This window comes from Protomyctophum bolini (assembly GCF_963924005.1).
Source record: "Protomyctophum bolini genome assembly, chromosome: 5".
Taxonomy (NCBI): Eukaryota; Metazoa; Chordata; class Actinopteri; order Myctophiformes; family Myctophidae; genus Protomyctophum; species Protomyctophum bolini.
The window spans coordinates 15,925,222-15,997,310 of NC_137866.1; the positions used below are offsets into that span (position 1 = coordinate 15,925,222).

Sequence of the window (72,089 nt, forward strand, 5' to 3'; positions counted from 1 at the left end):
CTAAAAATGTTGCTTATGTTGCCATCAGTGGTGCTCAAACATTTTCATGTCAAAAGGACCCCCCAAAATTGTATCAAATGTATTTGACCGCAGACCTCCCATCTCTAAAATATTTTGTTCCAGGGAACCCCTGAAGCAAAGATTCAAGTTAAAAATGTTTGCTCATATATGTAGTCAAAGATTTGCACAATTCTGCTTGTGAGCTTGTAATTCTGCTATTTTCAGAGCACCAACACCCAAGCACGACCAAACATAAAATTACTTGTCTTTTACTTCTGCTGGATCTCTTCTACAGTAGTCTAGCTTTGTTGATGAACTTGTCAATATATTTTCTAAGCTCAGTTTTAGTCATCATAGCTTAGTTTTTATTTATTTGTTTCTAGTGTTAGTCGGCGAACTTTGTTCGTCATAGTTTTAGTGAACGAAATGACTTAACACAGCCTAACATTCCCCCTCAGCTCCATAATACTGTACATGTTCCAAGGACACTGTCTGGACCTCACTGGAGCCAGCCGTCCATCTGTTTCCATCAGCGTTAAGAGTTTAGCGGAGCCGGACCTGCAGGCCTGAGTGGTGCAAAAAGCAGCATTAATAGAAGGCTATAGAAGTGACACAACAACTCTGGCATGTACTGAGGTGTTTAATAAATAACAGCATGAACAACAACAACAACACAACAACAACATTAAAGCTTGAATTCATTTTGTATAATAATATATATACACATAGATATTCATATTTGACTGTATAAACCATAAATATGACATGCAGTCCTCATAACTTAAAAACAACCAGGACTTCTCTCGGACTGAGGTAGGGTCAGGGGCCGAGGGTTTAATGCATGAAGCAGGTGGAGTGCGTGCGTGTGTGTGTGTGTGTGTGTGTGTGTGTGTGTGTGTGTGTGTGTGTCAGTGCTTGCATGTGTTTGTGTGTGTGTGTGTGTATGTGTGTGTGCAAATTGCTTTTTTGTGAGTAAGGTGACAAGATGAGAGGCAAAAGTCTGTGTATGTGTGTGTGTGTGTGTGTGTGTGGAAGGAGGGGGAAAAGGATTACAGTATTGGCAATAAAGCTGCAGTGGCTGTTTTGAGGAAGTGTGTGCTTGATGGTGAAGTGTGTGTGACTGTGTGCGTGCGTGCACGTATGCGTGCGTGTGTGAGTGCGTGCGTCTGTGTGTGTGTGTGTATGCCTGTGCGTGCGTGCATGCGTGCGTGCGTGTAAGGTTCATAGTTCAGTGCCCCAGGCGTCCCCCCCAGGACTTCCGGCTGAGCACGCACACGCACGCGGCGTTGATGCGGATGAGGCGCCACGCCGTCTGGTTCTTGAAGATGGTGAGGGCGCGCACGTACGTGTGCGTGTTGGTGCAGTAGGAGTTCCAGTGGCGTGCGTCGATGCCTCGGCAGCCCGAGTTGCCCCCTGACTTGTTGCCCTGCTTGCCGCCCCGTTTGGGCCCGGCGGGGGCCCCCCCGGGGGGGCGGCTGTGCGTGGTGGGCGACCGGCAGGTGGTCTCGTAGAAGAACTGCTTCTTCACCACGTTGTCGATCTTGACGTTGGGCAGCACGGTCACCTCGTTGCCCGCTATGTCCGTAGCCCGCGTCAGGTTGCCCACCCACGTGTTGATGCTGTCGCACACCGAATACTCGCCGCGGTGCATGGGCTGCGAGCCCGACCGCCGCCGCACCCTCACCCCCTTCATCATCCCGTCGCCCTCGCCCCCCTCTCCCTCCAGCGCGTGGTGGGACGGGGCCACCTCGCTGAAGACCACACGCGGCGAGGAGCGGTAGCGTCTCTTGGAGAAGAGCTTGGGGTCCACTTCCGGAATGGAGGAGGAGTCCGACTCGACGGGGCCCTGGTGGAGGGCTTCCGAGGCCGCCCGGTGGGGCCTCCTGGTCCTAACGTGGCTGCTGCTGGTCCTCTGGTGTTCCTTGTTGGAAGAAGAAGAGCGGTGCTCGGAGAGGCGGTCCCCCGCTGCCCTGTGATTGGCCGCTGCTGTCTGCTGTCCTGCTTTGTGGTTGGCTGCCCCGCCCCCGGTGCTCAGGGCCCGCCCACCTCCCATGTTCAGTACAGCCTGGACGCAGATCAGGAGCAGCAGGACCAGTGGCGACGACCTCATGGAGAGCACACGTCCTGTCAGGAGAACAACACACTGGTCAGCATTCACACACCTAGTCTAGAAGAACAACACACTGGTCAGCATTCACACACCTAGTCTAGAAGAACAACACACTGGTCAGCATTCACACACCTAGTCTAGAAGAACAACACACTGGTCAGCATTCACACACCTAGTCTAGAAGAACAACACACTGGTCAGCATTCACACACCTAGTCTAGAAGAACAACACACTGGTCAGCATTCACACACCTAGTCTAGAAGAACAACACACTGGTCAGCATTCACACACCTAGTCTAGGAGAACAACACACTGGTCAGCATTCACACACCTAGTCTAGAACAACAACACACTGGTCAGCATTCACACACCTAGTCTAGGAGAACAACACACTGGTCAGTATTCACACACCTAGTCTAGAAGAACAACACACTGGTCAGCATTCACACACCTAGTCTAGGAGAACAACACACTGGTCAGCATTCACACACCTAGTCTAGAAGAACAACACACTGGTCAGCATTCACACACCTAGTCTAGGAGAACAACACACTGGTCAGTATTCACACACCTAGTCTAGAAGAACAACACACTGGTCAGCATTCACACACCTAGTCTAGGAGAACAACACACTGGTCAGCATTCACACACCTAGTCTAGAAGAACAACACACTGGTCAGCATTCACACACCTAGTCTAGAAGAACAACACACTGGTCAGCATTCACACACCTAGTCTAGAAGAACAACACACTGGTCAGTATTCACACACCTAGTCTAGAAGAACAACACACTGGTCAGCATTCACACACCTAGTCTAGGAGAACAACACACTGGTCAGTATTCACACACCTAGTCTAGAAGAACAACACACTGGTCAGCATTCACACACCTAGTCTAGGAGAACAACACACTGGTCAGCATTCACACACCTAGTCTAGAAGAACAACACACTGGTCAGCATTCACACACCTAGTCTAGAAGAACAACACACTGGTCAGCATTCACACACCTAGTCTAGAAGAACAACACACTGGTCAGCATTCACACACCTAGTCTAGAAGAACAACACACTGGTCAGCATTCACACACCTAGTCTAGACCTCATGGAGAGCACACATCCTAGAGGGATACAACACACTGGTACCGAGTACAGACTGTTGACTAGTGCCATTTTAGAATGCTTCCGTCATACAGTCTGGAGCAACGGAAGCTCTGATCATGAGCAAGTGCAAATGTATCATAATATAAATTAAAATAAGCATATAGCTTGCTTCTTAGCAGAAATGGATATTAAAACATATATATATATATTTTAAACTATATTTTCGTCAACGGAAATGCCAGATTCCTTGCTTGGATTTCAGGAGGTGTAGTTCCAGACTTTATATCAACTTTATTTCTTTCCCCGGTGAATTCATCTGCTCAATTCATTGAGCTACAGTTAAAAAAAAATCTGAACCTTTTTTTTCTTCCAGAATGACAAAATAAATTAAAATGGACAGAGATCAGAGAGCACAGGAAAGAATGCGGCTCTGCTAGTTGTAACACATATTTGGAATCTAAAGTTCCCAGAACAATTGAGACAGCGTCAGGTTCAGTGTGGTATTCAAAAACAGACATTGTTTAAAAAACATTTAGGTATCCAACCCGTCTCTATTCTGGCACAAATAGCAAAACTATGGAGATCTGGAACGTGTCATTTGCATACTGTGGGGAGATGACTGGGGAAAAAATGCAAATAGTGGAGTCTGTCTGTGTATTAGTGTTGGTTTTGACAGTGAATTCTGATTTAGTTTTAGTCATAATCTTTTGAAAAAAATGTTTTTTTGTTTTTGTCATATATTAGTCATCCAAAATGTTTTAGTTTTAGTCTAGTTGTAGTCGACTAAATATCATAAGATCTTAGTTGAGTAAATCTACAGTTTATTTTATCGATAAAATGTATTTTGGCGGGGCCTTGATGGCATAGCAATGGCAGATGTTTATAGCCGATCATCATAGCTTATTTTTTAGTTTTTATTCATTTTTGTCAGTGAAAAAAGATAGTCGCAGCATCACAGTTTTAATCGACAAAATCAAATCAACTCTGGTATATGCACCCGTAGAGATCTGCCCTATACCGGAATACAACTGAGTGATGAAGCAGACTTAGTTATGTGGCCTTTTCTTGTCAGTTAATCACTTAAAGCATAATAATAATAATATTCACACTCACGCATTGGCCACCATAGTGAAGACCTTTGACCCTTGAACCTATATGCTCAGCTAGGTGTTTCAGTGGCGTGTTGTGGTGGCGCGTCTAGTGAACCTATATGCTCAGCTAGGTGTTTCAGTGGCGTGTCTAGTGTGTGCAATGCTGTGGTACCTGTGGAATGTGTCCAGTTGAAGTGTGAGCCCCCTCTGGGCTCTAGAGCCAGACTCCAGTGCAGGCCGGACCCCTCATGCCTGCCGTCTGGACCCCCGGAACCACAGCTCTGCGTGGAGGGAGAAACATACACGCACGCACGCACACACGCACACACACACACACACACACACACACACACACACACACACACACACAAAACACATTAACAGATGCACATACTGGTGGAAAGTAACTTAGGTACAATGTTGATTTGTTTTTACGAGGGTAGTAGGGTACAAGATTTTCTAACATTTTACTTCTACTACATCTCCAAGGCAAATATTGTACTTTTACTCCACTACATGTATTTGAAAACGTTAGTTACTAGTTACTTTTTGTAGAGTTTGATTATTATTACAAAACATACATTAACCACTTCAGCCCTATTTAAATGGATATTTGAAAATTGAGTAGATCTGCTATTTTCAAAATATCTTTTATACATTTTATACATACAAGAACTTTTATATATACTGAATAATGTACATACAATCTACTTCTGCTACTTTAAGTATATTTTGATGCCAATACTTTTGTACTTTTATGCAAGTACATGTTGATTACCGGTACTGCATTTTACTGCATTGCAGTATTGATACTTTTATCAATGACGGCTCATTTGAAAGTCATGCATGTTGATCTGCCCACTGGCTTCCTGCTGTCTGAAGGTGGAATATCTTTCTATATGTGAGGAGAAATGCACAGAGGAATGCTTTCCGGGAATAGAAGGTTGCCTTCAGCTATAGACATTAACCTTTTACATCGGCCCTGTGGCTAATTTTGTCTTTTGGCTCATTTTGTTTGTTGAAAATGAAAACGTGATGTGATGCGTAGAAGAATCTGTTATTTTTCAGCGACCGACGTGGGCGTACGATGAAGTATGAATATTGTGAATGTGTATTACGCACAAAAATAAAGCCAACATGCATTTAAATTGTATGGGCATGTCTTTGATTCTAGTTCAGTCCTCGAATCTTGGAGCAAATTTGTGATGCAACCGTTTTTGAAATATAGAAGCGAATCACATTCAAGAGTTAGTGTTAGTTTTATGTCTCTGCACTGGGAGGTGCAGAGACTTTTTTTTACCTGTAAAACTGTGATGTGACAATAAAGATGATTCTGATTCTGGCTCCGGGTTGTTTTATTTTACTTTTATTTTACTCTCAATGGTCTGGCACCTTCCTACCTATAATGACTGCCTGCCTAGATATGTTCTAAACGGCCCCCCTCAGGTCCTCTACTGCTGACCTGCTCGATGCGCCCACAATGGCATATAAAAAACATGGTGAAGCAGCATTCTGCTTCTACGGCGCGGCGGCTTGGCTTCGTGTATTTTGTGGAAGGGGCTCAAAGAGTGGGTCCACGAGGGAAAGTATAGGCTTTCAACTGCACAAAACCGTCTTTGAATTGGTGAGAAATTGTTCTTTTTATTTTTGCAGCAGTCGACAGGCTGTGGTCTTTCATGCGTGTGCAGGAAGTTGAAAGTACGTTAAGGAGACGTCCTCCTTACACTATGGACCAGGGCTACGTATTCCCATTGAAAACAGGCACAACACAATATTCTTTCTGCCTGTGTTTGTGAAGCGACGTAGCCACGTGTCTGTATGAGCCATGATTACGTGACCCTGTCAAATGGCCCGTATACACACACTCACCGTGTTTAACTGACACAGTTTAGATATGCCAAGCAGTGGAATGTGAGCTATGTCATACCTCATTATTTACAGCATTTATAAGAATGGTGTCACTATGTGTGACAAACTCTCTCACGCACGCACGCACGCGCACACATGCACACACACACACACACACACACACACACACACACACACACACACACACACACACTTGCCAAGGTCCTTGACAAGGTCGTTGTTGTGGAGAGACGTAAAACAGGTGTGTCAGAAGCACTGCATAATGCTTCCTGTAAACATGGGACCCAGCTGGGAACGTTTTGGAACATCACAAAGCTGATTACTGTGACAAATGGTTATTTCAACGCCGCCTTGTTAATGGTGGGGGTGGGGGGTGGGGTAGGGGGGTTGATCTTGGGTTGGCTAACCCTAACTTTTTAGTGGCCTTGTGGTGGTGGTGGGGGCGGGGGTTGACCTTTGGTTGGCTAGAAAACATATTCTATTCACTCAAATCAGTCCCATTCCCAGTGGTGGACCACATCTACTAAAATGACTTATTGTCTCCACCAGGCCGAAGGCAAGGGGAGAGCATGCTTTGCACTCCGTCCGTGTGTCCTTGTGTGTGTCCGTCCGTCCGTCCGTCTGTGTACAGATAATCTCCGACACCGTTGGCCCGGACGATGCCAAACTGGGCACACACCCTCCCTGGATGCCAACGACAAACCTCTGCCCCAATTTTTCAACAGTGGCCTGTTATAGCGCCACCATGAGGTCGACTTTTGCAAAACATTTCTTTACATTACTCATACACATTTTATCCATACATCACGCAAATCGGTATAAACTATTTCCATAGTCATCAACACGGACCTGTCCGCTTCCTCTTTGGCTAAGATTGCCTTCCAAAGTTTGCAGGATTGGTCCATTATGAACGAAATGCCTCAAATCATGAACGCGGAGTACACTTTGAGGGAAAAACTATCGTATCCTGGTGGGGAGAGAGAAAGACACATACCCCTTTCTGAAATTGTTTTGTGCCAGGAACCCCCAGAAGAGAAGATTTGTGTTAATATATCACGGCATAAAAATACATTTTCATGCCGGGGATACCAATTTGATCGAATCAGGAGAGAGAACTCATGCAAGATACAGGATGAAATTGGAAGTGATGAAAAAAAAGAAAACATTAAAATTGGTTTCCTGGCCTGAAAATGTATTTTCTCTTTTCTTAAGATCTGGAGAGACATTGAGATCCCTGTTATTAGTGAACAAATACGACATAGCAATTATTACCAGCATACTATAGTAGTAGAGCTTAAAATGTTTAACCTAAACATCAAAGGTAATATACCATAAAATCTAGCCAAAATTAAATGACAGCTCAAATTAATCTCTGCTTTCAGGGTACTTTCTCATGGAACATTACAAGCAACAGATAAATGTGACTCACAACCCAAGCTTTTGCTGAACTGAATGCCTAGCTTGGGTGACACATAATGACCAGAAGAGGGCAGTATTGCCCATCTTTCCTGCAGTAGGCCGTTGTTAATGGGAGCAACAATATTGAACTGGCATAATTATACCGCAATGTCACAGATCTAATCGCTCTCATTATAACCAGAACGTTCTGCTATACACAAAAAAGGACTACACATTCTGATGTCATTGTTCAGGCACCACTGAGTACAATTACAATGAGAAAAGTAAAGTCCTTGGAATGATCTTGCATGGCTGTCCACAGTTCTTTCGTTTTGTCTGCGTTCAGGGTCAATTTGCCGTCTGGCCCCTGCATGTTGTGTTTTGAGTGATCTCAAGAGACAGACTAAGTAATATCCACAGATCTTGGCTTCCACAGATACAGGCCTTGACATCCGTCACAGTGTTCAGGCCCTCAGCAGCAGTGCAGGAGACGATAGAGAAGCTGCAGAGCATTAAGCTAATTTTTCAGTTATACAGTAATTGGTCCTCACTAATGTTCATGATAAAATGGTACCATTTTTTGTCTCATAGGGAGGGCTGTGAACACTTTTGAAATTTATTTATTTTCTCTAAACTATCAGTGGTGGAAAAGTATTACGTAACATAGCCTAAGTAAAATGATCAATACTGCAATTTAGAACTACTCCGTTACAAGTAAAAGTATTGACATCAAAATTTGTACTTAGTAGGCCTACTAATTATGCAGAATGTCCCATTTAAAGATGTCAAATGTCTAAGAAGCTTTTGAAAATAGACCATTTTCAAGTGTGCCTGCAAACTTAGCGTGTGGTGTTGTAGAGTGTGGTGTTGTAGACTAGGAGAGTGGTGTCATTGAGGGGGCAGAAAACAGCGCTCGAGCGCTGTTCATGCAGCCATGGAGTGTGACAAGCTGGAGTTTTAAATACATTGTTTTCAACCAGGGCGGCGCAAATATCAGCAAACCGTTTTAAAGAATTGTACAGTGACAACTAAAGTCTCTCTGTAATGATTATGTTGTACTATTACCAAAAAACTATGTAAAATATAGGGATTTAAGATCATTAAAGCTGGGCTGTTGCCTGAGTCCAGTGCTGAGTCCAGTGCATTCTGTCAACTACCGGTCCAGGACTTCGCCATGCTCTTCACCAATAACAGTCTATGTAGAAGAGCATTGGACTGGCCCCGTGAAGTGAACGGAGATGTCGTGACTCTCCTTCAATGGCTCTGGCGTGCAAGTACACTGTACACACACACACGCACGCACGCACGCACGCGGCCCGGCCAGTGCACGGGGGTGATTGATCCAGACTGTATTATATTTACATGGCCCAGAGGGCGAGCTGCCTGCCTGGGAGGATCCTAATGTTAAAAATATGTGGCCTGTGTTTAATGCCAGCGGAGGCAGCGTAAACACAGCACCGCAGGAGAGCACAGGGGTCACAGCGCTTTACAGAGCTCTCTCTCTCTCTCTCTTCACAGCGCTTTACAGAGCACCTCTCTCTCTCTCCACAGCGCTTTACAGAGCACCTCTCTCTCTCTCCACAGTGCTTTACAGAGCACCTCTCTCTCTCTCTCTCCACAGCGCTTTACAGAGCACCTCTCTCTCTCTCCACAGCGCTTTACAGAGCACCTCTCTCTCTCTCCACAGCGCTTTACAGAGCACCTCTGACTGCAGAATTATCTGAACACTGAATCACAACATAGTGTATCTCCTTCGCTCTCTCTCTCTCTCTCCCCCTCCAAGTTTCCTTTCCTGTCTTCCGACTGAAACTATATATAAGAGATGCGTGTGCACGCGTGAACGCATGCACGCACAACTACACACACACACACACACACACACACACACACACACACACACACACACACACACACACACACACACACACACACACACACACACGGGTGTGCATAAGCGAAGACAGAAGACACTTTTCAAAACAGACTTTTCTTGCGGTTGCTTTCTTATTTCAGTCAACAGGGTTTTGGCCAGGCGCCCAAATTCAGTTTTGTTTACTTTATGGCTTTTGGTGGAAGCTAGCTAATCCACACTCTGCCTTAGAGATCGGTGCTATAGCGATCATTGCTTTTGCTAAGCAGTCCATGGGAAGCTAGACATTTCGCAAACATGTATGGGGGTGGGTTAAGGCTGCTGATCAGGACTTGCGTTAGAAAAGTTAGATTATATTGTCCACCAGGTTTTACACTCCGACATCCTCTAAACCATACACTGGGTCAGGAGTCTCAGGACCCATTTGTGGGTCACGGACACATTTTTATTGGTCCTTTTATTTCTTAAATTATATATATATATATATATATATATATATATATATATATATATATATATATATATAATTTAAAACAAAATGTAGGAAAGAAAGATATATATAAATTCCCCAAAAAGTTTAAGTTTATATGAATTCAAAAAATTAAAACAAATGTTTAAGAAGTAGTGAAAATAGCCGATCTACAAGCTCACAACGCTTGTAGAGCAGCTATTCTCACTAGTTTGGGTCCCGGGAAATAAATATATATATATATATATATATATATATATAGGGGGAGTTTGTGAACTCACTGCTCTACAGAAAAGAAGTCTTGGCATAAGGTACATATGGTACTGATAAAAGCGGAAGTCTCATCCTACATAACATCCACTGGTTGGAATCCATGGTGTGTGAGGTTGCCTCCAACTCTCTAGCTTCGACAAGAGTCATTTGCACTATAGTCCGGCAGCCAACAGGCTTCTTTTGTCAAAGTGGGAAATTTGGTATAAAGTATTTTTTATTGGCCTAAAATCTAGTCTATATACATACATTCATGAATCCACTTGCACATTTGGGCAAGTGGTTATGGCCATTTTTAGCCCAAGGAGTGTTTTTTGTACTAAACTGAGTTGAGTTGAGTTGAGTAAACTAATGCTTGGAATGGATTCAGAATCATGAAAACCCCCTAGTTTGACATATCACATGCTACTTAAAGCAAAACGAAAGTTTTACATGTTTGCCTGCCATAGGATGTTAATGGTAGGGTCACAAGAGACCCTATAAAAACAATTGCTGACACGTGGACACGTGCAGACGAACCAGGCACAGGCAGAGGAGTGAATTAAAGTGGTTTTAATTCTATAAAACACACATGTGAAACAACTTGGAATAACTAGGACTCGGACTAACTAACTAGGGAAACACAAGGAACTGAACACATCATTCACGACGACGAACTGACAAGCAGCTGAAAACACTGGGGCATATAAATAGACAAGACTAACTACACACAGGTGAACTGAAACACACAATCAACACTGGGATAGGCTAACAGACAACAAAACACAGGTGGCTAGGGTTACACTAATACAGGGAGGTGAGACAAGGCAGGAGACAGCAAACAAGGCAGACAGGAAACACTAGGAACAAAATTACAAAATAAGGTAATACAAGTAATAAGTCCCAAAACACAGACAAAGTCCAAGGGCAGAGGAGCGTACCGTGACAATTGCTCAATACTGACAGCAATTGGATTCATGAATGTATGTATATAGACAATATTTTAGGCCAATAAAAAATACTATATACCAAATTTCCCACCCGTCCACCTCGGCTGCCGGGCGGACTAGCGTCACCACAAATTGCGCTGAAATGCTTGTCCACATGTGGATAACTGCAGTTATGACTTCAACATGTCAGAAAGGCATAACTGACAAACATGTGGTCGTGTAAGGGGCCTTGATAAATAAAACAGCAAGAGGGTGCCCAGAGAGATGGCATGTGGTTGGAGGCCTCCCTGCCCAATCATCTCTGGAACCGCATGTGTGTACCCCCTTCTCTGGGATCAAATCTAACCAGAAACTTCTCTCCCATGACTCCCCCTATCCCGTCTATCCCGGTAATATGTCTCAATAAAATAAAATCACACTCGTGTGAAGTGAGGGGCACGTGGTAATGTTTGTTTAAAGTGCTCTAAACACACATTAAAAGTCCCTAGACTTGGCTGCCACATGACGTCACGTTAAAAGTGCTCTAAACAAACATTACCAGGCTAGTGCTCTGAGTCTAAACAAACATTTAAAGTCCATAGACTTGGTGCCTCATGACATAATTCCGAAAGCTAGACGTTGGAAAAGAAGGAAATGATGAACCAAAACACAAAATGTAAAACCAATGGGAGCAAATTGCCCTATAAATGAACTAGAATGTCACGTTCCTTCCAGCTGGATTAATAATCATCAAAATGTGTTGTTTACGACTAATAATAATGAACTAATAACAGATGCAGACACTCTCTCCAAAACCAAACATTTTTGTGGTCTTTATTATTTACGAATGGTGCTTTGTTCAAAGTTGGCACCGATAAGGCACAAAGGAAGTTTAGAACAACAGGCTTGATAGACTGATGTGTAACTAAAGCGTCCTTTGATCTAAACAACAGCGCTAACCCCTTCCTCACACACTAATGCCAAACAAATAAATGAAGAGCATTTCTGTTTTAGCCATCAATCACTTTGGGGCGCTGTGTGACCGATAACAGCGTATAAGGCACTACCTGGTTAAACAAGGTTGCCAAAAAAGCTGGTGCAAGTATGCGTAGAAAGAGATAAGTCACGCAGCTGCCAGGGTTGTGACCTGGAAAACCAATCAATGGGAAACACAAGGCAGACAGAGACTAATTACTTTGCCGCAGGCGATGGAAGCACGGCTCGGCCGCACATTTACCGCTGTCGACTATGAGCTGATGATGTTTGCCAGTTAACTTACTGTATTCCCAATTGGACGAGGATTTACAATTCACAATTTAGGCATTTAGCAGATGCTCTTCGTCCGGAGGGACTTACGGTTAGCAAGGTAAACACATGCATTAAATGCAGAGACAGTGTAGGGTCTAATCTATAGATCATAGGTAAAGCAGACACCTAGAATCAGTCTAACAGACAATACATTCTAGTAATCACTGCTCAGTACATTGAAACTATTGAAACTATATTGTAAATAAATGAACTTGGCATCTGTCTGATTAACATGCTATATATTGTAAAGTATATTTTTAATGTTTGTGCAGGCGCTTTTGCGCAAGGCTATAAGCGGTCGTTTCATGTTGTTATTAAAGAGCAAGACCACTTTGGTATAGAGATTTGGGTTGTGTAGTTACTAGCTATCTTGCCATAATGTAACTCCAAAGGCAGGCAATAAATAACAAATATTTCTTCCATTGACTAGAAATTGATAATTCAAAAATATGTTCCTCATTGACTTAGATTCATAGTTTTTCTAGGTTTTCAACTGGTGGTCTGACCATGCATTTAGTAATGTAGGAAAGTTGATTCCATTGACTTGTATTTTAGTTCTACCACTAGTCACTAGAAAACGTGACCTGGTGAAGTCGGACGTCAAGAACTTTCACAGAAAATTGACAATCTCAATAATGGAATGTGTACCGGATTGGTACCATTAATAGGGAATGTCATAATCATTCGCATTTGTCTGCTCTCTCATACATAAGTTGCAATGATTCAGTTAACATGCGTTTTATATGGAAGGAAGAGAATTAAAGGGCAACCATGGGTTGGACCACTAGCATATCTCAGTTGAATAAAATGATCCATTTCCAGTCAAATGGAGGAATTATTTGTGATTTCTTTCCCACCTTTGTTGTTACAATATGGCAAGGTTACACAACCGTGAAGAGTTTGCACACTGGTGATACTGAAAAAGCATCCTCTAAAGTTGTATTGCTCTTCAACGTTTCCATCTTATTCCATCTTCATCAGCACATATACGTATGTGTCCTGACTCCTGAGCCTTTTCAGCATCACCAGTGTGCAGACACTACTCTTCCTATTCTTCTTTCTTTTTGATATTTCTGTTTGCCTTGCACTTGGGCCATGGATGTCCGTGCACTACTACCTTCCACATGCAAACTACACAAGCCAAACCTCTACCAAAGTGTTCTTGCCCTTTATGTATACTGAGGTGTTTAGTGTGATGTAGGGACAAGACAGGTGGTCTGAAAAGGGAGATAATATAGTTTACACAGGGGAAGCATCCTCTGTCATCGGTTTGAGGTTAGCGCTACAGATAAGCACAGCTCCTTCCCTATCAGCGTGTGATACATTAGTCATTAGTAACAAGTCCCCGTTAAAAGATGTGCTGGAGCGGAATGTCAACAGGTCTCTCAGTCAAACACACACCTCCTCCGGAGCGCTGACAGCCAGCCAGGGCCCACGTAGTACACATTATGAACGGGTGAGAGAGAACGGCTGATGGGCCCATTGGGCCAACTGACTTGCACTCTCTCTCTCTCTCTGTGATAAGAGAGCAAGAGACGGAGATTAAATGTGTGTGTGTGAGAGAGAGAGAGAGAGAGAGAGAGAGAGAGAGAGAGGTAGGTAAACAGTGTGTCGGTGTCTCTCATCAGCTCAGTGTAGTGGAGATCCTCCTGCTGCCGTCATCGGCTGGCTGGAAATAATTATCAAGAGGGAACAGTGCCAGGTCAACCTGCTCTCTCTGTCTTTCTTCCCTCTACACGATGGCGCACCCACATGCATTGCACATCCATTCCGGATAAAGCCTTAAATGTTGCCTAATATTCATGACTTACTGTGGTAAAAAATGTAACTCCTTAAAACGATCGTAATTCTTATAAATCGGCTATTTGTGGCGAAGATATTCTGTGTCGAGCGATAACAGGAGTCCTAGTGTATACCGGGGTGCATGAGTTTGTTCCGACGTACTAACAGTCCGACAGGCATTAGTCCGACACCCTATACCAAAACCTAACCATAACCGCCCGCAGAATGTCGGGAGCCACGGGTGAGTCTTAACCAGCTACGCATCTGTCAGACTCACACATGTTAGGTCGACTGAGTATGCCGGGAAAAAAAGTGTTTTAAGGATAATTTCGTCAACAATGCACTGTGGTTGAACCAGGGTTTTGTCACCACAGGTGTAACATTTTAAAAAGTCTGTTTGGAATGGAACTCTTTAATCATTGAAATTGTGAAATGCAGGCATTCACATGCACACGCACACACGCGCACACACACACACACACACACACACACACACACACACACACACACACACACACACACACACCGCTGATAGTACTTTCATCTTCTCTTCTGCTACAGCCACGTCTCATTGTAGTCCCAGTTTCATCCAATACTGTGAACATCAGTTGAAGGGCAGACAGGTTCCCTAGGAGCCAATCATCCACTGAGGACAATCAGTGGATCACGTTTTATAAATCTTGCCATGTGGAACTGATACAACAGGCTTGTTATCGCCATAAATCAAAGTTCTTGTCATGCAAAATGATGTCATGCATTGACCAAAGCACCCGGCCTTAAGCACACCCTTAAGTTGTTCAGAGGTAATTTATGACCTAAATACACTCAGAGACAGCCCGGAGAACTTTGATTTCCTCCTCGAATAAGTCCAACGGCAGCACAAGTCACATACTCTGACGATAACTCAATAAAAGTTAAAAGTTGAAATCCTTATGATAAGTGTTGATTCATGTTAGCCCAGTGTTTCCCAGGGAGCCATTTGTGGGTCACGTCCCCATTTTTTTATGGGTCACGATTAACTCGTGTTTTCAACAGAAATATTGGCTATTTTCACTAGTTCTGTGTCCTGGCTGGAGAGACATCACATTTCTCTTTTGGGTCTCGAGACTAAGCATTTGAGAACAACTGCTTTATAGTCCACTTGCCAGAATGGGAACCCAGGCATGTTGAATAAACCAAAGTTTTATGTTAGAAATGTTGAGTATGGGTCCCCAGCATGTAGAAACTGCCGGATGCTAACTTGTATATGTTGAGCAATTTATTTGGCAAATTATTTGGCATAATATGTGACCATAACAACCGTATAACCATATAACCATGTGACCATAACAACCTATAAGAAAAACAAATTGCATCATGCTTTTTTTTTTGCAAATAAATAACCATTAAAAACATGTATAGCAAATAAAAAAGAAAGGGACCCATAAACATGTGTCTGCGAACCACAAATGGGTCCCGACCATAGAGTTATATATGAATAGAGAAGACACCCGAGTTCTCCTCCCATCCACTTGCATTAAGTTGCTCAAAAGCGCATGAGGCGATTTCACTCCTCCTTCCTGGTAGGAACAGAGTGCATTCTGGGATGGATTTGCCTCAAACACATGAACGCGCTGCCGTTGACTATCATTGTGCCGCTTGTGCGCGTTCACGTATGAAACATTCGTTCACGTGTCATGTCCTCAATCACATGAACGTGCGCAATGATAGTCAACGGAGCAGCGCTGGCTCGAGCTGCAATGACAAATTCGGCCACTATGTCCATTTCGCCTCAGGGTTTCCTCTGGGTGCCTTCTCTATTGTATATATACTCTAAGGTCCCGACCCAGTGTTTGGGAACCAGTGCTCTAGCGTTTAGCCCATGCATAGGCATACATATACTGACTCATGCCGACTCTGACGGTTCAGGTGATAATAATCATGACAGACCCCCTCGAAGAGTTTTCAGGAGCACACAGGCACATGCATCCATTGAAAACAACACTTCATTTCGCATCTGCCGACTACCTAGATGCATATCATTTTAATGGCCCAAAGGCCCCGTATAGCCTACTACACTACATATCTTTGCAGAAAATAACCAATCTAAAAGCTCCCAACAATGCACTGTAAGGTCGTAGAACTGCAATTTTCACAGAATGTTGTTCATACCATAGCAATTTCATTACAAGACCTTACAGAATCATCCCCGACTGACTACGCGGAAGCTCCCAAACATTTATACTGGCTGTTGTAAACGTGAAATGAATCAATACTGAGCAACTGCAAGGCCCATTTCCAAAGATCTCATCAAAAAAAGTGTTTTTGTTGGACTGTATACAAGTAGGTGAAATAGAGATAATTTCCAGACAGGCCAGCAATGTCCTCCAGACTACATAAGCAACAGTCACACCTGCAGCAGCTTTATGATTAGTAAAAAGTGTTGGAGTTTGGAAGCGCTCATTTTCAACAGTGCAACTCCTGCTGCCTCCCACGTTCAATGTCAGGTGGAACGTTGAGTGATTACCAACAAGCACTTCTTCAATGCTCAAACACCTGCACAGAATTTTGGATTTTTATGACACAAACACTTTACAGATAGAAAGAGGATAATTCAAGCTTAATTTTCATACAGCTACAATGTTGGTGAGTAACGTTGTTAAATACAAACAGATAGGACTTTTCTGTTTGGATGTGTGGGCTGTCAATGACTGCAGGTGTTGCAACTCTAGATTATAAAAAATCTAGTGTTCCAAATTGCAGCTATGCACAAGCCAGTGCGTACAGAAAGAGCCAAGCAGCAATGAATGAATAGACGCCTTAACAGACGACGTCACACTGATAAGCAACAGCATGCACGTGCATACCGGCAGCACAAGAACCCTTCCTCTCATGAGATGCAATGGAAAAGTTCTAACTGCACTCACGTGTAAAAAATGCACCATCAAACTTTCAGATGCTGTTTTTCTCCCAGTGAGGAGGAAGAATGATTTGTATTTTGATCTCTCGCCCTTGCAATATAATCCTTGGTTTCTGTTGTGTTTGAACAATAATAGCAATTCAAATCAGTTGTCCTCAAAACCACACTTCCAGTCGCTGTCATAAGAACGGGAGGTGCGCTCATGGTCACGGCAGAGCCTATTTGTGCACGGCTGCACGCGCACCTGCAGCCCATCAAGTATAATTCATGCTTCATCCTGCGATGGTGTTGCGCACACAGACCTCTACGCTCACAACAGTCGCGTCCGTGATGTGATGTGAGCTTGTATATCAGCTGTTCTCTGTGCGCAATACTGTTGCACTTTGAAGTATAAATGTCTCCTAGGGTGCACCTCACAAGAGGAGGTTGAATGGACTGAAACCAGCGCTCCCCAAAACAACAGGTTTGGAGATCTGTTGCGGGAATTGATTACATGAAACATTCACCCGTGCGCCCATGCAGTCCCAATTTTTGTAAACAAATAATTGGTCTATAGCACCAGGCTTTATAGTGGAGGGGGTAATCAGTGACTACTACAATACACCTGAGTATTGGGGCGTGGACACTGAACTCTGAATGGAGGGAGGTCTCCCCATAGAGTATAAAGAAGGATAGAGACTGATCAGGCGCGAAGCTCCGCCCCCTCCGCTATTCATGTCAGTGGAAGTTGCTCAGTGGCGTTTTGAAGCACCCGGCAGGACCGTCTCAAAACGTCTACTTCCGCATTGGACCACCACATTTTGGTGGTCCAATGCGGAAGTGCAAACGAGCGCTCAATGTTAAAGCCCAGCTGCACAGGGTTTCCTCGGCATCAATCCATGCCAGAAAGGTGCTAACTAGGTGCAACTTCCCATAGACAGCCCATTCATCCAAACAGAAACGTCCTATCTACTGTACTTGTATTAAACAACGTCAAACTCATCAACATTGCAGTTGTACGAAAAGCTTGGATTATCCTCTTTCAATCTGTGAAGTCTTTGTGTCATAAAAATCCACCGTAGACTTGTTATGGGCTACTTCCTATCAAGAAATTCATTGCCGGTGATTGGAGTTTGGAAGTGCTCGTTGTATATCACTCAATGGCCCATGCGTATTGCGTACCACCTGTTTTGAATTTGCACATAATGCAGGAGGCAGCAGGAGGTTGCTTTACTGATAACGAGCACTTCCAAACTCTGACATAAATCACCTGCAAGGTATTTCTTGACAGGTGGATTTTATGCAGATAGAAAGTGGATAATTCAAGCTTTTCGTACAGCTGCAATGTTGTTGAGTTTGATGTTGTTTAATACAATTAGATAAGACTTTTCTGTTTGGATGAATGGGCTGTCAATGGGAAGTTGCACCTAGTTAGCACCTTGCTGGCAAGATGGCAGCCGTGTCCATAAGGTCAATTGTGTTAGCTATGTTGGAAGAGCTCATGACACTGAACCACAAGGTCATGGGATCAAATCCTGGCACTAGCAACTCAGCATATGAGCTCCCTGGGGTAAAGAGCATTATACAATGTATAGACTTGTGTTATTTGCTGTTGCTACCCTTTAAATGGCCATGGCCATTGACAATGCATTGGGCAAGTTGAACTGTGAATTATGTCAAAGTACTGTAATGATCTCAAGCGTGGCCCAGGACGACCTAGCAGTCCGGGCACCTAGGCTGGTAATCCAATTTGACTGGCACTATGCCATCTGGGAATGTGGACAACCTCATAGCATCATTATAGGCCACTTTGAGCCTCTGCATACTCCTCAACCTGTACGCATGCCAGAGATGAGCCGTGTACAGAGGTGTGACATACTGTAGGCTCTGAACAGTGAACACTTAACATCAACAGAACACATAGACAATTTACAGAGCAACATATTTGCCAGTGCATAAATTGCCTGTAGACATCTGTCATCCATCCAATCATCAGTGAGGACATGACCACGGTATTTTAATTCCTTGCATATTATGATAGTTTTATAGTCATGAATCATCAGGATCCTGGATGGCCTGGATTCTACGCTTAAAATCAAGCCTAGAATCTGGAACGATGTAAACTGAAAATGGCCACCCCTGCTAGGCCCTATAGCATACATGGGCAACTTGCAGCCTATAGGGCCATATGCGGCCCCCACCTTCATTTAATGTCTTTATTGCCAATTCATTAGTTAATATTTTAACCAGGTGGCGACGTGGATTTACTATTGAGCCGCTAAACATACTCGCTATTGTTCATCCAGCGCGATCTGATCCGGAAATACGAGATAAAGGACTAGATGCCTCCAGAGTTAGGGTTGTTCTTGTAATTCCCACCACCATAAGGCTCCAGGCAAAGATAATTGAGTCGAGAGCTGCCGATCGAACGGGAGCCCCGATCCGCGGTAAGTCATTATTATAATGTTATCAATTAATAGGGAGCTAAATATACATGTTAAAGAAGTCCTTGTCGCTCCGGGAGTTCATGAAAACCATGTTAATTAAGTCCCTTAATGACTATCAGTGCTTAATTGTATGCGTTTATTTTGGCCTATTTGCGGTCGCCTCCCTCGCCACCAGAGTAAGGTGCTCACAATAGTAATGTGGCCAAGACAAGTCAACTATGTACAGTCCCAAGTTAGTCTCATGTCTCGAGGCACAAGAGCGGCAACAAGTGCAGTGTCAATTTAATATATTAACAAAGAAACGTTTACTTTAGCATCCCTCTGAGTCCTAACAAAGCCAACTGTCTGTCGTAGTTTCCTCCCCTTTCCTCATTCATCACAATTTTCAGTATACTATATATAGTCAAGTGTCGCTAAAAAGACTCGTCTTGTTTCACTATTTGTTGTGGTTTTGGTGGGCGTTCCCTGCATGCTTTCCCCCGCTGTTTGATTGACAGGATCCTACCTATACAGTACACGCATGCACACACGCGCAGTGACAGTTTCCAAAGCTGTATAACTAAATGCACTTGAAATTAAATAAAAATGTTACTTTTCAGGATAAAAAAATAAAAGTAGGAAAATAGTTAAAATACAGAGAGCTGCCTGACAGTATATGCAATGTGGCCCTGGAGTCTGCAGTGAGTGTGGACGATGGCCCTCTGGAATGAGTGTGGATGATGGCCCTCTGGAGTGAGTGCGAGTGTGGACGATGGCCCTCTGGAGTGAGTGTGAGTGTGGACGATGGCCCTCTGGAGTGAGTGTGGATGATGGCCCTCTGGAGTGAGTGCGAGTGTGGACGATGGCCCTCTGGAGTGAGTGTGAGTGTGGATGATGGCCCTCTGGAGTGAGTGTGAGTGTGGATGATGGCCCTCTGGAGTGAGTGTGAGTGTGGATGATGGCCCTCTGGAGTGAGTGTGGATGATGGCCCTCTGGAGTGAGTGTGGATGATGGCCCTCTGGAGTGAGTGTGAGTGTGGACGATGGCCCTCTGGAGTGAGTGTGAATGTGGACGAGGTGTACAAGACAGTGGTGAGACCAGCTATGTTGTAAGGTTTAGAGACAGTCGCACTGAGGAAAAGACAGGAAGCAGAGCTGGAGGTAGCAGAGACAAAAATGTTGAGGTTCTCTCTGGGAGTAACAAGGATGGATAGGATCAGAGTGACAGCACATGTCAGATGTTTTGGAGATAAAGCCACAGATGCCAGACTGAGATGGTTAGGACACGTACAGAGGAGGGACAGTGAGTATATATCGGTAGAAGGATGTTGAGGTTGGAACTGCCAGGCGAGAGGCCTAGAGGAAGACCAAAGAGAAGATTTATGGACGTAATGAAAGAGGACATGAAGTCAGTTGGTGTGAGAGAAGAGGAGGCAGAGGACAGGGTGAGGTGGAGGCAGATGATTCGCTGTGGCGACCCCTCAAGGGAAAAGCCGGAAGGAAAGAAGACTGCTGTAGAATGTGAAACTTTTTGTATAGTTGTATTCACAACTTGTCTCATGGCACACCATGTGCCAAGATCAGCACGCCATTTGAGAACCAAGTTACAAACATGTTGCACCAAAACCAGGTAAGCGCCTTTCTTTCTCAGTATTGTCCATAGCTTTCATGCCAGACTTGTGGTGGAAGGAGAATTGAAAAATGTGAATGCTTTCAGAGTTCAACTCATAACCGCAGTAACGTGAGTAGCAGAGATGAAAGAGATCAGACCCCGATCTGTCCTTTACCCTCATCTTCATCTTTGAAAGCCATTTTACTGTGAGAACCACGGCACCTGTTGTGCATCAGGGACACTTCAAACGTCAAACTAGACTGCCCCTAGCCCTGGGACAACTCGGGAAGAAAAAGAGAGAGGCATAGAGAGACCTACAGTACATGAGTGACAAATGATGACAAATTATGGAACGTACATAGAACAAAGGAACGCGTACAAGTGTATGAAGAATTGCACTCTATAAGCTAACAGGCACACTAAGCATGTGTGCGGCATCGCTCAACGTCAACTTGTATAAGTGTGACTGGTGTATTGGGCCGCAGTGCCACAGTGCTAAAAAAGTCCCTGTGTACAGTCCACAGGTAATTGTATTCCCTTCTTTGAAATTGTACAGACGAGAGATTTATAAGGCTATTAACCTCGTATTAAACCAAGGACCAGCTTTCAAATATAATCCAGTAAAAAAATGTATACGTTAAACGTGTGAACTTTTATTCACCCTAACAGAGTTGTTCTGGCAGCAGAACAAATATAGGTACTGTACTTTACTACTTACAGTAACACATCCACCGTGTGAGTGTTTTCATTTCTTTTTTTCAGCGAGCGTCAGAGAGAACATTGAGCCAGCAAGAGCTTTAAAGCAGCTGTGGTGTCAGTTTTCATCAAGAAAAAATAATCTGACATCTTTATACATTTAATAAAACCATAACTGGTTCAAAGGTAGCTGTGCCAAAAGGTTCCGTTATTATATGTAGGATTTATCTGAATATATAATACTATATAATGTATGTGAGTGATGATGAGCGTGTGGAATAGTTGGAATTAAAGTCGTCATAAAACATTATACCATGTGGATCTCGGGTGGTTCCACATGGGAGGGGAGAGGGTAGCTCTACTGTGGATCATCTCATCACTTCATGTCGCCATGCAGCCTGGGACTGCAGTGGTGGAAAAATATTATTTATCTTTTACTTGAGTAAAAGTATCGATCCCACAATATAGAACATTTGAAATACTCTGTTGCAAATAAAAGTCAAATTTACTTGACGAAAAGTACAAAAGTATTGGTGTCAAAATGTGTCATTTAGTTTTCTGAATAAAAATAATAATAATACAAAAAATAAAAATCTAATACAAAAATGTTATGCTGCTATACTGTACATAGCAACAAGAACCCCAAAAGGGATTTCCGGCTGTCCAGAGGGGTCAAAACACCAAAAGGGGTTCCTGTCCTGAATGGGTTTAGCAGCAGAATGTCCCGTTTTACAAGTTTCAAATATATAATGTATTGTAATGTGAGATAATATTTTTTAAATAGCAGATTTACAAGCCGAAATGTATAGGCCTGTTAAGTATCTAAGATCCAGTAAGAGAAAAAACATCCGCACACTACTTTCTAAAGATTCATGAGACTCTTTTAGGAGGAAACACATTGCAACATTTGGACCTACTGTACTGGGTCTTCATCAGGCAATTTATGGCCTCCTAATAAAGTAAGTCTCATGGAGCTTTAGAAAGTAGTGTGCAGATGTTTTTTCTCTTCCTTGATATCTGCCTTGATGCCTGACATCCAGCACCTGGCCTAAATATAGGCATTGAGATGTGCACACAATCTTCTCTGTGAAATATCTAAGACCCACAAAGAAGAAAACCCTCTAGCCCCCCTCTTAAAACATGAATACAATGAAATAAAAAATAAAAAAATAAAACAATGTGAAAAAAGTAAAATCTGCCGTTGATCAGTCCAACGGTTTGTGAAGATTAGCTCTGCATGGACACAACCCGCACAGACAGAGAGACCAAGCCTTGCTATTTTCGACTGTGTCAGACAGATGTTTCTCGTCCGGTCGTTCCATGGTGGAATAAAAAGGTTGTGTGCATGCAGGAGGACTATCTACCCATCTGTTCGGGGTGTCTTGAGAATCTCATGGAAGCATGCGGGCGAGGTGAGGACTGAGGAAAGTAAATGAACTGCCTTCTGGCAATTCTCCAGTGTCTTTGGCTGGCTTTACTGGGTTCAGCTCTATTCTGTGGAGCCTTCTCTCTCTCTCTCTCTCTCTCTGTCACATGGAATCCATATCATTGCCGGATAAAGCATATCCAGCAAAGGCAGAAAAGTTATTCACACATTGTCGAATCGAATAAAATATGTATTCGGGTATTTTTTCCATTGGGAAAATGCTAACAGAGCCAACTGTCAGTTGCGCATGCACTGTCACTGGCAAACGGTCATGTGTCTTCTTAGGCTAGGGCTTTGTTGCATTGGCATCTTGTCTGTGTAAAAACCAAGGAAGCTAGTTTATAAAGGGAAAGACGATTTGGATGCTGGGGATGCTCATCATGGGTGGCAAACCTCGCACCGGAAGTTTGATGAAATTCATGGCAGTGGATGGAGCTGGCGGGGACAGCTCATGAACAAATGCTATTTATGAAGGATGGCAAGTCACATTTACTATGGAATCGTGCATTTCCCGTCAGTGTGTTTGTTTGGTTGTATGGTCACCCCATGAAGCCCCCATATATGGTGCTGTCACAGTTAAGCCCATATACGGGCCTGCCCCAAAGTTATTAGTGCAGCCACGCCCAGCAGCCGGCGAAAACTGGAGTTCTCAACAGGCCCGAAAATTAAGGCCCGGCCCTACCTGGGCCCTCATCAAACCCTGTACACTCAAGAGAATGTCCCCACCGCTACCACACTTAATCTCCATATACTGTATGGAGCTGACCTGTTTTGACATTCCATATGTTTATCTGACCTCATCAAACCCTGTGTACACTCATGACATGCTCCTTATATGGCCAGTACATAATTCATTCAACGAGGCGGATGTGTGCACGCTAAGGTTGGGCGATATGCCAATTTTTTTAAATCGCGCATCGTCTGTCCGAAAATCGGCGATTGACGATGTATTCGTGTCATAAAAGTAAAGTGAGAACAGCTCACTGCAGGTCGCAAAAAAGCCAGATCTACAAGCTCTCAAAGCGCCGCGTCCTGCCTGTTTTTGCAGCTCTGTTCGCTACGTGTTGAGAGCTTGTAGATCCGTCTGTTTTTGAAGCACAACTGCGCAGCCAGGGTAACAAAATAAGAAATAAGTTTAGATGAAGTGAAGTTGGAACAGACAAGCAGCTGCAAGCTAAGCTAACATCACAACCACTGGCTGGTGACAGTGTTATTTGTCGTAGCCTGCCTGCCCTAGTAACTTCTCCTGGAGAAGTCTTGCCTCCGCGCACCGGCGTCGGAGGCTCAGAGGGGTGCCCACATTCTGCTGCTGATCCACAGACCACAGGCTCTCAAGGCATCGCGTCCTGCCTGTTTCTGCAGCACCGTTCGCTATGCGTTGAGAGCTTGTAGATCTGTCTATTTTTGCAGCGCTGGTGTCGGGGTTCGTTCACGTTGTCAATAAAAAAATAACTTGGATTACAGGCGGAGATGAAGTTCAGTGTGTTGAATCAGTAGCTACACGCTAAGCTAAGCGCTAAGCTAGCGTGTAGCTACTTATTCAACACACTGAACTTCATCTATACATTACTAACACTACCAGCCTGTTTTTTATTTTCCCCCCCGACTTCACGGGTGGCGCATTGGGATTGTGATGAGACAAGAGACAGCAGTGTGCATTCTGTTGTGACTGTATATTATTAAACTGCATGGGTCTGGACTCCGGAGCGTAAACAACATGTAGGCTCGGCTCCCTCTGCATCACGGCTGCGGGGACGGACCATACCATTATTATAACGGGAGGAGGGGATTTCCACCCGGCCGCTGTTACTACTTTCCTGGCCCAAATTGATTCACATGTTGCTCACACTTTACAGGTAAAAAATCGTCCCGAAAAATCGCCTAATAGAAATATTCGGCGATTGGATTCGTATATTCGCGATTGACGATGTATTCGTATCGTCACCCAACCCTAGTGCACGCCCTCAGGCATCTACTGGTATAATAGGTTCAGGAATATAAAAGACATATCACAGGTTGTTGAAATGCCTAGAAATACTGATTCTGAACATCATCCTGCCAACTGTCAGCTCACAGCTGGACCCTTTCCAGTGGCATGACTCCTTCACTCCCTTCTCCAACATCTGGATTCATCTACAGACAATTTTGCCACTATTCTTTTTGTTGATTGTAGTTCTGCTTTCAACACCGTTCTATGCTGTCAATGATGAATAAACTGCATCACCTAAAGTTCCTAAACATTCCTCCACTGCTCATGCACTGGACAACTTTTTGAGTAATAACAGTTAAACAGTAACAGTTAAAGTAGGTACATCATTCTCATCAACTGTTCACCTGCAGGTGCCCCTCAGGGTTGTGTCCTCAGTGCCTTGGCAACCAGCCAATCAGAATCAAGTATTGGGACTAACCGTTTTAGAAAAAAATATTATTATCAGATCGGGGAAAATCGGTATCGGCAAATACTCAAAATCAATTGATCGGAATTGGATCAGGATTATTATTGTTATATTCAACGATTCTACGATGACCCAATGTTACTCCCCATAGAGAAATGACTTCCGTGCCCCGGGGGATGAACGAGTGACTCCAGGACTTCGGCACTCTATTACTCCAATATAGAACATTACAGTGGATTATTAGTGCAAGTGGCTTAGGTCTCGTGCAGGTTTGGGTTCAAAAGGACTCGATCAAATCTGAATCTAAATGTGGAATCCGCGTATCGAACCCGAATCCTCTCAAATCCTTTATTGAATCTCTTAGGCAAACTGTTAATGGACACAAAAATCTGTGTTTTTGGAGCACTTCATGGTGACCACATTCTTTCAGCAAGATCAGAATTGAGTTAAATTTCAAAATGACATGGCACGCATAGATCCAATGAGACATGTGTTTGTCTTGAAGCGTATCGAATCCAAATAATTTGCAGACCCTGAACCGGTTCCAAAATGAAAGTTGGAATCATGTTGAACCCAAACTATTTGTGTGTGTGTTTCTCTCTTTCTCCCTCTCACTCCTGTGTCTTTGTCTGTCTCTCTGGCTGTCTGTTAGTGTTGATTTCATCAACTAAAACAATGATGAAAATTCACTGACGAAAACTAGCCTAAATAAAATAAAATAAAAACTAAGCTGTAGATTGGCTATTTTCAGCTTGCAATAAAGTGTAAAATCAGGCATTACGATGCCATCAAGGCCCGCCAAAATACATTTTAATCGTCTAAATAAACTGTAGATTTAGTCGACTAAAATCACAGATTTAGTCGACTAAAACTAGTCTGTCTGTTCATCTTCCATCATCATCCTGGGATGTAGGCATGTAGCCGGAGGTAGTTTCTAACAGGGATAACAGATTTTTATGTGTGATGTGTGTGTGTGTGTGTGTGTGTGTGTGTGTGTGTGTGTGTGTGTGTGTGTGTGTGCGTGCGTGCAACTGTGCATGTGTGTGTGTACATACAGGTGCAGACCTGTACTGCTCTCCTGGGTCAAATCTTTCTATATCCGCTCAGTGCTCATTTTCCTTTTGGAAAATTACACAACCCATTTCTGATCAAATCCATAAACACAGGAGACCGGATTGATGGAGATCCGATTTCCCTCTCTAAGGACATGCCTATTTTCCAACTTGGCTGTTTTGACCTCCAACGAGTGTGTGCGTGCACGCACGTATGCATACGTGTCTTAAAGCGTTGTAGTTTACAGAGGACTGCGGCTGCTTCAGAAGCTATCAAGTGATTCACCACCGACCACCAACTAGGCCAGAAATTCACTGTCAACATAATTTAATTAGACTTCCCAATGGAAGGAATTTGTTCTGGACAAATGGCCAGAACAGTTTGAGCACTTGTATGGCTGATTGGCTGTGCTTTCAATTTCACAAAAGTCTTATATTCAGATAGAGAAACATAATTTTAATCAGTAAACCATTACTCCGACTACGTGTCTTTGCGTGCTCTTTGCGGGTTAGTAATGTGCGAGTCGTTCCAATTAACGCCACATACAATGTATGCGTATGTCAGTCAGCCACAGTGAACAATAGTTCAGCACATCCAAAATGTATTACTGAAGCCAGCTAACACTCTGGCAAACACACTAAATGTCTTTCTTTCTTGTTTTGACATGACACAAACCCATAGAGGCACTTAAAAATTGACAGCGTTCCCATTTCCGGATAGTGGAGTACGGATTTTAAGTTTGGCCGCCATCTCCAAAACTGGTCAGAGCACTGACACTGGGAGTTACTGCTTTACAGTTGAGATTTCACACATTTTCAGAAATGCATAGCTGTATGAGGTAAAGTTCTACAGTCAATACTGGGCACAACATTTGCTCCAGTCATTTTCAATTTGCTAGGGCCACCCTTGACACAAAACAAAGTTGTGACTGCAATGTAACCGTAGCCTATTTTTTTGTCATCCATTGTCCTACAGTAAGTATGAGAAGGCATTTGTCATAATAGGAAGATTGAATCCTTGTGGTGATTGTGAAATAATTCCAAAAAACAAACTGCATGTTAGCTGGGAGCTAGATTCACTGGTAATTACTTGGAAGTAAGAGAGGAGCATCAAATAATAAGTGCAACCCAAAACAATGCAGCTCTTTGTGCAGGACCAAGGAATGGTGCATTTTATTTAGTATTTTATAGTTTTGCCACTCTCCAATAATTTGTTCATTTGTTCGTCAAAATGTGTTAGTAGGATGTTATACAGTGCTCATTATTTAAAGGGAAATTAACAGGTGGAACGCAGAAATATACATTGCAGAGAGTGTCTAAAGGCCTTGACAGATACAAAGCATCGGCCACTCGCGTCTAGAAATGCACCCATTATTTTTACACCCATCAAGTGGGCACGTCACAACCTGTTGGCGAATCTTTCAGAGCTCAGTTCTATTTTCGAGCATCAACACGGGGCACAGACCACCAGAACACAGTGTGTAATGCATTGACGAGTTCGAACTCGCATTGCATGTGTTTATGTATAGCATGTTTGTGTTTTCGCTTGTTTGACCGTTTGACTTGTTTCTCTTTTTTAGAAACACCAGTCCGTTTTTTGTTTTTTTACTTTCGCCTTTTATTTTATTTAATTTTTATAGAGGGACAGACATTAGGCTGACAGGAAATGGGGAGAGAGATGGGGGAGTGACATGCAGTAAAGGCCGTCGGGATCGGGAGTCGAACCCGCGGCACACTAACAGACTGGATTACCAGCCAAGGTGCCTGGACCGCTGAGCTACAGCCCAGGCCCAGTCTGTTTTTTAATGAAATAACTTAAGGTTCGCACATAATCCTGAAAATTTGTATACGCGTGTCTGTGAAACTACAGTCCTGCATTCCTCATACTAAGGTGAGAGCACATTAAATGCCAAAATATGAATGACGAGAATGACATACGAAAGTACCCTATTCTATTTGGCAAACGAGCTGAATTTAATATAAATGATATTCCGCCTTCGACATGAACAACTGGCCTCGTGACACTACAATGATGCAATTGCATTGTCATATTCTGTTTGTCAGAGCCATAAGGGTTTTGCTACACAGTAACTATGCCACCAAGATTAATTCCTAAAGCTACTACTGCCACTACAGTCTGATCTTAATAAACAACCTAAGAGCAAGCTTTGCTTCTCCACTGTTGAAACATGAAAGACACTATTTGCCTCTCCTTTCATTGCCTAAGGGCCCACTGGGCTCCTGTCAGGATGTGAATTTCAGTGGTGTGATGGTGTTGAATGTCCTCGTAATGAACTCTCCGCTGCTGTCTTGGAGCGCCGAGCTCCAGTCATTGGATACATCCAGCCAGCAGTTCAACGAACTAACCCACAATGAGAGCACCACAGCTGGGTTAGGATGGGGCTTTCTCCTGATATGTCTTCCCCTGGTTCTGTCTCAAATCGGGGCCATCCCTAACGCCATCCACCCCACCCATTCAACACTGGGAGACCGAGCCTCCAGTCCTCGAAGGCGGGGATGAAGATGATGATTAACATGTTTTCCAGGCCCCCAGCCTTTTATGACCTTGGCTTTCAACAATCTTCTCATGACAAGCGGCTAATGTTTTGCCCTGGCTGCGCTAATGCTGTAACTCCCGTTGCTTGTTGAGAGAGAACTTAAGATCCCACGGTGGGATAGAGAGAGAAGAGAGAGCGCTGTGGACGGGATTGTCTGCCTGGCGGGGGAGAGAGAGATGAAGACAGCCGATGGAGACAGTGATGTCAAGGGATAGGGAGGGGGAAGATAGGAGGCGAAGTAAAGTAATAGAGGGTGGAGATGGAGGAGAAATGGGCAGTGATGATGTCTGGGGACAACAATAAATAATAGAACCATATTATAGGAGGGAGATGAAAGGGACGCAGGATGCTGTGGGGATTGTAAGATGGACAGATTTGGGGGAGGCTGTGGGGGCGCAGAGAAAGAGACAGAGAGATGTACGAGGAGGCCTCTGTAAACCAGAGAGAGTTTCAAAGTGTTGAGTAGAAACAGGATATGCGTTGTCCGCATCCCTGTGTCTCCCCGGCCCTCCCGATAGTTTTACCAGAAACATCATCTTATGGTGTGGTCCAGCGAACTGCTGGTGTAGCTATTCCTACTGTACTCTTAACCACTCTTAAACAAGCCTATATATACTTTTTTTTACTGGTGTCCCTAGCGGTGGTCTGTAATCGGGGCCGTACCTTTTTCCCCTCTATAGCAAATAACAGTCTTTGCGTAAAATTGTCAATATATTATATACTGTACAAGCTCACAACGTGTTGTTATATTTGCAGAATATAGAATAGGGTTCAACTGTTTAAGCTCCTTTGCCATTTCAATGTGATAATCCGCTGGCAATGTTCCATTATAGCAATGGTTTTCAAGCTTTTTCATATAAAGGCCCATTATATATTCTGCATTTGAGCCACGAACTACCATTTGATGAGATCTAGCCTCTTAGACCCAAAACTAAGAATATTTTGTTGTCGTTGAATACAATTTTGTCCACAATTCCATGCTGTCTTAATGCGGTATAGGCCATAGGAGAGAACGTTAATCTGGGGGTACTGCACCCTGGGTGCTGTTGGATTCTTTCATAAAAATGGGTATAGTACTGTAAATATGACATGAATATGAATGCAAAGTAGTGGTTGAGGTGTGGACAGGCTAGCTGTTGGTGTTGTGCATGGTGAGATGTGTGCAAACGGTGTGGTTTAGTAGGAGAAGACGGCCAAAGGATCTAACACACACACACACGCGGCACCAAATTGTATAGGGCACTCTTTGTTGTGTTGCGGCAGTAGCTAGAGGAAGCATGCCAGTGGGGTAATGGTGAGAACGGTGGCCTGTGATGCAGGTGTCGCTAAGGGGCGGCGGTGTGTGAGGGTGCGAGGTTAATTCACTAATAAATTCATTATTAATCATTAATGTGTCAAATCGAGTGTATTGCCATTACTTGAGCTACAGGGTCCGGCTGTTTGAAAGAGCACCACTCCGGTGCTTCTGCTGTCAAATGTATGGATATGTCGCGGCAGTATGTAGGGGGATTAAAAGATGCCTGAGGTGCAGTGAGGAAAACTGCGAGGGTTGCAGTGAAAAACCAGAAAAGTGCCTGCATTGTGGGGGAGAATTACACAGGGTCAGCGCAGTGTCCTAAGAAGGCAAAGGAAATCAAAGTGGAAAAGGTTAGAACTGGAAAGAGGGACATGTCCTACACCGAAGCAGTGAAGAGAGTGGAGGAAAGTGAAGTAAGGAGAGAGGCAGGAGTGGCAGAGAAACAGGAACAAAAGATAAATGCAGCTGAGCCTGGCATCTGTATGGACAGGAAAAGTTTTTTGGCGTTTATCGCTATGATAATTAATTGTGCAGTAGAGATCAAAGGGAAGTCGGAGAGAATTCAAATGATTTTGGATGCGGCAAAGAGATTCCTGAAGATTGATGACGTCAGTGGAGAGGACCTGGAGAGGGATTCATGCCTACTCTGGCCCGGAGTAGGAGGCACTTAACAGAATGGACAATGCTTGATGGGGATGGGATTATTTGGAATAGTCTTTTTTTTTACCTAGTTTTGTTTATGGACAGAAGATATGGAAGGGGATCACTTTGGGTGGACTTTTTATTTATTTTTGTAAATAGGAGTAACAGTATAGTAACTCCAAGAATACAGTAGGTGGCGGTAATGCACAGATATGTTTGCCAACCGCCAATAAACCCAATAAGAAGAAAAAGAAGAAGCACCCGTAAGCCATGCTAAATTAGTTTGGTAGAGCGGCACAGGGCACGCCGCACACCTCAATGGAGATGTCTGCAGGCACAGAGTAGGCTGCCTCATCTTTCCTTATTCTCCTATCTCTTTGTAATTTTCCTATAATCAGCAGAAGTCGAGTGCCTGCCACTTCCGTGTGTCCATTGTGTTTATATAATTGTATAGTCAAATAAGTTAGTTGTGAGCGATTCCATTTCCATTTTCTCTTTCAGTTCATGATCACCCCATAGCAGCAAATGGGCTTTATTGACCGAACTTTCCTTTTAGCTTCATACCGTTCCGTAGAGACGGCCTACACGCACGATATACCAAAAGCCCTAATTTCGTAGTTTACATAGGACTTAGCATTTAAAGAAATGAGCAAGATTTGAGCGAGTTGTGAAAAGACGAGTGTTCTTGGCTCTGTGCGTGTGGAGAAAAAAGAAGAACGGCACCGGCACTCTGCCCTGAGACTTCAGGGCAGCGGCTATGAAGCAATATAGCACTAACGGGCAACGGATAAGGGATCTATTAAAGGCAATGGCACGTGGACTGGTGATTGGTTAAATGTGGTTCAATTATTGTAATGCCCAAACCACACCTATGCATAATATAACGTGTAACGGAGGTGTTTACAGGATTTAGACAGGTAACCAAAATACCAACTTTAGTGTGGGAACACCCTTTCCCTACATCCCCAAATAGTGGCTTTAGAAAGATGAGACAAAAATGGAGACCCCAGGTGTAGAGAGGAAAAAGATGTGGACAAAGTAGAGCCCAGTTGGATCCCTATATACTTGGTTATATAGGATTGAAGTGGTTAAAGGACCATTCATTCTGGTTTCCCATTGATATATCAGGGTCATGTAACATACAGTACTGCCAACATCTTTCCACAATATACTGTAGTTCATATTATTTAGAAATATTTAATAAATATCCTTGTTTGTTGCATTAAAACTTCACGATAAACCCACTGTTAATGATCTGCATCTCTATCTATCGGCTGATATTTCTGTCGCACTTGTACTTAATGGGCTAAACAGTCTTAACCACATGAACTGATTAAGAACTGGTGCAATATTGAGCCAAAGTCTCAGTTTTTGTCTCTGTCATTACTCTCTGTCATGTAGCATACTGTACAGTAAAGTATCTGAATCAGCTTTATTGTCACATTACAGTTTTACAGGCAAGAAAGGGAAGAAGAGAGAGAGGGGGGAGGGGTAATGAGATCAGGGCAGGATAATAAATCAAGTTTGAGCGCTTTCACCGTGGGTCTTTGAGCTTTTGCTACAAGCGGTACAACCGAAGGGTCTCTTATATTTACAAGCTTTTGTTACAAACTGTACAGCCGAAGGTTCTCTTAGCTTTTTCCACACACGCAAGCACGCGCACACACACACACACACACACACACACACACACACACACACACACACACACAAAACATATTTAGATAGTACCTGAGATAAGATATATAAGGTGCAAGAGCAAAGCAGCTGCTTTGTACTGTGCATTAGTTAAGTTCATCGGACATTCCACACCCACACTTTCTGATACGAACAATAAGGCCATCACACGGTTAACACTTTCGATATCAAATGACGCTGATCATCCCCTGTATCACCTCATGATGCTGATCATCCCCTGTATCACCTCATGATGCTGATCATCCCCTGTATCACCTCATGATGCTGATCATCCCCTGTATCACCTCATGCCATCGGGACAAAAGATACAGAACCTTAGCGTGGGAAAAGGTCTGATTTAGTAGGAGTTTTGTCCCCTCGTCCATCGCGGCATTAAACAAACTGCCCCGCCGATAGGATGGTATACAGTGGGGACTTCATGTTTATGTATGGTCTTGGTGATATTTTTTGTGTTTTGTTGTGGGTGTTTTTAACAGACCCGTGAAGATGAATATCCTTCGGAACAATAATGGTTATTATTATTAAGGAAATTGGTCAAGGTGCTAGGACATGGATCAAGGTGCAAAGGGTCAGTGCATGCCTGTCAGCGCTCAGCAGAGTGGGCGGTAAGATACTAAGATGACAAAATGTCCTTTTGCCACATTTGCATCTTTTACAACTAACACATTTAATGTGGTGGTTCCTGAACCGGCAGTATCATAACATACCCATGATGTATAACATGGGTATCATAACAGGGTAAAGTATACCTTGAGGAAGGCATATTGCTTGCCAAAACGTCAATCATTAATCGTGGATCACATCGTGCATGACAATTAATTGTCAACTTACGTGCAACTTATGTGTAATCGGGACAGCCTTAGTCATTAGAGACAGTTAAATGTAGTATTGTAGATATATGGACGATTGTGTTTAGGCATTAGGTTAGAGACAGCTACGGTCAGCGTAACATTCTGGGAGGGCCTGGGTCTATATAAATTCACGGATGTAGAAAAACTGGGTGCTGCTGGTAATAGTCTCATATTCTGGGAGAATAAATACACCTTAAAAACAGGGAGCGTAATTTATGTCTGACCAGCCAGCCAGTACAAACGTAGCCATGTCCAGCTGGTACGGATTCAGCCATGTGACGGACAGGATTGCATTATTAGACCCTTGAAACGGTATGCGGTAAATACCTTCTGGTCTTCTACACTCACATTAGTTGGTTCGTCACTGTCGTGCCTGCCTAGCCCTTCTCGCTAAAGGCCTGACCTATCTGTTCCCCATTCTGTGTGGTCTCCCCTCATCTCTCTCTCTCACACACACTTTCTCTCGTGGTTTTCTCTGGTGCTCTGGCTACCTCTATCTCTCACTGATGTCGACCACCTGTCTCTGTGGGACCTCCCAGGCTATCCTCTGTCTGTTAACAGCACACCATGTCCTGTGTGTGAGCAGAGCTATGGCCAATGGTGGAGAGTGGAAAGTGGCTACTCTCTGGTGCATGCAGGCTTGTTTGTGTCTGCTTTTGATCTGTTTTTACGGTATTTTGGACTGTGTGTGTGTGTGTGTGTGTGTGTGTGTGCGTACGCATGCGTGTGGGCATGCGTGTGTACTGTGTAGATCTTCTATTTACAGAGCGCAACCAATATCCTTTCTTTTAGTTCTACTGGATCTCTTCTCCACTGACATTTTAATCTAGTTTTTATTTGTTGACGAAATTGTCAATACTGTATCTTTAGTCTTAATTTTAGTCATCAAACATATAGCTTAGTTTTAATTTCGTTATAGGTATAGCCGACGAACATTTGTCGCAATGGTTTTAGTCGCCGAAATCAACACTGCGTTCAACCCAAACAAAACTTGTTGCCGCAGCAGACTGTCACGGTGCACATATACAGGGGAGGGGGGCAAACATCTCCAGAAGCTGAATTCTTGTAATCCCTCGTGGCTATGCTGTACTAGCAACTGGAGGAAGTGGTGCTGTCTGCGTGATGGTAGCGTAAAACAGAGCATGTGTGTGTGTGTGTGTGTGGGTGTGTGTGTGTGTGTGTGTGTGTGTGTGTGTGTGTGTGTGGACACCAGGGGCTCATCTTCCCAGTGCATACAGTTTATTCCCAAATTGGCATATAAGTGCATAATAAGCAGCCTTAGTTGTACGTATCCTTGGGGCTAAGGCGTGTGTTTTTTTGCTGCGTTTCCAAACCAAACACAAACACGCCGCTGCTTATTTGGCTCGTGTATCCTTATATTGTGTATATATCTTTTGATTTGGAGTGTATCTCTATATTGTGTATTAGATTTGGGTTCGTGTATGTCTAAAGTATCTATCTCTATATTGGTAGAGTTTCTTAAAAGGGGGCACTAGTACCCCCAGGGGTACTTTGGGGTACTTCTAGAGGTACTCAGAAAGTTCTTATTTTCTGATATTGTTAATGAACAATTATTTTCTGTTTAAAGGGCTGGAAATGTCAATATACTTAAGCCACCCACCAATACTGTTGCCACCAATACTGTTGCCTGCTAGCTTGCTGTATAATTGTTTTGTGGGCGAGTTTTAAATATTAAATAACAATATAAAAGTATCAGGAAGAATGCTTTGTGCTGGTGAAGGGGTTAAATAACGTGTGTTTAGAGTCTATGTAATGCCTTTAGATTTGTCTTGTTTGAATCTGTTTATTGTGTATGTCTTTATTTGGCCTGCGTGTATCTCTCTCTATAGAGTACCAAAGTCCTGATGTCACTCGTTCATCCCCAGCTGGGTTGCGGGCGTTTTTCTCTATGGAGAATAGCATTGGGTCATCTTAGAATCGTCTCATATAAAATTGTGGTCCAAAAAAAATTCCCTGTGATATTTTCAGGGAGGTGGCTCTTTGTCGTTTACGATAGTCAGTCACTCATATTTGATACACATTCTGTTTTTGGCGAAATGTAACTAATTCGGCGGCAGTAATAGTTAGTTTCTTTCTTTTTGGAACACAGTTCTTATATGATTAAAAAGTCTAATTCAGAATGAGGGAAAGAAACGCGACCCAGGTAGGATGTGTAAATTACGGTACTCCAGACTTCGGTGCTCTATTGTGTTTATCTTTAGATTTGGGCCCTTGTATCACTTTAAAGAGCGCTTTTCAGAAATACATTTTGATATTATCGTATCTCTCATCGTGTGGTATACGTTGGGTGTTTCATGTCCAGACAAGAAGCTACAATCAGTCTGCCAACCCAATACAGCGGCCGGGGAAAGGAAAGAGGAAAAGAGAGAGTGATGACAGCAACATGTCAACTGAACTACACAAGGTACTGTACACACAGACGCACGCACACACTCGCTTACACAAGCAGACATTTAGGATTACTCACACACACACACACACACACACACACACACACACACACACACACACACACACACACACACAGTGGCTGCGGTGAGGCAAGTCATCATATCAAACACTGACTAAGTCAACACATTATAGCCGCAGCACGCTGTTACTGTACCAGTAAAATCCCCAGTGGTGATTTATCATACTATGGGCTTCTGCAGAAGGCTGTATGAATGCACAGCACATTGGATCTTAGTAGTCCATAACTGAAAGTCACAGAGGCATTCAGCATGGAATGAGCAGGCATGTCTACGCATCGAGTTGTCCGTCATGTCTTTTTTGATGCACTCACGACACACCAGCATGTAGGCTATGCAGTGGTGGGAAAAACTAAGTACATGTACTCAAGCACTGTATTTAACCCATTCTGACCTGAGATCAGATTCATACGAGGTTTCCACTGGACACACACTGGTCTGATTAACCCATTCTGACCTGAGATCAGATTCTAAAAATGTCAGTCTTTCTTCGAATTTTTCAAAAATAGCAGACCTACAAGCTCGTATCGCGCCACTCGGTGGCGCGATATGAGCTTGTAGATCTGCTATTTTTCAATAGGTAAAGCATAACATGATGCTAACACCAAAATGGGTGCCAGGTCAGAATGGGTTAAGTACCGGGACTCATATTTATTTATAATTATATTATTTGAGCATTTCCAATTTTCTGTACATTTGCTTGCACACCACTACATCTCAGAAGAAAATGAAAATGTCTTACTCCACTACAGTGAAACGTAAACGTTATTTGAAAAACTGTATTTGCTATTTACTTTGTAGATCTAAATTATTATATTACAAAACACTTATCAACCACTTACTTAATGCCTATTTTATACATACTGTAGAAGGCTATTTGAAGATCGTCTGGTTAACACAGTCAATAGAGCTCTCACCTTTGACCGACAAAGTCAAGGGTTCGACCCCGGGCACTGCCAACTCAGTGTAGGAGTAGCACGGGTTGGGTGCAGCAAGATGTGCGGTAAATACTGGGAGCTGATGGTAGGTGTGGCGCTCCACCTCAGCATCCATATCCCAGGGTTAAATACTGGGAGCTGATGGTAGTTGTGGCGCTCCACCTCAGCATCCATATCCCAGGGGTCTAGCACGGTAAATACTGGGAGCTGATGGTAGGTGTGGCACTCCACCTCAGCCTCCATATCCCAGGGGTCTTGCACATAGTAACGGGGACAGATCCCATGCATGTTACCGGCTGATACTGGCATCAAAAATATACTTTAAGTAGACTTTGATGCACCTTTACTACGGCACACTAGCAGCACATATATGACATGCACGCACACGCACTAGAGAGACAGAAAGACTGACTGACTGACGCAGAGACACAGACAAACACAGACAAGCACATCGCTTTGAAGAAGCACCTGTCAAACCTTGATCTTTAGCAGCAGTCACACACAATCAAGGAGGAGCCGAAGTTGCGTAACACCTCTGGATTAAAAGCTTTCCACAATCTGGGAACCTTACAGAGTAGTGCGGTAGTATAGTATATTTTTTTGATTTGGTAACAACAAAAGAGCAGTTATAAAAACCAGCTCCATATGGGTGCAATGGTTGGTGGGACAATGGAATGCTTGCCCACGTCCCACAATTCCCCAGCAGTCTAAACGTAGTAGGTTGTGACTGTCAAACATCTCTGTTATATAATACGCTTCTTCTCAAAGTTGTTGGGATAGGATACATCCACACTGGAGTTAAAGCCAAACCCCAAATTGCATGTGAGATGTCTCTGTGTTTTCCATCCTCTCCTCTCCGGCAATGTTGACCTCCCAATTCTTCCCGTTTCTCCACAAACACAGACATGACCCTTAGGTCTGAACTTTAGTCTTTAACCTCTCACACAGATATTCCAGACAGACTGCTCCATGCAGCTGCTTCACCTTACACACACTCCCCCCCCCCCCCCCCCGTTCTGACCTCCTGCTGCTACCTTGACCCGTGCCAAGCTGACCCTAGAAACAACCGAATCAGTTAGGGGCCTTGTACAAAGTATGGATCCATCAATGTACTGTTTTGACCACACAAGAATGTTGTGTCTGGTTTTTTGTGATGAAACATGTCTGGATGGGACCTACGTTGGTACTGTAGGGTGTGCAGCAGAGGTAAATTAATTGACGGCTATTATATAGGCAAATGGGTAACATGTAGAGATGCACAGCATATGAAAGTCGGGCCATATCGGCCATAATATGGGTATGGGTATCGAACCTATCGAAAATAATCCAGATTTCTTCTACTGATATTGATGATGCAATAATAATGTGACCGTCAATGTCTTAGTACCTGCAGAGCAGCCAGTATGCCTGTCTCTGTCTCTTTAAGAGCGTCAGCGGTTAGTGGGGAGGGGGCGGGGCTTACCATCTACATTCACCATCAAAACTAAAATAACTGAATACGGTAATTTCTGGACTATAAAGCGCACCTGGATATAAGCCGCACCGCTAAATGTATTACTAAACTAATGTGTACATATACAGTACAAACCGCACTGGACTATAAGCCGCAGGTGTTGTGTGGACTGGCCAGAATCGGTATCAGCTGGTATGACTGTGCAAATAATCGGATATTGGTCATAATGTCCATATCGAGCACCCAGTGGTGGAAAAAGATCTGACATTTTTTATAGAAATTCTGTTACGAAGTAAATAACGGAATTTAAAAGAAATGTAATGGCCAAAATGTATGAAGTGGTTAATGTATGTATAGTAATAATAATAATGAAAATCTAACTAGTAACTAAAGTTTTTAAATAATTGTAGGGGTGTAAAAGTACTATATTTGGATCCGAGATGTAGTGGAGTAGGAGTAAAAGTATTGGATTGGATATAGTAAACATGTACTTATAGTTACTTTACACCAGTGTGTCCCACAGTCCGCCTATCCCCCAGGTGTCATATGCATTAACCCTCTCAAGTCTGGACAACTCCCACTAGAAGCTTGCTTTATGCTGTATTTATGGGAGGGGGCTCCATCATGTTGTAGTGCTTAGAACTTCAAAGGGTGGAGCCCTCTGGATGTGAAGAGCCATCACAAAGGAGGCCAAATTAGTGGAGACTCACTTTCAAAGCGTGGTGGTGGCCCCTCGCTGAAGAGCCTATAGGCAAGATAACAGTTTCTGACTTTTATCCGTGATGGATCCATTATTATCCAGTATTTTTCTCCCCCTCCACACAACCACCACCACCAAAGTAGTGAACCGATGAACGTATAAACATAATGAAGTAAATCAGTGGTTTTTATGTGCAATGGTGTATTGAGTTTGTATTTAGGGTTTCTTCCTGGTGGCTGAACCCTTGACAGTCAAACGTGCCAATGAAAAAAACAGTAATATAGTGACATCACACTATCAGCCCCTCCCCTAACTCCTCCCCCTTTATCATACAACTACAGCTGTGGGTGCGGCTTCAGTTCAGGTGGATCACCACCCACCAGGCAAACCAGGCATACTTAATGAACTGGTGGGGGTGCCCACATAAAAACAACATTTTAACAAATACTGTACACTTTTTTGAAATATATCTTCCTCTTTATATTATAATAATACCTGATGATCATGTTTTAGGGTGGAAAACAATCACGGCACTCCATCTTTAAGTAATGCAGATGTTTAACAATGATTTAACTCCCCTGTGAGGGTTCATTTTGTTTCATTTTACACAAAAGTTAAAGAACTAATAAGGGTCCATTTGGTTAGAAGCTCTCCATCATTTAGCTGCTGGGGACCACCTGGAACCCCTTCAAGAACCACTGGTGGTCCCACTCATTGAAAACCACTGCTATAGAAATATCATCGAGAGGAAGCGACACACACACACACACACACACACACACACACACACACAGATACAAATGCACCAGAAATAGCCGATCTACAAGCTCTCAATGCTAAGCAGTGCGAGTAGAAATTTGGGACGTGTGAAATCGAGGCCCTATCTTGCGCCACCCCTTACCCCTTATCCCTAAACTTATTTGCTAGCCGACCTACATCAACACATTGTGAGCTTGTATATCAGCTATTTGAACTATTTTTAAATGTTTTTCAAAATAGTAACAAAAATGGCAAATAAGTTTAGGGGTAAGGGGTCGAGCAAGATATAGCCATCCTCACCCAACAGTAAGAAAACATTTTGACCATGAACACAGAAATTGTCCTCACCATCATGTCTTGTCTAAATGTACAGTGTATAGTGTAATGTGCTATACACACACACACACACACACACACACACACACACACACACACACACGCATACATACATGCACGCACGCACATCATGATGGTGCGAACATAGGGAAAGCTGTAAGTCAGCTTCAAAGGGAAACCTGAGACGGGTCATGAATAATCACAGACATGGTTGTGCCCATCTGCCCAACACACACAAGACCAGAGTCAATGCTGGAGTCAGAGTCCTTTGTTTTACGTGAGTAAAAGTATAAATACCACAATGTAGAAATACTCAGTTAGTTAGTTAGTTAGTAAAAGTCTGGTATTCAGAATTTACGTTAATATACTTAAAGTACCAACATGTATAGGAATCTGATCATTGACTATTTTCAAATATAGAAATAATATATAGAGAGGTGAAGTGGTTGATGTAAGTTCAGTAATACAAATCTAAATCTACAAAGTCACTATAGTAACTAAAGTTTTCAAATAATTGTAGCGGAGTAAAAGTACAATATTTTGTGTGTGGACTGTGGAGTAGAAGTGAAAGTATTTACAATAAATAAATACAAAACACAAAATTGTACTTAAGGAAGGATACAGTACTTGTATGTACTTTCCACCACTGTATAGTGTATATGGTATAGCTGTTCATGGCAGCGCTGCAGGCTGCATGCTTGCATGACTTTGAGGGATATATTCAATTAGACAATCTCCCGTTTAACAACGTTCAAACCCTATTTTTGGCAAGTCATTACAGGAGAAAATTTCCCTCCAAACTGAAAAAGCTACACAAACGCATAGCTTTTTGCGGCTATTTCCGCTGCTGTCGTAGAACACAAGATTTAAGTGGTCGACACGATGCTAAAATGTTTTTTTATTTTATTTATAGCATCATTTTTAGCAATCATCTTCAAATTTCACTAGTTTATACTTCATCGTGTAATGTACGTATTCATTCTCTCTCCTGATTGGTTTCCCAACCTGAAACATTAAGTTCTGTTTACTAATGAGATGGAGAGACTAGATACTATAGCGATGATTGCAACGGGAATAGATAGAGCTATTTAAGACTTCTTTTGTTTTTGTTTCTTATGCTTGTCTTTCTCGACCACAATGTTATAATTTAGACAGATGCTTGTTTATCATTTGCCTGGTGTATCTATAGTCTCAATGTACAGATCAATATTTTGACAGCATATTTTTTAGACTGATGATAGTTTACTCGTGATCCTATAGTCTCTGCATTCTATGTGATCCTATAGTTTACCGGGCACTACACTGTCTCTCTGCATTCTATGTGATCCTATAGTTTACTGAGACACTACACTGTCTCTCTGCATTCTATGTGATCCTATAGTTTACTGAGACACTACACTGTCTGTCTGCATTCTATGTGATCCTATAGTTTACTGAGACACTACACTGTCTCTCTGCATTCTATGTGATCCTATAGTTTACTGAGACACTACACTGTCTCTCTGCATTCTATGTGATCCTATAGTTTACTGAGGCATTACACTGTCTCTCTGCATTCTATGTGATCCTATAGTTTACTGAGGCATTACACTGTCTCTCTGCATTCTAAGTGATCCTATAGTTTACTGAGACACTACACTGTCTCTCTGCATTCTATGTGATCCTATAGTTTACTGAGGCATTACACTGTCTCTCTGCATTCTAAGTGATCCTATAGTTTACTGAGACACTACACTGTCTCTCTGCATTCTATGTGATCCTATAGTTTACTGAGGCACTACACTGTCTCTCTTCATTCTATGTGATCCTATAGTTTACTGAGACACTACACTGTCTCTCTGCATTCTATGTGATCCTATAGTTTACTGAGGCATTACACTGTCTCTCTTCATTCTATGTGATCCTATAGTTTACTGAGACACTACACTGTCTCTCTGCATTTGATGTACAGTACATATATGTGTTTACCCTTCTTACTGTAAATCGCTCTGGATATAAGAGCGTCTGCTAAATGCCTAAACTGTATTTTAACAAGCGGACGGGTCAGGATCATTAAACACGTGCTGTTTATTGGTACTTGCATCTTTAGAACGTTATGCTCCTGTGTACTGTAGAGAGCCTGCTCTACCTCTCTCTCCCTGTCTCTCTCTCTTCACTTCCTCTGTTGACATAGACCAACACTGGGGCGATGAAAACACATCGTCAGTTTCATTGTCCAGGACACGCTACTGGCAACGACAGTGATGCTCATAAACAATCTGCAGGATTCTCTCTCTCTCTCTCTCTCTCGGTCCAGCTAGCGCACATTTTCTCCCAAGAGGGGCTTGACTCGTTGGCCTCCTCTCAAAGTTTTGATAAGTTTGTTTATCCGACACAGATGTGGACAACACTGCGGAAACAGACAATTCACAGATGCGTGTCAGTGTGTGACAGAGACAGAGAGGGAGATGGAGAGAGACAGACAGACAGACAGACAGACAGACTCTCACTCAGCTACAGCCAAAGGGAGTGAAATCGAGGAATAAAGAGAGAGACAGAGAGAGAGAGAGAAAAAGAGTTAGAGAGAGACACACAGTAGGAGGGAGAGAGAGAGAGAACATGCAAGCGTATACACAACGCCGGTCTAGTTGATGTGGTTCACTATTGGTGCACCTGTAAAGAGAACTATTTAAGCCTACGGCGCATGCATGCAGAAGTTTACGTGTTTGCGTTTGTTTGTGGATAAATGTTGACGGTGGTGACATTCCTATCCTGACAGAAGCCTGCCAGGAATTCTCTGGTAGGAGTGGCAGGCATGAGGTCTGTCTTTAGCACACAACACACGCACACGCACACAAACACATATTCACAGACACACACGCACGCAAGCACGCACACTTCGGACCATGAAAACGTAATGCACATAATATACTACCTACGTATGGTATACACACACACTGCAACAAGACCCGCCCTGACATGAGGATAAACTCTTGCCGACACACACTTCATGTTTGGACGCTGGAGCTCGTTAACGCTGGAAAAGACGCTCAGAGGGTTGTGTAACATGAGCAGAGAGAGAGAGAGAGAGAGAGCGAGAGGACGGTAACCTGATGTCCCAAGAGTTTTCTGAACAGCGAACTTGTTCCCATTGAAGTTTAGAGAAACCCCTTTTCACCCCCCTGAACTCCCCCCCCCCCCCCCCCCCCATCTTTACCTTCCCCCTCTCCTCTCCTCTCCTATACAGTTGACCACGGTTATCAGATTGGGGACCAGGAGGAAAGAGGCAGAACAGAACACAACACAACACAACAGAGTCCATATGAGGATTATGCATCCATCACTGATCTCTGATCTGGTGTGACATGTTGCGGTCGTTTCTCTGTGGAATTTTGTGTCCCCTCGAGGGGAGCCGCCGGGCCTGCTGGTGACTTCAATTGCAATTCAGAAGCTCCACTTTCACTTAATGACAGGTATGAAGAAAACAATTTTTGGAGTGACACATCTGACTCTCGGTTCCACACACACACACACACACACACACACACACACACACACACACACACACACACACACACACACACACACACACACACACACACACACACACACACACACACACACACACACACACACACACACACACACACACACACACACACACACACACACACACACACACACACACACACACACACACACACACACACACACACACACACACACACACACACACACACACACACACACACACACACACACACACACACACACACACACACACACACACACACACAATTTCACTTAACTCCAAATCAAACAGCACAGAACTCACCACCCTATAAGGGCTCCTTCTCCCAGCTCGCTTGGTTTAAGTGTAAAGTTCCACAGAAAGTCTGTCAACAGTATATTCCACCTCACACACACACCCCCACACACCCACACCCACAAACACTCTCCAGGAGTTCCAAGGCAGCAGAATTATCCCAAAGTGCAAAACTCCACTCCAATAAGCTCCTTTGCTTGTTAAAGCTGTGAATCCAGGTCTGGGGCCATCCACGCTCTGTCTGTCTCCCACCCACACTCTTTGGGAAATGAATTGTTCTGAAAGTTTTAGTGAGAGAGAGTCCCAAAGCCTGCTCCCACCCTCCTGTGTGGCTCGCCTGCAGGTCCTAGTGCCTACCCACTTCTTCCACGCCCCTCTCAACCACACGTGCGCGCCTCTCACTCGCTACAGACGTATATATACCTATTGCTGCTGGAGGCAGGAGGAGGTGATTGATGGACTCCGCTGTGAACACTTTGACCCGCTTGGATGACTCAACCTCTTCCTCCGCCGTGCAGCGGGGATCAGGGTTTTTAATGTAGCGGACAGACGTTACGTGGCGTCACGTCAGACCTTGGGGTCTGATTGAACAGCTACAGCTCTCTGTGAATACACCTGAGTCACTCCCTGGACATATACAAATGTGCCGTCTGAGAACTTCACATGTCATCGTCAATGAGAAACGGGGACGGGGCATTAGATAAAGAGTTCCTCTGCTGGTCACTTATTTTCAGTAGCAAAGCAGTAGGAAAAGATCAGGAAAGCGTGAAGAGTTGGAATGGCACATCTGTATGTACCCTTGAGGTCAGAGGTCATCGATATGTCTGTACATGTACAGTACGTAAGAGTTGGCCTCGTCCGTGGAAAATTCCAGATCCTATTACACGCCATTATAATGTTCACTGAATGTCAGTCTCTTCAGAATATGATAGTGATTATTATTGGAATATGAATTGAACATGACACTGATTTACTATGACACTATGGAGTCCCACTAGGCCAGCGGTTCTTAGACGTATTATTTCCAAGGACTCCCATAACTCACAGAGTGTACACATGCAGTGTACATTTAGAGCTAGCTCTTTGTGTGTTTGTGTTACTCATTTTGTATGTCTGTGGCAAAAATAGAATTTTGACAAATGTCCGCCACAAGCCAGCATGACGATGACCCCTGGCCTGGACCTACACGTACCCTTGGGGTATGTCATGTGTAGTTACTTCCAGATAACCACGTGAAAACTATAGCATCACTTTCATAACAGGTGAAAATTCAGCAAAAACTAGGTGATCGTTTGATACAGTGTCATGTCCAAGGTGATGGAGATGGTTGTTTTGAGTAGAATTGAGGTTATTTTTTTCTGCTGACAACCAATTTGGCTTCAAGCGAAAACTTGGCACAGACATCTGTATATTTGCACTAAAATAAATACTGGATAACTATAACAGACACAATTTATGATTGTGCCTGTTATAGTTATGTTGATGTAATGTATGTGTAGAACAACTGTGTCAGATACTGACATCATTACTGCTTTGACTAACCCATATACAGTTTGTATAGATTCTCTTCCAAACTGTGGAAGCATTGACGGACTTGTCTGCATGTTAGACATTGAAAACATGTATTTATTTTTTCTTTCTTTTCTACTGTAATGTAATGTATGGGTTTTATACTGTGGTGTATTTATTTTTTCTGTGATATGGGACTGAAATAAAGTATTGATTGATTGATTGATTGATACACATATCTCACGACACGTCATGTCCTATTTGCAGAATAGAAGAGAAGAAAAAAGGAGCAGACCAGGAGCCTTGCGGAGTGCTTGACTAAACAAATTATCTTTGAGAGACTACATTTGCCGTGTGGAATTTGTGCTGGCGCTCGCAAAGCAATCACAGAGAATGCTGTGTGGAATCCAGCTACATTTATGGCGTTTTACAAGAATGGAGGTTTGATGGTCCGCTGCAGTCAACAGCTGGTAACTTGTATTAAAGGTGACTTGGGCCATTTGTCATTGAGAAACAATGAAGCAACACGTAGAGCTCAATTAACCACATGAACCCTATCATCCCTATTGTGGGAATGTCATAATATGCCAAGATCTGGCACTAGGCAAAAATAGCTGATCTACAAGCTTGTAGATTGGCTAGTTATTTGTGTAGAGGGAAAAAGGAGGGGGACAAGTATGGACCCCTGGGGAACCCCGGTCATCTGCAATAAGTATAGGGTTTAAGCGCTTAACCTCCTGTTGTACATAGAATACACCGTTTGTACAACGTTAGGTAGCAGCTACTGGGGGAAAAAAGATTTAATGCTGCTGGTATGTGGAAATAAAGGTAATGGGTCGCGCACACCAAGACTGCGTTCTAGTTTTTATTCTTCCATGAAGACAAACGTTTCGGCTATGTAAAATATATCAAGATTATCTGTACATTTGATGACGCTCTATAATTTATTGTATTCTGTCCTTAGTTCTAGTTGTCTAGTTCTTAATTCTTATCCTTTCTTTCATGTTTTTATCATTATTCTACTGTTGTTATTGTCTATGCTGCTGCATAGTCTGAAGGAAGCCAAACCAAAAGAAGTTGTACTCTTACAGTACGTATGTACTGTACACAAGGTAACAATAAAGTACAACCTTGAGGCACGATGGTCATAATAGGTGAACATTCGACATTCTGAACTTGTGGATACGTGTATTTTCACTATTTGACGTACAACAACTAAGTGGTTAAATGAAATGAATGCTGAGGATGTGGCTGTGTGCTGTATATCCACTAGAGTAGGCAACCATATTATCCCCTCACCCACCCTGGGTAGAGAGACCAGCCACACCCTGCATTCAATAGGGGCCTACAGGCTCCAGTATCAAAACAGTCACTCTTACTGTCATCTCTCTCCATCTCTCTCTCTCTCTCTCTGAACCTCTTTCTATCTCACTCTGTACCTCTCACTCTTTCTCTCTCTTGTTTACGCATCTTTGTTTCCCCCTGCCCTCTATATGTCTTGCCATCTCACTATCTGTGGCCCTGCGTGTGTGTGTGTGTGTGTGTGTGTGTGTGTGTGTCTTTCTCCCAGCTCCCTCTCTGACCTGAACGATATCACTGTCAGAGCCCCTGGCGCTGGGCAGACAGACATCCCACCCCTCCGCACCGACAGAGAGAGAGAGAGAGAGAGAGAGAGAGACAGAGAAAGGAAGGATTGTGTGTCAGTGTCATCCTCTCCTCCTCTTCCTGGGAAAATGGAATTCCTTTGCGTTGGTTTTGCGATGCTGTGTGTGTTAATGAGAAACTTTAACAGGCAGTAAACAGAGGCCCTTCACAAGAGATGTAACGCAGGTGACAACTCGAGAAGGCTCAAGAATTCTGAACCCCCACACTCTCATCTGCTCAGACAAACAAACAAAAAAAAGAAACGACTTTTGTTTGACAATTTCTGATGCAGTGTGTCTGTGTTTGATTGTGAGGTGTGTGTGTGTGTGTGTGTGTGTGTGTGTGTGTGTGTGTGTGTGTGTGTGTGTGTTTGTGTGTATTTGTGTGTGTGTGTGCGAGTGCACGCTCGTTCGTGTGTGTGTGCGCGAGTGCAATGTCAGTGTGCATATTTGTTCGTGTGTGTGTGTGTGTGTGGTTGTGTGGGTATGATGCTGTCAAATGTGCCTGGGTCCTTGTTATCAAGGCTGCAGTCTGAAAGGGGAAACTCCAGACGGTGAACTTTGAACCCGCGGCCCACTCTGGGCTGGCCACGGGTGAGAAAGGCTGAGGAGGGGTGAGTGCTTTGGGCTGCGAGGGCTGGACCAGAGGTCAAGAGTGCACCCATATCCTCATGTTTCATTCCGACACATGGGACCGAGTCATGTGTGTGTGTGTGTGTGTGTGTGTGTGTGTCCACAGCTTAAGTTATACTTAGTACTAACACTCAGTTGTGGGGTGTCACGCAGCAAAAATAGCCGATCTACAAGCTCACTGTGCTTCTATGTTTACTCCTACTAACAACAACGTTACATGTTTAAGGCAGTAGCACTGTCTGAAAGATTCCGTTGTTGGCAGAATCTTTCTTGAGAGATTCATAACATGGTAAATTGTGCCTTACGGTATATACTGTAGCGCCATTACATTCACACACCGATGGAGGAGGAAACCATGCAAGGCACCAACCTGCACATCAAAAGAGGTTCAAGTGTCTTGCTCAAGGACACTTTGACACTAACCCACTGGGAACCGGGAACCTTCCGATTCACACGAGACACTGCTGCGCCTGTCAGAGTGTATTATGCATACGATATGACCTTGTTCCCGGCCTGGTCCTAAATGCAGCTTATTTACAATAAACAACAACATTGTTGCATGCGGCATGATCAGGTTTCTAAACCCCGGGGATTAGTCTAAAGCCTGAAACATACTCCACACGTACGTGAACAAGGGTGACAACGGCTGGCCCGGCCGCCGGCACAAACGCCGACAAATCCCTGGTGAACAAAAGTAAGGTTTACTGTTATGTATACCTGTGCGCGCAAGACCAAATAAAGAGCCATGAACCTTGAACATACTCAATGTGCTGTCTATAATATACACCGGTGGAGGTAATAAAACCCCAGAGAGTTACATTTAAAAGTATGCAGCCTGTCAGAGGGATGTTAAGAGAATGTTAAGAGAAATTCCTGAAGGCCATCTTTGGCAAAAATAGCGAAAATAGCAGATCTACTCGGGGCGCAACAAAGCTCTCTTTAACTACTGGAGATGTGGTGTACGACATGGATTTCTACACAGAGGACAAATGATTTCAATGTAAAATGTTGCGTTCAAGACAAGTGCAGGAGAGTTCGGAAAAAGGCAATTCTCCTGAATGCTGCCTTCGGGTATGGGATGGAAAAGGGGGGTATTTGCATTTCTTTCACCGTAGTAAATGTTAGATTCGTGGTCTGGAGAGGACAGTTTTTTACAGACGGGTAAAAGGGCAGGGGGTCTTTGATGTCTATGTGTGCACGTGCCAGCCTGGCCTGTTATATTCCGAAAGATACAGCAAGGGAGAACACAACTCAACTCATTCTGCGACACGCGTCACGCTTAATGAGTCATGGGGCGATTTTCAAGCGACACATTCCAGCCTGTAATGAGTGACGCGCAAAATCGATTTGGGTTCAGATCCCGCGTAGGACATGAAAAGTGCGAATTGCAGCTTTAAACACAATTTGTTTAAATGTTTTTTCCCCGATGCTTTACGAACATGAGCACGCTCACATCAATGCGATAATAAGGTTTGTGGTTGCGTCAGCGGTGATTAATTCGCTGCTGCAGTAGAAAGCATTCCTTCCCCGAGGGCCAAAAGTTTGTCATGTTTTCATGAGATTTCACATTAAGTGGCTTCATCTGCCACCACAGCACATTCCTCTAAAGCTACTGTTATTGTGTGCGTGTGTGAGTGTGTGAGAGAGAGTGTGTGTGTGTGTGTGTGTGTGTGTCCCTTTGCGAGGGTGTGCATGTGTGCACGTGTGTGCACCTTCTGTGTGTGTGTGTGTGCTCGCGTGCGTGTGTGCGTGCGCATGAGGTACTGTACAATGTGGGATTATAATGATAAAGCACTAATGTGCTGTCGTCTCTTTACAGGTCCATAATAACCAGTCAATGCAATGCCTAAATAGGAATGGAGATTTGTTGTGAGAGAATTTGACACAGCGCTGATTTACAGCACAGTATTTAGACACTCCAAGTCCACGGTACAATCCTGGGCGTTAAAGGAGCACTTCACCCATTTTCAACATTAACTTCATATAATTGCTCCTAACTTATTATAAAGTACATAGATGTATTGACGGCTCACGTCGTCAATGTTTGTCTAACTGCTGCCCTAAACAAACATTAAAAGTCCATAGACGTGCCTGCCATTAGATTTTTGTGAAAAGTGCTCTACACAAACATTTAAAGTCTATATGATGTAATTTTAAAAGCCAGGCATTGGAGAGGCTAGTGCTTACTGAGTGCTTGCCCGACGTGCTTACTGATGATACATCTACTGGTAGGCAGGTTTCTGAACTGTCCACAGTCCACCTCTGAGACACCAATTATACGTTAACGTATAATCAGAGTAATATAGTAAGAGAGACACTATCGTTGACTCCCTCTCAATGGGATAGTTCCAGCCATAGGAGTAATGTTTGGAATTATAGCCCATAGCACCCGCTTTGCGGCGAGATCAAAACTCTCCTCCTCTACACTCTATGTATGTACTGTATGTACTGTATGTACTGTATGGGTATAATGAAGATAGGCTGACAATTGGTCCTTTCATCTCTGAGACGGGTAGGCCTAATCCGCTTGTACCCTCTCAGAGTTAGGACTTGTGAAACGGGACATTTCGCAAACCGAGTACTCACTTTGGTACAGTACTTTAAGTACATTTTGATGCAAACACTTGATGCCAGTACACTTGTACTTTTACTCAAGTACATTTTTAATACCGGGGAGTTACTTGGGAGTATTTCTGCATTGCAGTATTAATACTTTTACTTAAGTAAAACATTTGTGAGTACTTTCACCGCCACTGCTCTGGTCTTGTAAGAGTAGCCTCCAGATGACACAGTGCCGCAGAGTAAATCTGTCCTGTCTGTACACCGAAACACTAAACACCAGCCTAATCTTCAGCATGGCTCTTTAACAGCCGGATAATCTGTATCGATGCTATCTGACTGCGAGAAGCGGTTGGACAGGTTCCTCCTCACCACAAAGACACAGCTCCAGGCCTGCTCGCATCTCTACTGCTTATCTTCACACCCCACACACACACACACACACACACACACACACACACACACACACACACACACACACACACACACACACACACACACACACACACACACACACACACACACACACACACACACACACACACACACACACACACACACACACACACACACACACACACACACACACACACACACACACACACACACACACACACGCATTCCTCATTCATCTCACTCATGACAGTGTTGATGTTGTGCCTCGCTGGTTCTCTGAGCGTCCTGCGGTCGGCCATTTTGCGGCCCACTGCAGGCTGTGAAGGCGATGTTATAGATTACACTGTGTTCTTACATGACAGATGGAGTGCAGAGATATAGCTTCCAATAGAGACTTGCAATGTTTGTGCGCGCGTGTGTATGTGTGTATGTGTGTATGCACGCGTGTGTATGTGTGTACGTGCGTGTGTGGTGTGGGATAACACATACCACTTGCACATGACACTCCCACCCAGAATTATCATGTAAAACCCATCAAAACAAATGTTGTACATGATAATACAACAAGACTCACAGGACTAAGGGAGGTGTGATCAATGCTCTTTGGCCACTCAGAATAGCCAAATGGCATTGATCACGCCTCCAGGTCTTTAGTTTACTCAAGTTAGGGAATAAGACCTGGTACTTAAGACACACAAAATACAGCCCTAAGAGTCAAAAAGTGCTGGACAGAAAGGTCACGGAGTCGCTCAAATAACCAAGGTCTTTTTCTTCCAAGGTTCAGAGTGCGAAAGACCAGATTTAGCTTTCAGTGGTTTTACGCTAGATGGCGTAAAACTGAGTCACCGTTTGATCATCCTTGAAAAGCATGCAGGAAATAAAAACAACTAAAGCGTCGCTGGTTGCGGTTATACAAAATGTATGTTTTGGGTCAATCAAAATAAGATGAAGCCCAACACACACCGTCTGTGAACGCCGCGCGTCAAAACAGCCGCCTCCGTTATTTTCAATGAACCTATCCCACACCGGCGGCGTCAGACGCGTGCTGGCGTGCGTTCACGCCTCGCCTGGCGCTCCGATGCGCCGCTGTTCTATTTTCCAGGCGTGTCCCCCCCCCGGGTGTCCGTGGGCGTGGCTGGCAGGTCTGTACTAGCGCAGCGTGTCCTGTGGGTGTTGCTGTGCGGCTATGACGTGCGGCAATACTGTGCCGCGTCGCTGTGCACCTTCACAGACGGTGTGTGTTGGGCTTCACACAGCCGGTTTACGGCCTGTGAGTTTTTGGTCTCCAAAATAAAAGTAGGGGGGTGAAATACATCTGGCAGGGAATGAATAAACAACAGCAACATGTTTTGACCAGACTGGGCTTCATCTAGCCAAAAGTGAGCAGTTCTTTCTCTATGTCCAGGTTTTTTTTAGCACTCTTTTCTCCTTTCTCACGACAAGACACAAGTACATTATATACAAAGCTTGGCCAGGCCATTGTGATGTGAGGGTGCAAGGTGAACTGTCCTTGGACGCCGGGCAATGTCAGAGGTTAAAGCCATGGTTCATATAACTTTAATTCTATGAACCTTGGCTTTAACCTCTGACATTGCAGATGATTGGATATCTCACATGGATGTCTCACATGGATTGTTGTTATATTTTACACAAAGCATTCCATTACACAACTTTTCTATGTCGTCATAGTCGGGGCGAGATCTTGTACAGTATGTCCAAAACCTTTACTTTTCAAGAAAAAACTAAACTAATGTGTTCCAACAGATCCAAAGTATGTTATAGTCACAAGCGTGACTACCTTTTTTCACTGAAGAAAACTAAATAAAAACTAAGCTATAATGACTAAAACTAAGACTAATGCACTGGCCTTTTTGTCAATAAAATAAACTAGACTAAATGTCTGGGAGGGACCAGCCATCACTGGACCAGCCACTCAACCCACCCACTGCTCGACTCCCATCGAGACGACCAATTTGGAGGAACCCCCCATCAGCTGACTTCACCATCAAATCAGCTTGGAAAAGGGAATGGGAGTCCAATGAGGTCCCAAACAAACACCTGGTGTCAGACCCCAACCAACAGGTCCCTGGCACCACCCTCCCAAGGAGACAGTGGTCTACGCTCAATAGATTCAGGACTGGACATGGCCCCTGCTTAGCCAGCCTCCACAAATGGGGCAGTAGCCCAAGCCCACTGTGTGCGTGTGGTGAGGAGCAAACTATGGAGCACATCATAGAAGTTTGTCCTCTCTAAAGACTGGAAGGAGGATTAATCACCCTCCATACAGCAGACCAGGAGGCAACCGCTTGGCTTAAGGACTTTGCATTCGCTAAATAAAATAAACTGGACCAGCTATTCTGTCATCAAGAAGTTGGATTGAACAGCTGGTTTTGACCTGCATTTTGGTGACCATATGGGCCGCATGTGTGCGTGTGCATGCTTGTGTGTGTGTGTGTGTGTGTGTGTGTGTGTGTGTGTGTGTGTGTGTGTGCAGATGTCACAGCTAAAACACCAGATATTGTTGTTGTTGATTAGGACAGTAGAGAAGTGACCATTTTGGAAGTGGCATGTACATTTGACCACAGTCTGGAAGAGGCATTCCTTACCAAGGTCCTTAAGTACCAGCGTCTTAAGGATGCTATTATACAGCTTGGCTACAAATGTAAACAATTTGTGTTCATATTTGGAAGCCTCTGTAATGTCCATGAATCAGTCGTGAGGGGCCTGCAAGGAACCACAGATGAATGCATTTGCCCATAAGGACCCTAATCCAAAAATATTTTGGGCCAGTGACCCCCATGACAGATTTGTGTTTTTAAATGTTTCAATAAAATGTTTCAAAAATATTCCACAATTGTCACTTTTTTCCAAAATTCCTTTTATATGAACTTTATATTTGTGGACAATCAAAATATGTTGGAAATTTTAATGTGGTTTCATTCAAATTAATCTTGATATGGCAGACTCACTATCTAGAAAATAAAAACATGGCACTTAATTTCAAATAGGTTGCAGACCTTCTTTTGGGATTATTTTTATAGACCTATTTACTTGTTTCTATGAGACATGGCAACAGCGGTCTCTGAGCTCTGAGGTCTCAGAGCTCTTTGGTAGAATATTGAGATTTGAAATGGTCATAGTTAGTATATAGTATACAGCCTACAGCTGTAGGTGTAGTGTATATAAATGGTCATAGTTAGTATATAGTATACAGCCTACAGCTGTAGGTGTAGTATATATAAATGGTCATAGTTAGTATATAGTATACAGCCTACAGCTGTAGGTGTAGTATATATAAATGGTCATAGTTAGTATATAGTATACAGCCTACAGCTGTAGGTGTAGTGTATATAAATGGTCATAGTTAGTATATAGTATACAGCCTACAGCTGTAGGTGTAGTGTATATAAATGGTCATAGTTAGTATATAGTATACAGCCTACAGCTGTAGGTGTAGTGTATATAAATGGTCATAGTTAGTATATAGTATACAGCCTACAGCTGTAGGTGTAGTATATATAAATGGTCATAGTTAGTATATAGTATACAGCCTACAGCTGTAGGTGTAGTATATATAAATGGTCATAGTTAGTATATAGTATATAGCCTACAGCTGTAGGTGTAGTATATATAAATGGTCATAGTTAGTATATAGTATATAGCCTACAGCTGTAGGTGTAGTATATATAAATGGTCATAGTTAGTATATAGTATACAGCCTACAGCTGTAGGTGTAGTATATATAAATGGTCATAGTTAGTATATAGTATACAGCCTACAGCTGTAGGTGTAGTATATATAAATGGTCATAGTTAGTATATAGTATACAGCCTACAGCTGTAGGTGTAGTGTATATAAATGGTCATAGTTAGTATATAGTATACAGCCTACAGCTGTAGGTGTAGTGTATATAAATGGTCATAGTTAGTATATAGTATACAGCCTACAGCTGTAGGTGTAGTATATATAAATGGTCATAGTTAGTATATAGTATACAGCCTACAGCTGTAGGTGTAGTGTATATAAATGGTCATAGTTAGTATATAGTATACAGCCTACAGCTGTAGGTGTAGTATATATAAATGGTCATAGTTAGTATATAGTATACAGCCTACAGCTGTAGGTGTAGTGTATATAAATGGTCATAGTTAGTATATAGTATACAGCCTACAGCTGTAGGTGTAGTGTATATAAATGGTCATAGTTAGTATATAGTATACAGCCTACAGCTGTAGGTGTAGTGTATATAAATGGTCATAGTTAGTATATAGTATATAGCCTACAGCTGTAGGTGTAGTATATATAAATGGTCATAGTTAGTATATAGTATATAGCCTACAGCTGTAGGTGTAGTATATATAAATGGTCATAGTTAGTATATAGTATATAGCCTACAGCTGTAGGTGTAGTGTATATAAATGGTCATAGTTAGTATATAGTATATAGCCTACAGGTGCTGCTGTAATGACTTTCCAATTAACACTGCAAGTTACTTAACAAAATAGAGACAAAGTCATGTCATATCTATGGTAAAAGTTTGCAGCATTTTCAGCAACTTTCAAATGCATTAAATACAAACATGCCTGCATGTGCGTGCGTGCATGCATGTGCGTGCGTGCGTCTGTGGCAGATGAATGGCCGTTCATCCATGTGCATTGTGTTGAGTTAAAGCGTCGGTCCTCCTACAGGCTCATCATCATGGCCTTCATGGTGCTGACGCATCCCAGAAGCCTCTTCACTCATTGAATCCTCTGTCCCCTTTCCTCCCACACCCCCAACGTCACCACGCAGAATCCTGCTATTGTCCACAACCACAAGGACGGACCGCCGTGTACTGTACTGTACATACAAACATCCCCGGCTGCTGCTGCTGTTGATGGAAAAAGTACTCACATGTTTTAGTAGTAGAGCTATCAATACTCAAAATGTAGTAGCCTACTTGGAAATACCAAAAGCAAAAGTACTCATTATGCAGAAAGTCCCAGCATTTCAAGTTTTCAAATGTTTAAAAATCGTTTGAAAATGTGAAAGTGAGCTTGTAGATCGGCTATTTTCAAATTATTGTTGGCTATTGTCAACATTTAGGGCTTAAGTGGTTAATATATGTTTTGTAATAATAATAATCAAAATCTACTAAGTAAAAGTCACTAAAGTTTTCAAATAATTGTAGTGGAGTGAAAGTACAATATTTGCAGCTGAAATATAGTGGAGTAGAAGTAAAAGTACTGAAAATTGGAAATACCCCAGTAAAGTAAAAGTAGCTCAAAATTGTACTATACTATACTATAGAGCGCCGCAGTCCCTCCCCCTTTCAGAAAAACGAGTGGCCCAGGAAATGAAAACCCAATGCATTCTCCCATCGGCACTTCTTATTTAATTTATTTAAAGACGGTTACGCCGCGGACAAAGCCAACTCGGATCGTGACAAATCATGACAATGAACACAATGTTTTGGGCAGATCAAATAATTTATAAGACGAAAAACAAAACAAATAGTGTTGTCTCCCGACTTTCTTTTCTTCTTTCTAATGATTTGATCGGCCCAAAACATTGTGTTCATTGTCATGATTTGTCACGATCCGAGTTGGCTTTGTCCGCGGCGTAACAGTCTTTAAATAAATTAAATAAGAAGTATCGATGGGAGAATGCATTGGGTTTTCATTTCCTGGGCCACTCGTTTTTCTGAAAGGGGGAGGGACTGCGGCGCTCTATACCATACCCAAGAGGTGCATTGGATATACATTCATGGATGTTCCCACTGCTCTACTGTTAGACATCTCTCTAACTCTCTCAAAGGAAACCAGACATATCTTTAAGGCCTTAAAGTAGGGCGTGAACGTACTGTATATACTGTATGTGTGTGTGTGTGGGTGTGTGTATGCTCAAGTGTATTGCATCTGCATTGTGATAATTTCATGTTTAAGGTTTTTAACCTTTTAGCCTCTCTCACCATTGTTTCTGCCATTCGTTCAGAAAATCTTTTCCCCCCAGACATTTCGCCATTATAGTACAAATGTATCAACATCCGGTTGGTCTTGCATAGATTCTACATATCTGTCTAAAGCCAAGGATGAGCGCGGTTTAGATATTTTCAATTTTTTTTTTTTAAATGTTTTAAAGTTTGTAACCCATTTTTCAGCCCTGTGTCAATTATCTAATGTGATCCTGGGCTCTACACACCCTCCGTCAACGTGGGGAGAGCAACGGACTTGAACTCATGCTTCCTTCATGCCTGAGTGTCCAAGTTGCTCCTTTACACCTGACAGGGGGGAGTTTCCCTGGTTGAATGTAGTGCATGGAAGGAACACGTTATTCCAACCAGTTCCTTTCCCCTCCATCAGGCTCCATCAGGCTGGTCAGGGGGAGGCAGTTTAGAGACCAGGATTACTGCATGTTTTTTGTGAGGGTACCTACCCTAGGGAACCCGGGGAGAACATGCAAACTCCACACAGAAAGGCTCTTTCGCCAACCCCGCCTCGGGTATGGGCACTGATGACGCGGAGGAGAGGAAACGCCGCCAGCGCCCGCCGCCCACAGCGTCCCGAGTGGGAACCGAACCCAGGACCTTCTAGCTGTGAGGCGACAGCACTACCGACTGTGCCAAAGGTACGTGCCCCTGTTAAAATAGGCTTCTGTACAGTGTACAAACTGTACATCCAAGGTCCTCGTGAGTGGAAAATCATTTACTGTATGTATGCTTCAAGTGTGGATTTCTCCAATACGACATGGATAACTATTGGGGGTGAATATTTCTAATCTACAGTACCAACAAGGCCTTTCTTTACTAATAATTGTTAATAATGTTGCTCATTACTGATTCAGTGGTAAAGTAAAAAAGTGCTTATCCTCATTATACAATCATAAGTTCATGTACAGTACAGTAACACCACCCCCAACTTCACTTGTTTTATATATTTTTGCAAGAGTTCTATACAAATTGCATATTCCCCACAGCACTCCCTCTTAAAGGCTCATTTATCTGCATACAGTATATAGGTGATAAGCAACACTCCTTTCCCATACACGGTTAGCTTTAGTCTACTGTATGTAATAATCAGATGTCTGGTCCTGTGTCCATTATGATAAGGCCTTTTGATAATCTAAAAACAAGTGAAAGGGGAATGTGGCTGTATTGTCAGCAGCGGTGGTGCTAAGTTGTTTAGTCAACATGTCTGTGTTCTCAAAAGAGCTTTCTACACTTTGGTTTGGAAAGATAAATGGTTTGGAAAATGCTTTGGAAAGAAGCACGCTCAGCCCGGCCGATGAACCACAACACAACCCTAGCTAAGTAGCTGTGTCTGCTGTCTGTCTCAACCGACCGCAAGCGACTCAAAGTCAAATGTGTGAAAGAGTGTCAAAGAGTGTGCAAATGTCACCAGAAGGACATGTGTGAGTTATATGAACACTGAGGATTGTCCTGTGTACTGTTATGATTGTTCATGTAATATTGTATGTAAAGATTCAGAGAGGATCTTGGATTATATATACAGTAGAGCTGTGCAATATGTTGATATTATATGGATATTGTGATATGAGACTAGATAACATCTGGGTTGTATATATAATTCTGATATGGCAAAAGTGTTGCCTTTCCCTGGTTTGAGTCACTTAAGCCTTACTTGCCAAAATTGTTGAAAATAGCAAACAAGCCAATGTACAGTAGGCTACAAGCAACGTGTAGATCGGCTATTTTAGTTATCTCCGACACTTTTTTGAAAAGTTAAGAAAATCTGCATTATCATTAGAATACGATGTTATTGCCACTACATATCACATTGATATCAAGGTACCGTATTTGTTCCAAAAATAGTGAAATTTGATCGTGTTCATATCGCCCCAGCCCTAATAGTTTCACATCACCACCCATAGTATGTGACTGACTATAGATTCAAGGCGAACGCTAGTCTGTGAAAACGGCAGCGAAAGCTTCCTACTGGCCTGCCCGGGTTGTTCAGCCGTGACACACAGAGAGCATTGTGTCCTGTAATGGAACACTGGCCTTAGGGTTTGTTCCCTCGTTGCTCTCAACTCAGTGACATGAAGATCTCCTCCGCCTCGAAATGCATTGTTGTGGCGGGGGTTATCCTACCAAAGTGCACACACACACTTTCCCATACGACCTAATAAAAACAAGGAAAATGGTTTTGATAAAAATCACATGTGGCGCGTTTAAATCGGGAGCAGGAGTTATTTTGTGAAAGGAAATGCATAACATTTCCCATGAAGTCCATATGCACAAAAAAAACACATGTGAATGGGAAACTGTATTGCAAGGCTTGACCCACATCCCGGTGTCTGTACATAATCTTATACAGTCTATATACTTAAGCTGTGTAAGCAAACATATCAATATGTGTTCTGTCACCATGTGTACTGCTTGCAGTTCCAAGTATACAGGAAGTCAGTGTTGAAGTAAATCTGTGGAACACCGTCCGGGGCCCCCAAATAATTGGCAATTCGGCTGCCGTGTTAAGTGGTCAGATAGGTTGGCCCTGAATACTTTTAAAGTGTGGGCCATGATAAATGGTTGAAAACCACTTTTCTATTGTTGTGTAGCACAGTCTCTGATGTCCCATCGGCAACATGTCGCTGCCTGTACGAGTTTAAGTGACAAATAAAAGCCCTCTGGATTCTATTTATTCTCGATGACTAATCTATCTTTCGGTCACGCAATGTGGCCTTGAGCAAATAGATTATGTATTTGATTAATACACTTCAGAACATGCCATGTGATACTGCCAGCGCTTGCTTACAGATGAGTAATTCAACAGAATGAATCACCGCCTCAATCACTTAACACCCTACAGTATATAATTCACTGACCACAGGGTTACCGTTCTCAACCCACTTCAAATTCAATTATGTGGGTATAAGTTTCTCTCAGTCATTATGCCAAAGATACACACTGATTCACAACTCATAAACCTGCTGTCGAGAGCAACATTTTCCAAGAAATCATCTACTGTAAATCCAAGGAAAATTGATCTCTCAGGAGAACCATTTCCCGGACACATAAATGACTGTGACTCAACATCCTACGTCGCTGCACGTCACTACACGTACCCTTTACGCTCGGATGACTGCTTTTAACCATTCACCTTTCATTCCATTCACACTCACTGCATGCCTGTGGTCATTAATGACACATTAACGATGAGCACTAGCATCACTATTCTGGGCGTGTCATAATAGGCGATCATTCGGAAGAAATTGGCGAACATTATTTGGCACGAATAGTCATGCAGTCTGCTGAAATAGCTGATCTACAACCTCACAGGTTAGCTGATCTCCAAACTTGTGAGCTTCTGGATGTTTGGCCAAAAGGGTTTAGGGTTGTGTTGTCTTTTTTACTTTTGGACTAAAATGTTGTCTATACATTCACGAATCCACTTGCTGACCGGCTGTCAGCATTGAGCAATTTATTTTATAGGGGTTCATATGTGACCATACCATTAACATCCTATATAAGACAAGATTTTCACATTTTCATTATGCTTTATGTAGCATGTGACATGTCAAACTAGGGGGTTGTCATGATTCTGAATCCATTTAAAGCATTCAAAACACTCCTTTGGCTAAAAACGGCCATAGCCACTTGCCCAAATGTGCCCAAAATGTGATTTTTGTGCAAAACTAATGCTTGGAATGGATTCAGAAACATGAAAACTACTCCCTAGTTTGACATGTCACATGCTACGAGTACTTTAAGTATAATTAAATATTAAAAAGGTTGCCTTATGTTAATGGTATGGTCACAAACCCCTATAAAGAATTGAGCAATGCTGACAGCCAGTCAGCAAGTGGATTCATGAATGTATGTATATAGACAATATTTTAGGCCAATAAAAAAGTCATACCAAATTTCTCACTTTAAACAAAAGAAGACAGCTGTTGACTGCCGGACTAGTTGGAGTAGAGGGCAAAAAGGAGGGGAGCTAGTACAGACCACTGGTGGACACCGGTCAGTCAACACATGAAACGTACATTGTGATTGAGATAACAGGTGCAGTACCAAATACTCACAGTATGCTGTTGCCAACGGTTAGCAAAATGGAAAATGAATCCAAACGACATTGAGATACAAAGACAAGCATGACACTTGTTTGTAGAAATTACATTACATAAGTATATAAATGATCTGAATCCAATAAATAGCTGTGTTGGATGCTTTGTTTGGATTGTGGCGAGTGGGGGTATAATGGCACAGTACACGTTGGCAGGCTGTAAAATAACACATTACAGAACACAGAACTGAACTGCCATTCAATACATGTCACGGCGGTTCTGTTTTCTCCAGTTACAGATGGTATGGACGCCATATGAAGACATCATCCCACCCCAGTGTCCCCTTAAGCAAACACAGCCGAAGACATACTTAGCCAGTCGGAATAGGAGTTGTGAGAGGTGAGGAAGTATTTGGTGGGTTATTAGGGGGTGAGGATAGAAGGAGTGTGTGTGTGTGTGTGTGTGTGTGTGTGTGTGTGTGTGTGTGTGTGTGTGTGTGTGTGTGTGCGTGCGTGCGTGTGTGCGTGCTTGCAGGTGCCGGAGGGTGTCAGGCGTTTACTGTGAGTGAGATCTTAAGATTATAGAGTAAGGGGTTGAGGGGTTGGCGTAAATTGTTAGGGTATAGTGAAAATTATCAATGTTAAAGATGTAGTTGTCACAGTGTGTCAAGTCAGGTGAGGACCCAGAAGCAGGCTTAAAGGGAGGCTTAAATAGACACAGACTAACTAGACACACTCAAAAAATGTGTGAGTGTGAGTGAACTACAGAGCAGAGGGGCGTCGCTTTTCTCAGCTGATTTCTACCAGGGAGGGGGAGCGGAGGTGAACCAATATTCTCCAGCGGTTGCCTCAAGCGACCAGAAAGCATGCTGGCTAGGCCAGGTGAGACAAGAGAGGTAGCAACTAGCAACAATAGAGCAGACAGGAAAAACTAGGAACAAAACTACACAATAAAAGTACACAGTTCATGACAGTAGTGCCATGATTGTTGTACTTTTTCTGTTTTGTATGTGTCTATGGAGTTAACATTACTCTAAGGTGTGGTTAGAATATTCAAATATGTCTTCCCTGTGTATGTTTGGTTTCTTCCTGAAAGCTGAAAGACTTTGAATCGGAAAGGGAAATACGTCATCATAACGCTAATCCCACCCCCATTATCATACAACAATAGCTGTGGGTGCAGCTTCAGTTCAGGTGGATGAACTGGTGAGTGTGGCCACATAAAAACATAATTTTAACACTCTCTGTACACTTTTTTTGAAAAATAAAATCTTCCTCCTAGTATAATCATAGTACCTGAATAACCTGATGAAAAATCTTTATTTGGACCATTTGGACCTCTGAGAGTGTATACATATAATGTTAGAGTTTTAACGATGCAGACTTTTACTGTGTGAGGACAGGGACGACAAGTTGGGGTGCAGTTGTGTGATGGGTGAGAAGGACACACTCTCTGACCTATATCAGAGAGTGAGGAGACAGCTGGGGGAGTCCACTCTGACCTATGAGAGGGCAAGGAAGGACAGAGCAGTGACGGCCTGGCCTACAGCGAGGCGGCGAGGAGGGAACAGGGGAGCAGGGCGTTGGGGTTCGCTGGAGAAAATAAAAACACCTATGGGTAGAGAAACAAAGCAGCAGCTGGCTTGGCTTGACTCCAATGGAGACAGGTCGTTAAGAGAGGGTTTAGACAGGGTCGATGTCTGTCTGACTGTCTCCCAGCATGTTGACGCTGAGATGCTCTGCTGGCTTTGTAAAGCAGCAGAGGGCTGCGGGCTGACTGAACCTCGGTTCATACTTCGGTTCATTGTTGTGTTGCGTGAAGAACATAGACCTACAAGCCACTTGACACACCAGGCCTGATGGGACAATCAAAGGATCATAGCCCAAAAAATATTATCGTGCCAGTTGTAGTGGGCCAGTCTGGGCCAAATGTCAAGGCTGAAATTTTGACCAAGTATACAGTACCATCATACTGTACATATGAGACGCACTTTAGAAGCTTTTAGGTAAATAGTCATTAGTGAGTCTTCTTCAGTAGAATCAGTAATCAGTACCATGACTACCTTCACATCATGGGCCTACAATTTATATATTTGCGACTGTAGGTCCCAGATTACTATGAAAACCTGCAAAACCTGTCACTCAAGCCTCCATATATGGTTGTCAGTCCATCACGCCTCGTGACACACTCCTGAAGGTTGTCGGTCCGTCACGCCTCGTGACATGCTCCATATATGGCCGTCTCAATATACAGTATGAAGATCACGACGAAGTCGATCTGACATCATCAAACCCTCTACACTCAAGACACGCTATATATGGCCATGAACCCTGGCCATTCCTGTTTTTCATTGTGCATTTTTTGGTCAATGAAAAACAGGAGAAATATATGGGAACGTCAATATATGGCCATATGGTCTCATGATAACCAGTGTGGTTGTTGCGACGTGAGTCACACTTGCAAATGAACCAATGAACCATGTGGAACTGACTATCATCACCTGGATCTCCATATATGAAGATCACGACACTGACCTCATCAAACCCTGGAATGCCATACATGGTTTGACGTACTAGATCCAGCAACTCTAGGGCGAGATCGCTTCTCGCCCCCAGGGCGTCTTACTGGTAATATACTGTAGGGCAGTCACTCAGGAGAACTGTTTAACCATGGCACGGTTATATATTTGCTGAAACTATCATTGACCTTTTTTTTCCTCTCGTCATTGATTAGTGTGGGAGCCCACTATGTTATTTGTATTATAGTTATCATCATAATAATCATTATCAACTTGGTATGAAACATTACGAAATGAAAAGGCTTGTTTTCACCCAACTTATCTATATACCTTAATCTATGTGTTTACTGTAAGTAACTCCATGATCCCTGAATGTCTCCGACTAATCCCCAGCTATTTTCCCAACCAGGTACAGAGTGAAGTGAAGCCCATGTGTACCAGGACCCACGAGCCTCAGGGGACATACTGGGTCTGGTTAGGAATGCATAACAGTGAAAGTGATCGACAAGTTGAAGATCACACCCTTGAGGAACAGTTTCAACACCCCCACCCCAACCACCACATTCTGTGCATGGCATGTCCACCCCCACATAACACCACCCAAACATCATCACCCCCCCCCCCCACATAACACCACCCAAACACCATCACCCCCCCACATAACACCACCCAAACACCATCACCCCCCCCCACATAACACCACCCAAACACCATCACCCCCCCACATAACACCACCCAAACACCATCACCCCCCCCCCACATAACACCACCCAAACACCATCACCCCCCCACATAACACCACCCAAACACCATCACCCCCCCCACATAACACCACCCAAACACCATCACCCCCCCACATAACACCACCCAAACACCATCACCCCCCCCCACATAACACCACCCAAACACCATCACCCCCCCCACATAACACCACCCAAACACCATCACCCCCCCCCCCCCCACATAACACCACCCAAACACCATCACCCCCCCCCACATAACACCACCCAAACACCATCACCCCCCCCACATAACACCACCCAAACACCATCACCCCCACCACCACATTCTGTGCACGTCATGTCCCCCCCACATAACTCCACCCAATTAACCAGGGAAAACATACACCTTTATGATCGCCTTTCACCTTTTTTTCAGATATTTTCCGTTATCGGAATTATTTATGCATTTATCTGCCGATAATATCGGACATCCATTCCCAAGTCCCTCAAGAAAGGTTCCTGTCAGTCACAGTAATGCATGATTTATACCTGTGGGAAGGTGTGGCGCACACAAATTAGCTGATCTACAAACTCATTGCAGAGCGACGTTGTGAGCCTACGATGTAGAGTGATGTTGTGAGCTTACGATGTAGAGTGATGTTGTGAGCCTACGATGCAGAGTGATGTTGTGAGCCTACGATGCAGAGTGATGTTGTGAGCCTACGATGTAGAGTGATGTTGTGAGCCTACGATGCAGAGTGATGTTGTGAGCCTACGATGTAGAGTGATGTTGTGAGACTACGATGTAGAGTGATGTGAGCTTACGATGCAGAGTGATGTTGTGAGCCTACGATGTAGAGTGATGTTGTGAGCCTACGATGTAGAGTGATGTTGTGAGCCTACGATGCAGAGTGATGTTGTGAGCCTACGATGTAGAGTGATGTTGTGAGCCTACGATGTAGAGTGATGTTGTGAGACTACGATGTAGAGTGATGTGAGCTTACGATGTAGAGTGATGTTGTGAGCTTACGATGTAGTGATGTTGTGAGCTTACGATGTAGAGTGATGTTGTGAGCCTACGATGTAGAGTGATGTTGTGAGCCTACGATGCAGAGTGATGTTGTGAGCCTACGATGTAGAGTGATGTTGTGAGCCTACGATGCAGAGTGATGTTGTGAGCCTACGATGTAGAGTGATGTTGTGAGCCTACGATGTAGAGTGATGTGAGCTTACGATGTAGAGTGATGTTGTGAGCTTACGATGTAGAGTGATGTTGTGAGCCTACGATGTAGAGTGATGTTGTGAGCCTACGATGCAGAGTGATGTTGTGAGCCTACGATGTAGAGTGATGTTGTGAGCCTACGATGCAGAGTGATGTTGTGAGCCTACGATGTAGAGTGATGTTGTGAGCCTACGATGTAGAGTGATGTTGTGAGCCTACGATGCAGAGTGATGTTGTGAGCCTACGATGTAGAGTGATGTTGTGAGCCTACGATGTAGAGTGATGTTGTGAGCCTACGATGTAGAGTGATGTTGTGAGCCTATGATGTAGAGTGACGTTGTGAGCCTACGATGTAGAGTGATGTTGTGAGCTTACGATGTAGAGCGACATTGTGAGCCTACGATGCAGAGCGACATTGTGAGCCTACGATGCAGAGCGACATTGTGAGCCTACGATGCACAACTAAGTATAAATCAAGGTTCATTTTGACAGCTTTTTTTTTGTCATAGTCAGTTTTTGACATACCGGTTGTCTAGTTGTAGTCAATTTGATTTTAGTCGACTAAATTTACAGTTTATTTTGTCGACAAAAATATATTTTTGTGGGCCTTGATGGTGTCAAGCTCACAAGAGCTTGTAGATCTTTTAGATCTGCTATTTTCAGAGCGCAACACCGGAGCGCAACCAAACATTTTAGTCTAGTTCATTAGTTGACGAAATTGTCAATATAGCTTAGTTTAGTTTTTATTTAGTTTTCGTCAGTGAAAAATGGTAGTCGACGAGTTGTCATAGTAGTCATAGTCATATGGCTGGGGAAACCCTCCCCTGTCAGGTGAAAAGAAGCAGCTTGGACTCCTCATGCATAGAAGGAGGCAGCCCCCCCAGGTTGGCAGAGGAAGTGTAGCGCCCAGGATTAGATAATTGACACTGGGTGAAAAATCGGGGGATAAAAATAAACACTGTTCGTGTACAGTTGTGTTTGACTTATGGGGTTTATTGAGCTCTTAGGACGGTGCCGACGTGCCGTTGTCCTGAGATGTCCTTGGGTGTGTTTAGACCAGAGAGAGATCCATGTCATGCTCAGGCGACATGGAGGATTAGATGAGGAAGACTGGCCTGACTCACATCACACACAGAAGGAAAGGAAGGACTCTTTAATGGAGCCAGCATGGGACTGAGATGGATTGTCAACAGGAACAAACATCCTCCACTGAGTGAGCAGTACAAGCCTACATCACGCACACGTATGCATGGTATGCATGGGTACGTGTACACACATGCGCAAGCGTGCACACACACACACACACACACACACACACACACACACACACACACACACACACACACACACACACACACACACACACACACACACACACACACACACACACACACACACACACACACACACACACACACACACACACACACACACACACACACACACACACACACACACACACACACACAGTGGCGGAACTCAGATTAAAGTAGTGAATAATACCACAATTATAAAGATACTCTGTTACAACTAAAAGGGTGAGTCTGCTAAAAAGATAGTTACAGTATGTGTTTTGCCAAGTCTCGGAAAAGACGCACTGTGATTGGCCAGTATACAGTCACTTTGATTGGCAGTTTTGCCCAACGCTCACCCCAAAATGTGATTGACGAGACTGCGGCGGCTCGTGTGGGACAACCCAAGGCATGGATGTGTTTGTAATGACAACTAATAACATTCATAAAAAAGAAATAATAATAACGTTTTTTTTTAAATAGCATAAAAGTGATATGCTTATGAGGGCTGCTGTGATCTGCTGGGGAAACTGGACGACAGGGGCATTACTGCAAAATAGACCCGATGGCAAGTCCTTAATTGGGATCAAGTAGGAAAATGAGCCTATGTTATTTAGTCTGGAGCTGTCCTTTAAGGTAATACACACAGTGAATGACCCCTTCCATGTAACACTAAAACCATCTTGGTGATAACACACACACAGTGAATGACCCTTTCCATGTAACACTAAAACAGTCTTGGTAATTTGTTTAGACCTAACGAAAACAGATAGTTTACTGGAAGACAGCTAGTGTGTATAGTGAATACAGAATATAAACAGTAGCTTCTGAGGATAGGAAGAATTCCATGGAAATCTTTCCTGTAAAGCACTATTTTATTGCTTCTACTTTGGGAGGGACTAGTGGGTAGGGGGGAAGAGATCCAGTAGAACTAAACAATACAGTAAGTCATTTTATGTTTGGTTGCGCTCAGGTGTTGCACTCTTAAAATACATTTTAGTTGACTAAATCAACTGTAGATTTTGTCAACTAAAATCCTATATTTAGTCGACTGAAACGAGACTAAAACTAAAACCTTTCTGACGACTAAAATGTGAATAAAACGAAATGAAATTTGCTGTCAAAATCAACACTAGAGTATATCTTTGTTGTATTCAGACATTATTGCGAGAACCTCTCAGGCTGTCACTGGGAGTGGGAGACAACGGATATAAAACTTAAAGCTGCTATAAGCAATAATATGTCAAAAATGTAATGATTCATATTTTTGGTATTCAGACAGCCTGCAACGTTCCCAAAAAAATGTAGTCTATGACACATCTAGGGGCCACAATCTGCATTCAAAGATGTTCCTAGAAGCTTTGTCATTGGTAAAAAAAAAAACTGTTGAAATGACCAATGACCAATCAGTAGACAGGCAAATCGACCAATGACAAAGCTTATAGGAAAATCTTTGCAGATTGCGGCCCCTAGATGTGTCACAGAGACAACAAAACGATTGGGAGCGTTCTACCCATTGCTGGCTGTCTGAATACCCAAAAAGAAGAACGGAAAAAAAGGTCATTACATTTTTTAGATATTATTGCTTATAGCAGCTTTAAGGATTGTAGCCTTTAAAAAAATGTATCCAGTAAGTAATATAAATTATAAATAAGGAAAAGAAAAAATATATAGAAGTTATGAAGGGCATCAATGGATGTACATTGTATAGGTTTGTATAATGTATACAGAATTTACATTTAAATCACAATAATAATTTTGTTTTTAAACTCACCAATTCTGAACTGTCAATTTCAAAAGCTGTCACAGTCTAGGCCGCACAAGAAGTGTTTTTATCAAGCCAGACAGGGCGAGTTAACACCCTGTTTCCTTTGCGTGTGGCGGGTTACAGTTGATAGCTTACAGACAGAAGGCTCAGCTAGAACCAACGAACAAAACCCCAGAACATGGGATACATCTGCTGCCCCCACAAGGCTTCGTATCTGCTACTAGAAACTAAACAGCATCTGCTAATGTCGTACCAAGCTCCGTGGCGTAAAGCAGAGGGGAAGAGCGGAGGTGAAGAAAAGCAGACGAAGAAGATAAGGTAAATTATTGTCAGTGAAATATCATAGGGGGATTAAGAGTCTTTAAAACCACTTAAACCCTACACACTATACTTTGTTGACTGGCGTCTCCCAGAAGTCTATCCTTGACCCTGTCTTTTTTATTTTTCCTTTATAAATCTCTTCACTGATCTACAAGCTATGTGTTATTACTGTAGCATCACCTTTGAACCCCAAGGTTGTGGGATTGATCCCGGCCACTGCCAACTCGGCATACAGTATGAGTTGCACGTCTTCGGTGCGGGAAGTGCGTGTTATTGTGTGGTGGTATGGATTGATTGATTGATTAACTGATTGATTGACACTTTATTGACAAAAATGTATACATAAACATGTATTTGTACATATCTGTCAAGCGGATAAATCACAAAGCTGGAGAGCTCATTTCCCCCACGCAGCGGTCCTTTGAGTGAAAATGTGTGTGTACTGTAGTCTGTACAGTTGAATTGGGGCAGATGTAAATGTGTGTGTACTGTATAATGTGTACGGTGGACTTGGGGCAGATGTCTTTTGTTTGGTGCCGTGGTGTACTGTAAAGCGTCATGGAAAACAGGCGAGTTCAAGGATGTTCACAGAAGCAATTCTTCACACTCAGCCTGCATGGAAAATCAGAGCTGGCATGATACAATAGAGAGCAGAGATACTGTAGCGAGACTACACCGACCGTTGAAAAACATCTTGGAACATATGGACATCAAATGGTGTGATCCTGAACAAGTTCAGTATGATAATAAAAAAATATATATATATATATGGATGGGAAAAAAAATACTTGTTCCTTCTCAGAGTACAGTTGTACAACTATAAAGTTCATTCAAGTTTTATTTATTTTTTATAATAGTAATTAAACTCATTTTCAAGTGACAGAGCCTAAATCCTCCCAATCCCGACGACTTTTGCAGCGTGTCATGCCTCTCTCTCTCTCCCCATTTCCTGTCTGACTATTGTAGGCCTATCAATAAAGGCAGAAAATGCACCCCCCCCCCTCTCCCCCCTAAAAAAAGTGACAGAGCTCTTACTTAACCCAAACTAAGTGAGAGTAAATCAAGATCTAATATAATCTTCGGCCCAACAATATTCCATTTCCTTTCTACATTGCTGACAATTTACTCACTTATCTTACTCATAACATCTCAGGGTCACTGCTCACTGCACACACACAGACATTACATCACGTGAAATGAATTAATTAGACATCACATGCAGTCATCCTAACGGACCCTCTACGCAGTGGAAAAATCAATAGGTCAAAGGAGTTCTGGAGTCGTGCTTGTTATCTTTACTGAAACCATTTGCACTTCCCAACATTTGGATGTCATTATATAATCAATACACAGAGCCAAGTATTTGGATGTGAGAGGAGCAGTGGGATTTGCTGCGTACAGAACGGTTAACCGCATTGCCTAATATTAGTCTTTGAATGAAATGCTGATCCTTTAGGCCCACGGTATTATAGCCTTACTTCAAAAGCTCTGTTGAAAGTAACATTCAATGCTTCTTTCTTTCATATTCCAAGAATCTCTTACCACTTGGCCTCAAAGGCTTTAGAGGTATTGTTTCCTTGAGCCAACACTCATGCAGAATCCAAAGTCATTCTTGTTGCACGTGCAAGTCGTGCATTCATGGGCCAACACAGCAGGCAATTATCATCTCAGACAGACACTGGGCCAGCCATTTAGTCTGGATCTCTGGCCTTTTCGCAATACCAAGAACGCAAACTAAGGGTTGACTTGCATCCTTGGGAAGAATATACCCATCAAGACTCAGGTTCATGAGATATTGAGGTCACGATCATCTACAATTTACAATTTAGGCATTTAGCAGACCACTGCAGCCTACTACAGTATACTGCATTTTTAGGACCATGGTTGACAGCAATGGAAAACAAGACAGGCGTGCTGATAGCATCAGCAGGAGTTATTCAACTGTTATTGAGAAAGTTGAATAAAAAGTTAAAAAACATTACAGGAGGATTTAATGCCACAGTATGGAACTCATTCAAATCAAAGCCAGCATGGAAGTGACAAAGAGGAATCCACATCTGGGTAAAACCCAGATGTGGATTCCTCTTTGTCACTTCCATGCTGGCTTTAAGGTGAAACAATAAATGTACGCGGTAATATCAACGTCTATCAAGCTATGCAGCCTTTTAAAAGTCAGTGTATGTGCTTGGTGCAACATTATTATCTTATCTTCAGTAATAGGATGAACACAAAATTCTACAGGCTATAACTGTAGAAAGGTTTACAATTGACATTCTCATTGACTGCCAATGACAACATTTTTCATTCCTTCACCGCCATTGACCTCTACGTATAGATGTAATTTGGTGTTTTCAGTGTTTACGATAGAAGATGCTCTTCCCCCCAATGTTCAACTGCCAATGACTAAAGAACGGTAATAGACTCCCCCTCCCACGATGAAAGCAAGGAACAGCAATGTCCGTGTTCACCTATGTGACGTTAACCCACCTACCTATGTGGCCATGAGCACCAGTATGACTATGAGTACCAGTAGGGGCGCTGTTGTGCCAGAAACAGAGAGAGAGAGATAGAATTAGTGCTGCACTGTTGCCTGCTAATGAGAAAGAGAGAGAGAGGAGAGGAGGGGGGGGGAGAGGGGAGTTGCATTTATGACGAGGCTGACCACTCAGTTCACACGGGTGTGATTTTCTTTTTAGATATCTGGTGTACAAAATATTCTGTTGGTCTTGAAAGATTAGTAAAAACGCTGGTAGGGAACAGTCTGTCAGTTAATGAGTTATGTAGGCGAAGATGTAAGGTGAATCAAGCCAGTTTTTTATTTAGCTAAATGTCTCTAAGCCTTTTCAAATGAACAGGAAAGGCCATGCCGTTATACTGTAGACTCTTGTTGACCCGTGGGATAACATGAGAGCGTATTCTCTGAGAATTGTTTTCTCAGAGAACTTGGCACCTCTCCTTAATGTGGGAATAATTCTGGACGGATCCACTCTTCAAACATGTGCCTGGCTCTTTTCGGGGCCTGCGCTAGACGTGCTTCTTGAAGCTTTTTGAATGGGGGAGAGGCAGGTCAGAAACTCCTGAGGATTCTAGATTCTAGATCTCTGCTCTAAACCGTATTCAGGGCGGGGTGACCGGGGGAGGTCCGCCATGGCCAAACAAAGGGAAGCAAGGAAAAAGAGAAATGGGAACGATGTTGGGGAAGAAAAGGGCCTCCCCCTGCTATTAACCCCAATTTATGTGAGTCAGACCAGTGAGAACTGGTGTGAATATTATCACCCTAATCGTGGTCTTTATTTCAGCCCCCAGCGGA

The 72,089-nt window shown here is 43.2% G+C and overlaps 1 protein-coding gene across 1 annotated transcript; it reads right to left on the bottom strand.

The window, feature by feature from the left end:
• Positions 1 to 624: 624 nt before the first annotated feature.
• On the bottom strand, positions 625 to 44,354 carry ngfa (nerve growth factor a (beta polypeptide)). The gene is made up of 3 exons (XM_080764795.1): positions 44,201 to 44,354; positions 4,479 to 4,587; positions 625 to 2,124 (listed from the first exon to the last, which is right to left on the bottom strand). The coding sequence occupies exon 3, from the start codon at positions 2,108 to 2,110 to the stop codon at positions 1,229 to 1,231; it is 882 nt and encodes a 293-aa protein (XP_080620921.1). The 5' UTR covers positions 2,111 to 2,124; positions 4,479 to 4,587; positions 44,201 to 44,354; the 3' UTR covers positions 625 to 1,228.
• Between the last annotated feature and the right edge of the window lie 27,735 nt (positions 44,355 to 72,089).

What these genes read in the sequence shown, in the direction of transcription:
- ngfa (XM_080764795.1), bottom strand. Translation starts at nt 2,110, where the DNA reads ATGAGGTCGTCGCCACTGGTCCTGCTGCTCCTGATCTGCGTCCAGGCT.